General features: G+C 42.1%; 1 long non-coding RNA gene across 1 annotated transcript; it reads left to right on the top strand.

Annotated features, from left to right (window-relative positions):
• The first annotated feature begins 5,513 nt into the window (after nt 1-5,513).
• LOC124087419 (uncharacterized) lies at nt 5,514-48,117 on the top strand. Its single transcript, XR_009226109.1, has 4 exons — nt 5,514-5,671; nt 29,708-29,816; nt 36,866-37,918; nt 47,784-48,117. It is a non-coding gene; the product is annotated as an uncharacterized LOC124087419 (long non-coding RNA).
• The last annotated feature ends 12,831 nt before the right edge of the window (nt 48,118-60,948 follow it).

Below are 60,948 nucleotides of genomic sequence, written 5' to 3'. Positions count from 1 at the left end.
GAGCCCATGTCACAGACCCAACCCGAAGGTTAATTTTCCCTCATTAGCATCTCCATAGTCTGCTCCTTGCACTGGATCTCTGGTCCTGGCTGTTGTTTTCTCCCAACACTCCTCGCCCCTCTTTCGCTGTCCCAGGCATATTCTCCCCCCACTCCCCACACACTCCCATCCCCTCATCAAAACCTTCCATTCTGTCAGGTATCTATAGGACCCATAGGCTCTCATCACTGCAAACCATTTCATCAATTTCTTACCAATTTGCCTATTTTTATTTAGAGGCCCTTGCCCCTGTCCATTTTTCTTTCTCTCCTTCCATGTGCCTCATTTACAAATGTATTCTGCTTTATCTGAATTAGTTCACTTCTCCCTTTTTGCTCGCTCCCTCTTCTCACTGTTCTTTCAAAGGCTGCTGTAAAAGCCAAAGATACAAAATGAAAAAGTCCAAGGGATGGGGGACAGACAATCTCAGCCACCTAGAAAGACACTGGACATTTGTAATGACAGAATAAATGATAAAGAAAGAATTTCATTTGTGGCTTAAGTGAGCAAGTGTGTTTGTGTATCTATATCTGCACATTTTAAGGATTTCTTTGAAACTGCTTTTGTGCTGACTCCACAGAGGCATTTACCGAAGCTAGTCACGGTGTAGGAACTTTGAGTTAACCTCTTATATCAAACGAATCTTTTCATTTAGAGACCAATAAATCTCAATCTCTAGCTACCTTTTGTCGACCCAGTCTGGGCTCAGTGAGACAAAACTGGGGCTTATAATAATGACCAGATAAAGTTTATCAAAGTTAGGTTTTTCCTCTCCTTCATCTTATTTTTTTTTAAACAACCTGAAAAAATTTCTCATCTGACAAATAAAAGTTCCGTGAAATAGTAGTCCTCCCTCAGCGAGCAGTATATTGGAAGTTTCTTTGGATTTTCACAGCAAGCCAATGAATTAGATGGCTTTCCAAACTCAGATGCTGAAATGATTTATAGTTTTTCAACAAGTCATTATTTTGGTATGCAGTTTAGGTGAGGCTGAAACAATCTAATAATCAATGTAAGACGGGTGTGTGTGGTGAGGGGATTGTCTATAACCAAGGGAGTTGACACCAGAAACATGAAAGCCAGTCTGGTCTCCAGGGATGGAATTTGGGAAAGAGCCTGCACACGTCTGCTCCGGGACTCTAAAGAAATACATTGTTAACAACAACAAAACAGACAATGCCCTGAGCTCTGCCTGGATTCAGAGCTGAGCTACTCTTGAGATATTTTAGCAGCACTGTTCATTTTGATGGGGTTTCTGGGCCATTTGAAATTCAACCTTTAGCCAGCTTGCTCATGGCGTATGGTTACAGAATTCATTTTCTGATTTACTACCCCTCCTCCTGCATTTTTCTTTATTTCCTGGTGGCCTCCCATGAGGTTAATCTTTTTTTCCCCTTTCTTTTATATTTTCCAGTTTTGTTCTCCCTACAAACAACTCAATGTTTTTCCTGTTTCTACTGATCACTCATTTGCTTCCTTTCTCTTTTTCCTTCCTTAAGAGACAGAGGAAAATGAAAAGAATAGAAGGGGGATTTCCAAATGGTTCCTCTGTAAGTGTTATTAATTAATGTTACAAGGCAGACAATTCTTAACTAATAACAAAGTTGTAAATTACCACTGACTTTCAGATATTTCTCATTTGTCAGCTCTGATTAATTTGATTAATATTCCAGTCTTTGTAATAATTTCAGCTGCACTTACAATCAGCTCTACTCCAGATACCAAGAGCAGACTCTCACCCCTGCATGGAATTCTGTTCCCAGGTTTTCCTCTTTAAGTGAAGTTTTGCTTTCTATTCTGAGGTGCATGGCTTTGACAGGGAAGCTGGGAGACTGCCACAGGCTGTTCACAGTTTCAGGGTTACAGTGGACTGGCACAGCTTCCTGTGTTTAGTGATTTATATGTAATTTTGAAAACTTCATTGAGCGGCCTAAGTCCTTTCAGTAAAGAACAAACATTTGTTAGAATCTTACCAACATTTTTAAAAGTCCATATTCAAGGCTGAAGGAATAAGACTTTAAAGGATCCCCAAGTCCAGGAAACTCATCAGACTCAAGCCCTGTTTCTCCTTATCCTGTAAGGAGGTGGTGGTGGGGGGGGGAGAGCTGACCTGCTCTCTGCTCAGACCCATCCTAAGTCAGTACTACTTGGGAGGGAAAAAAAACAAAACAAAACAAAAAACGGTGTGTCTGTTGGGGGCAGGGCCAAAAGGGGCTAGAGAGAGATATCAGAAAGACCCCATCTTTTGGGAAGGGGAGTATTTCTACTGCATTTCACCATCATATCCAGAATGCAATTTTTGAAGCTATCAATACCCGCTGCCTCCAATACCCCTAGAGTTTTAATCTTAATTATATTATTAAGTGAAGTACTGTGCTGTCAGGACGTTGAACATGATTTATGACGTCTGCCTATTAAAGGATCGATTGTGAATATCGCTACTATCATCTATCAATATTCTCAACTAGGGGGTATTTCTCCCACCACTGTTGTTATTTGTGATACGTAAATCTCAGGTTGCAGGAAAAAACTATTTTTTCTTTGCAGAACTGGCTTTCCAGGTGCAGCAGCAATAAGTTTAGGAAACTGGGAGCCTCAGCGAGTTTCTACCGCATCTCACACCCCAGAGAGAGTTTAAAGATTTTTTTTTTTTTAAATGTTAAAACCAGTGAGTTCTCCCTGAGGTCTAGCAGAGGAAGGAAAGACAGAGACTTTTTCAGGGAAAGGAGGAACGTCTGCAGGTCGATATCAGGGGCCAGCGTTTCCTAGCTGCCAGGTGATTTGCAATGAGATGAGAAAGAATAAACCCAGAAACAATGTGGCCCTTTACAGGAGGATGATGACTGGCTGGGTTCTGGCGAAAAGTGCTGGGGGCTCGAATGTATATTTCTTGATCAGATACCTGGTCGTGTCTATGCCCAATTTCCGCGTCCAATTTCGGCGATCAATAAAAATTTTGTGCTTTGAGCCATCCCTACATCTACGCTTCCACCTGCTGGTGCCTCCTCTGCATAGGTGGAGGCGGGTGCGAAAGGCGCAGCGGGTAGGCCTGGAGGAACCCCAGCGCAGAGGCCTTTTGTCTCCAGAGAGCAGCAACTGTTTTTGCCACTCTCGCCGGGCACGGCACCCGGTTACCAGCGAGTCTCAGGCTCCTGATTTAGGGGAATGGGAAAGACAGGCAGAGAATAGAGCAAAACTCCCATTCTGTTGGCCTGGGAAGGGAGGCTACAATACCCAGCAGGATGGAGCTTCCAGTGCGGCGAGAGGGGATCTGAGCTGCGCGTTGCCGGTGCCCTAGACTCGCACCAGGCGGCGAACGCCTGAGGTTCCCTCCATGGCTAGTGAGGCGCCAGAGTCAGTCAAGCGCCCCCTGGCACCCGAGGGAGGCCAACCTCGTTTGAAACCGTGTAGCCGCGACCTGGGCGGGAGTAGGCGTAGGACGCCGAGCCCAGGACCTGCCTGTGGACCTAACCTCCGGGAGTAGAGCGGGAGGCTACCCACCTGCCCAGGTCTGACCTCAGCGGCCCTCACAGCCCAATCCTCCTCTCAGGATTCCAGCGCGAAGAAGAACCAACACGAATAGAACTCTTTGGCTTTCCTTTCCCAGACCAGAAGCTTGGGGCCACGCAGGACAGACCAGCTATGGAGACACACCGAGGTCAGGTGGGGAGGTCCCTTCTGCAAGGCTGATGGATGATTACAGCACCCTGCCGCCCCAGGTCCTGGAGTGCACTGAGGAGCAGAAACTTTGACTTCCATCCGTGCAATTCCACTTACCTGGCTGCTTGCCTGCCTTGGTCGGGTCACACAAGCTTTGAAAACTACCCTTGCCTACGATGGTTTATCCTTAGGTTTGGATACTCTGAGGAATATGAACACAGTGACTAGCATGTAGTAAGCACTCAATAAACATTAGCTGTCATTTTTTACAATTATTAGGTACATCTTTTCCCTCTAAGAGCACCCTCCCAACCCCAGAATCATCTATCCCAGACCAAACACTGCCTAACTATGATCATGAAACAGCCCTCAAACTAGTACCAGGGGCCCATCAGCTGCCTCTGCCAGCTCTGAGAGCTGCCCCACCCCCCACCCCCGGCACTGTGGAGTGGTCCATCCTTGACATGCTGGGAAAAACCCCAGCCCCTACAGTTCCTCCCTGAAGGTGTTTGTCCAGACCTGGGTCACCGGAGCAGAAGACACAGAGGTCTTTCATGTGCCCTGTACAAGTCAGCATCAGATGAGGGGAATTTTAATTAAATAAGAAGCCCCTGGGAAGAGGGATGATGGTTCATCAGTTTTGTTGTTTTTGTTGTTTTTTAAGGGAGGAATCCTTCAGTGAGATATATTTATGGTTGGGAAATATGGGGATACTCAAGAGCAGGCTGAGGCAGGAGAAGCATGGAATGACCCATTTTTCTTCCAGGAACATTTCTTTAGGTAAGCCTTTAATCAGCCTCTGGTGCGGGTTGTGGGGGAGTTGAGGGACATAACAAATTCATCAACAATATAACCGGATGTTTTGGGCCGTAATAAATAAATAAATCTAACTCTACTTTCTGATTTTTTTATTACCAACAATACTAGTCGTAATGTTATTATTTTGCAAACGATATTTCAGCCCATGGAGCAGCTACAGGAGCCATTCCCAGGACCAGGGTCACCTGCTGTCACCCTACTCTCCATTTCCCTCTCTACAACTCTCCTGCAACCTGACGGATGTTCTTGGGCCTGAGCCCGTTTAAAAACGACAAATGTCTAGTTAATACAGACTATCCATTCGCTCTTTATTTCTAACCATTTTTGGGTGCGAAGGACCCTGAAGCAGGTCTAACAGCACAGCGTGCCTTGTACGGTAATCGCCAAAACGTTGGCCTAATTTGCAGTTAGAAGATCTGGAGGGAGGGAGTCAGGAAGAAACCGGTGGCCTAAGGAGCTAGATTTAAGCTTTGGAAGGATCGGAAATTAGGGGACTGGAAGAAGGATGTGATTCATATTATTCTCCCCCTCCCACACAGGATCATGTGTCTCCTCACTGGGCCTTTGGGGACGCTGCCCTTAGCTCTCCGCAGCCTGTATCCCTGTGTTTTGCTTCTTGGATCCACACCATTGAGCGCCTGGGGCGCCCTTCTCAATGCGCTCAGACCCCACGCCCTCCGCCTGGCTTCTCCCAGGCCCCGGGAGGAGGCGCTGGTGCCCGGGTCGGGTCGGCCTCTGGTCCCTCCCAGGCGGCGCCTGGTGCTCGCATTCACAATGCCCCGCTTTGGGAGGAGGACGGACACACACACACACACACACACACACACACACACGTTAGGAGGGGAGTTTGATCTTGTCTCATTGGCGTCTCGGACCTGAAAGGAAAATCGTTTGGGTAAACAGCCAGGCTTCCAGGCTTAACGCCCGGCTCCCGCCCCCGCCCCTCTCCCCCTCCCCCTCCCCCAGTCCCCTTCAACCCCACCCGCCACCCGCACTTGGTTCTGCGGCCCGGCCGGGAGCGAGCTCCGCGCGGCCGGGAGGGAGCCAAGGGCTCCCCAGGTTCAAAGGGCCGCAGCCCTGAGGGAATGCCCTCTTCGTTGTGTCCCGGGGTACAGAAGCGGACTGCAGGGCTGTGGGACCGGCCTAGGTCACGGTAGGAACCGCGAAACCTCACTCTTCCCTGAGTAGCTGGTCCCTGGGGAGGGTACGGGGGAGTTCTGAGCCCGGAGGGACATTTTCGCCCAAATCGGGCAGAGGCCGAGCCTGGCGCTGGCTTGCTTCGGGGCTCCACCGCGGCCCCAACGGGTCCCCCTGGGTCTCCACCAGGTAGCCATAGGCATTGGTACATTGTGTGCACTACTACCGGCGCTAGCCTTGAGCTTCTGCTTACCCTTTGGGGATTACCAGTCCCCCACCTGCCTCCAAAAGGCCTTAGTTCCTAGTGAAGTCTTTAACCTAATATTAAGCGTTTTCTAAAGTTTGCTTCTTTCTAAAAGAGAGTTCTTCACTTAACCGGTTGTAAACATAATTACTAGTTATTAACATGCAAAAACCATTTTTAGTATTTAAAAGGATAATGGTTTCTCCCTAGCTCACCCTTAAGCATGGGGAGAACCTTGAAATCTGGAAATATCTTGATATAGAATATTAGACCCAATTATGTGGTGATTTCCCTGTTCTCTAAAGCAATTCTCTCTCCTCCCTTCCTCTGTCTCTTATTCTTTCCTTTTCCTTCTCCCGGTCTCAGTCTCACTCTAATCCAGGAGTCATTAGCAACACCCTCTGGCTACATGTTTTGCATCAGTGAAACATTGTGACATAGTTGTAATACAAACTCTGCCGTCTTGCACTGCATCTTGTGGTAGGAAGTGTAATAGCAATAAAAATCATTTTTCATCTCCAGGCATTATTCAGTGTGTGTGTGTGTGTGGGGGGGGTACAGAAGAACTGAATGTGAGGAAAAAATAAAAAGGAAGGGGTAAAGGAAGAAGGAGAGTGGGGGAGGGGAGAGTTAAACATCTTTCAATTTAGAACCCTTCTTCTCCAAACTGTGAGCATGTAGATTCAAGCATATCATTTTCTATGATCTCCTCTCCAATGCTTTTATCCCTTCTCTTCACTGCCATCCCTCAGAGGGCCTCAGGACCCTTCTCTGGAATTGTCTCTAAGCCCCCTGGGTCTCTCAACTGCTATGTTCCTCCCAGGTTACCACCCTCTCCCAGAAAGCCCCAGAACTTCCAGGGCTCTGGCCACCCCTTTCTCAGTGGGCTGGCATGAGGGATGTGCCTCCAAGTTCTGCTAGAAAATTGGGGCCTCTCTTGTGTGGTCTCTCAGGAATCTTTCCTAGCTTGATGGAAAAGGGACAAGCCAGCCAGAAAGCTAACCTGGCTATTTTCCTGGTTGCAGCACTGTAATTTCTGAGTGGGAACTCTGAGAGCCCTCTAATCTGCAATGAGGAGCGCTGGCTGGTTATAGGGAGAAAGGGCACTCACTCCATGCCCTGCCTGGCCCTTGGGGGCACATCCTGCCAACACAGGGGTATAAAGTCTCAAAAAATTGTCCCCACCTTAAGTTTGCTCAGGCAGAAAAATAAAGGGACTTATGCAACAGTACGTACACAGCACTTCCATACCAGAGTCCCTAGCATTTCATATGTAGAATCCATTAAACACCTTTTAAAAAGATTAAGTTGTAATCAAAATTATAACAGATAAAGTTCTGTACCTTTCCAAAACAAACAAGCAAACAAAACCCCCATAAGTTCTCACTGGACTTTAAGAGATGTTCTTTCAAAACTGTTTGGTATATGAAGTGTATTTTTATTATATTACTCCTGTCTCTGGGATAGTGCACTTTTGAAAGTAAATTGAAACAAAGACTCATGAAACCATTTAAGTGAATTAAATTTTCTGTGTTTTATAGTGCTGTGGAGGTACTTAAGAGTGGGGCAAACATCTTTAGTTACCAAGGGGGAAAATAGAGCCAAATGTCCAGTTTCATCTTGAAGAGAAACGCTGTGTAATTTGTAATTCTTGCCATTGCTACTTTCACTGGCTGATAGGTGGATACCTCAAGGACTGCATTTTATGGTTATTTTGTTAGTAAAGTCAAAAGTTGAGAAAAATAAGATACCAATGGGCTGGCGACTGGTATGGCAAAGCCTCTCTAATGCCCGACTGACCGGAATGAATGAATGGATTTCCGAGGAAATCATAATTGGTAGGGGATGACTTCATAGGCACTTGTCTCATGGGAGATATTTGCATCGGCCACCACTAAATGACCCGATACATGACAGCTCGAACTGGTAGCCTCCTAGAGAACACTTCTCGCTTATTTTATCCTTTCTAGGAAAGTAGCCTCACAGTTTGGGTGACTACCTTGAGTTTGATGAAAGTATACTTGTATATTTCTTCTTCTTCGGTTATTTTTCTTTCATTCCAATGTAGCCACTATATATGTATCGCTCACAGATAATGATTTTTAAGCAGTGGGTAGAAAGCCTGTGGGTTTCGGCTTCACTTAGGGTTTTTATTGCAGGAAAAAGTCCTAGTGACGTTCAAGTTTGGCTGCGGGAGGGGAGGAAGGGTTGGCCGCGTAATTCCAGTTTCCGAAGCGAGGTGGCGCTCCAGGGTACTGCAGCGCTCCCGGTTTTCCTCCACCGTGCGATTCTGCCGCTTTCCCGCAGTACGGCGGCCGCCACCGAGCAACTTGAACGCAGGGTTTCTAAAGCCTCGTCGTAGAGACCAGGAGTGCTCAGACCCGTTTAGGCCGAGAGGCCCTCAGGGCAAAAGAAGACACGAGGCTACTACCCAGAAAGGCTGATGGCGGCGGGGAACAAGGCAGGGCAGAGAACGCGGTATCTTCTGGGAGCCGCTGCTCTGGGGAAATTGCGAAGTTGGATCGCCCCTTGGTACCCAACCCCCGCCGACAGCACCGTTGCGGCTACGGCTGAGGGCCCTCGGGGCCCGAATCAGCCTCCGCCTATCCCTGGGAGGTCGACCTGAAACACGCGGAGAGTGTCGCGCATCACCCAACCACTCTGACTCAGGGAACTTCACAATTTTTTCCTTTTTGTTTTTAATGGAAAATAAATAAAGGAAACAAAATCTGATGCGCACGGTCTTTGTCTCCCCAAATACGAAGCTCTCCTGATTTTCCCCTTTCCCTTCCCTTTCTTTTCTTCTATTTCTTTTTTTCTTCTTTTTCCTTTCCTTTTCTGTAATTTTCCTTCCCTTTTCTTTCGTTCTTTTTCTGTTTTCCCTTTCATTTATGGAAGCCGGTTTGTGTGTGTGTGTGTGTGTGTGCGCGCGCGCGTGTGTTTGAGAGAGAGAGAGAGAGAGAGAGAGAGAGAGAGAGAGAGAGAGAATTCTCAGTCTTAAAAAGCCAGCATTGAGTAAATGACAGCAAAATTGAGGAAGAAACTATTTTGATTTATTGAACGGATTTCACTCCATAGGATTTCGTTTCTACATAACTTCTGCCCTTCCTGGTGTCTGCCTCACAGCCCCTAATCAAAGATGACCTGGAGGAAAAGTCTCTCACTTTGCACTACTAATCTGTGGTTGTGGGGACCCTTTAAACCCATTTTTGAAACAATGATAGAAATAATAATAGTAATGATAATAGTAGTAGTTGTAATGAACAGTATTTCCATCTTGCCTGAATTTCCTCATGGTTTTGCAGCAAGGTTTGTCAGAACAGCAGCAATGCAAAATGGCTGGGTTGCTACTTTGGGATCTTCTTTTCAGCAGTGGTTCCATAAGAATCCCTGGATCCCTGAGCTGTCCCTCTTCCAGTGGGCTTGGGTATCAAGCATGGGCCCTCCTAGCTGTAGGGAAGTTTTTTCTTGACCTGTGCAGGTCTTGGGTCTCAGACTTGTAGACAGCTTCAGGCCTTTTAGCCAGTATTTCTGGCCATCTAACCTTCCCAGAAGTTTTGTAGCTTAACTGGAGGAATTTACAGCACAATATAGGATTCTATATAAACTCGGAGGGTCAGGTCATTAGGAATATTAATGTGTGATTAAGAATTATAAACATGATCTAAAAGTCTCTTTCTATTCATTTCTTCAAGTATTTATTTGAGCTAAGTGATGAAAAGTGACAGTTATGAAATAGACAGCTTTTAAAAGTAATGAAGGCAGATGAGGCTTTAACCTGTCGATTGCTATAAATCAACTTTGAAAAAGATGAATGAAGAATGTTATTTTGGCACCTAACTGCCAACATTTGCTGTACTGGCTGCTGGCCTTTGAATTGGCCTGCCAATGTCATAGGGGTAGTTTGAGTCTCTAGAGCATGGCCCTCTGGTGACTGGGAGGCCTGGGACTCTGCTACCAAAAGGGAGACATTTTCTGTTTAGATGTCGCCACTGGTTGGGGCCACTGCAGTGTGTTGGAGCAGGGGACCTCAACCATGAGCACAGTTGAGAATTCAGAAGAGTGGTCACCCAGGAGACTGGAGTCATAATAGCTGTGCGCTTAGCCCAGCTCTACAGTCCTTGCTGAAGGGTCAGTTCCAGCATGATTCCCCGAATTATCTTACTAACTCCCTGGACTTGGTGGCAGCAGTGTTGCTAGGAATGGGGGTGGGGAGAAGACCAAATTTCTCCAGGCTCTGGGAGGGGGTATGAGGTTTTAGGTGACATTGAATGGCTTCCATCTTCCAGGGGAAAACTGTGAAAAGAGGGGATGGGGGCTGCAGAGAAATTGGGCAGGTGTCTTCAGGTCTTGGGGAAAAGGAGGGGAAGGGTCTGGATTCTGCATTTGTCCCAGTCAGAGGACCAAAAAATTACTTTTAAGAAAGATGATCTGATGTGATATTTTATAGTAAAATTTACACATATTCATGGAGATCTCAGCTCTCCTTAACTGTCATTTCAGTCATAAAGCTTGTGGTGAGGAATGACTTCTATCCTTCTCACCCAAGCATTCTACCCCCAAACGTGTCATTCAGGATCTGCTTGTCCTAACGCTTCCTCCCAATGATCACCCATGCCCCTCCCTTGCATCTTGGAGAAATGCTGGCCACCAGCATTCTCTCCAAGAGGCTCGAGCCTGCTTGAGAGCCAGCAACAGGTTTTGCTGAGTGGCTTCTGCAGAGTTCTCTCCTCCTTCCCTCTCCATCCTCAGTTCTGGGGTTAACTGGGGGAAAAGGCGTACTTCTCTTCCGCTCTCCCTTGGCCATCCATAGCAGTCCTTGGGTAAACGCCAGGTGGCTGCAGAGATGGGCCACACTCCCCTAGCTTTCAAATTCTTGGCTGAAAGCTCTGACTCAGAGGACCCTTTGGGGATGAGACCCAGGGGAAAGTACCAGTGAGAAAAGTGGAGAGGACAACGCCCTTTCTGGAGACGCTAGCCACCTTCTCGGCGTGCTGAGCTTTTGACTCCTTTCAGCTCACCCTGTCCTGTGGTGCCTCCCGGCAGGCTGGGAGCCTAATAACAGACCTCTGGCAGCCCACCACTTCTGGTCGGAGTTCCCTTCTTTGGGGACCCGGAAGCGGGAAGGGCGGAGCCCAACCCTGGAAATTTGAGGCTCCAGCCCTGTCCGAGCCCGGCCGCCTCAGGGTCAACAGGAGCTACAACCTGTGGGTTGCTGTCGACAACAGGCTACCTCTTGGCCACTGACTCCTACCCGCCTCACAGCAGCTGGGGTACCCCGCACCCCAGGCTGGAGCACAGAAGGTCCGGGGAGCCTTCTCAATCGGGCAGTGTGGTGGTGGTGCTGGCAGGAAACCGGCGACTTCCATTTTCCTGCCGGGCGGAGGGAAACTCTTCGGAGGTGGCGGGTTGAAACTCCTCCTCCACTCCGCCCCGAGGCAGCCCGATCTCGGTTAGCAGCGCGTCTCCGCCCGCCCGAGCGTTTTCATAAATCAGGCCGCTGGCAGGCTGCTAATTAGCTTGGGCGGAAAAGAATGAGAACTCCATAGCGCACGGTGGGGTGGGGGTGGGGGCTCAGTAGGTGGGAGATCAGAATTTCCCTAGGACCATCCGGAGACTCCTTGGGGCACTTCAGCAACGACCGCCCAAGCCACAGCACATCACCTCCTCCCAGCCCTGGCCTTCTAGCAGGGTCGTCTAGATCACACGCCTCCCGCACTGCGCGTATCCCCACGTTCGACCCGGCCCGCCCACCCACGCGGAGGCCAGCTCTCCCACTAGTTGAGCAAGCCCAGCATTAATTAACTCCCCCTCTACCCCTTGCAATATCAGAAGACTTTCAAAACTCATCCCCAAGTGTTTTCCTCCTTAAGCCTAAAGTCTGCGCTTGAAAATAACCGCTAGAAAAAGAGGGTAGTTGGGTCTGGAAGAAGGGTCCGCCACCGCAGGGCTTTGGGACAACAGAAATTCCCCAATGATAGTGTGGGGTATGATGTGGGATGCTATAACCCTATCCCTCCTCCCCCAGTGAAAAAGCAAGGCGGTCAGTAAACATTAGAAATAACATTAAAGTTGGATTATTGATTTTCATAAAAATTGCTAGCAAAGGATACTGCGAGAGAGAACAACTTCTGTTTATTTTCGCTTTTCCTCCCCCACCCTTCTCTTAGCCCTCTGGGCTCTGTACCCCTCCCAGCCCTTCCCACCCTCGGTCGGGAAGCGACTCTTGAGATGACATCACCGCGGAGACCCGCGGCCTCCCCGCCCCTGGCCCCAGGACCCCAGAGCCAAGATTGACAGGTGTCGCTCGCAAGGACAATGCCTTCCAGGTGTCACCGTCACAGTCCCATCCCTACTAACTCGCCCTTTTTGCCCCCTTCCGTTCCAACTCTCCTACCCACCCCCTTTTCTCCTCTGGGAGAAGCTCTCTCACTCCCACCCCCACCTCCTTGTAGCTTCTCGCATCTGGGCACTGGGCCTCAGGTCTAGAGATACTGGCAGGGGGCTGGCACCAAGGGGCAGGGGTGGCTGGGACTCCGCCTACTGCCTGCCGCAAAGCCGCTCGGCGATGCCAAAGGCTCGGGTGAGGGTCCAGGCGACTACAGCCCGGGAGTGGGCAAACAGTGAACATGCGTGCATTTTAAAGGAACTAGCGCTCTCTGGGCTTCCTTGTCTTTGCTCTTTATTCCCCCCACCCCACCCATCACAAACACATTATATAACAGACGCGAAGATAATCCTGCCATCTGGCAAATCCCAAATTTGGCGACCAAGCTCGGAAAGCAACAGCGACGTCTCATCCCGGGAGTAGGTGGCCGGTCCTGCCCTATTCCCGGAGCTAGGGCAAAGGCGATGGATTCTGCCTGCACCGCCCCCACCTCTGCCAGATCCCTCTCTGACCCCGCAGATTGTGGGTGTTTTCTCTTGTTCTGGGTAGCTATTCAGGGGTCCAGAATGGGGAAGCTGCAATTGTGGGGTTTACACTCTATTTTCCGCCAGTATTGCCTCAATGAACTAAAACCCAAATTCGGCTTCATTATGTACAACCGAGTGTAATTTATAGCTGGGCGGCCTGTCTGCGGCAATTTAGATCATTTGGTGATAAGGATCACACTTATTAGATTTCTTCAAAGCTGATGGGGTTTTCTATCTTTTTTTTTTTTTTTTTTAAGGAGGGTATTTGTGCTAAATTGCCCGGTGCTGGTGTGATAACTGTCAAAAGTTTGACATCAAAGGAGCTAATATTATTCAGTTACCAGAGGAGCTGTCTGTCTAAATAAGAATATCTTAATTACTGCATCACAAAGGTAGAAAAGGGGTCGAATCTGAAAAGGGGAGAGGTATTCAGCCAGCTCCTTTTGATGCACTATCTATATTAGACCGATGAACGCGCTTAATCAGGCCTAGTCCGATTTCCTTTCCTCTCCCTGTCGGTCCTCTGAACTTTATAACTATATGTAAACACGTTGTCAGTGGGGACATAATCTTCTCGGGTTCTTATTAGAAGAAATTTCCATCCTCTCCCGTTCTAGATTAGGCGGTGGAGTCCGCTCCATCAATGAAGGGACTAAGGTTTCGTGGACAATAATGTGACAATTGTTGATGGTTTGTGACCCATAAAATGTGGAGGTGACTGTTCTGGCTTTGGTATGTAATTATGCAAAACACTTTCCATAAAGACTTGCCATTCGATCTAATGGCAGTCCCTGCGGTCTATTTCAAAAAGGGAGGGTCTATGTACGCAGAGAGAAAAGTAACATTTGTTTTAACACAGGTTTTATGGTGGTGGTGGGGGGGGGGGGGGTAAATACAAACACATCCCAACGCCACCCAAAGTATTTTTCCAGTCAAATTAAAATAATTACGAGGGGGTTTAATAAGTTAATCATAGCAACACGGCCCTACCAAACACTGTGGGGGTGGGGTTCAGGCTTCAGCCTTAACACCTCCCGACCTGGGACTGTGCCTGAGAGTAACAATTCACTTCTGGGGTTTTCAGGAGTGGAGTAGGGTGTCTCTGCCTCAACTCAGCCCACCTGGGTGTCCCACTGGGCTCTAAATTACCTGCCAGGAGCTGAGTTTGGGAAAGGGTTTGGGCAACGTCTTTAATGTCTTGAATGAATTACTTGGGAGAGAATTTTTAACTAAGCGGGCTTCTCCCAAGAAATGCCCCCATTCCCCTTCCCTCTAATGCCCTCAAGCTCCCGGGGACTGATTTGGATTGAAAGGCTAAACCCGACGCCTACGCTCCTACAAGCCAGCGGTGGGCGGAGCACACTCCAAGCAGCTAAAGCTACAGCAACACCTTCGCAAGCCACCTGAGATTTGGTTTTGTTTTTAACAAATAATAAAAGAAATTAAAAATGCCTGGAGGAAAAATGTGGAATGACATGGGAGGTCGTCACTGGTCCGCACTCAGAGCTGGCTGCTAGCTAAAAAGCGAGTCTATTTTCTGGCACCCCACTGGTTCCCCACCATGCCTGGAGACTTGCCCTCCCCAGACTGAGCTGCTATGTGTTGGGCTATGAGTCCTCACTGACCGCAGCACAGTGACGTTGCTGTGTGAGCCCGCAGACGATGGCAACAGGGGATTTTTCAAGGGGGAAATGATGATTAAAAGAGAGAATCATCTAAATATCAAAGTGACACAGGGGAGACCTGGAAAAAATATTTAAGCTAATGAAAAGCAAATAAAGAAGCAGGCACTTAGGCTGGGAAATTAAATATTATGTTTAAGATGGTGCTTTTGTGCGGGCTTGAAGATTTCCGATTCATGTACACATAATAAACACTCGGGTTTGTCATCCGGAGGTGCAAATCTGAAAGATATTCCAACAAATGAAGTGCTGGCAGAGAGAGGAATAAAGAGATCGGTGCCTGTCAGGGGTCAGGCAGCCTGAGATTGCTTCTAGAGATCTTTTGAAAATTTCACACGATTGAAGGCTTAGGGGCTTCACTGCGCTAGCATTTCAAACTCAGATCAGTGGGATCACAATCAAAAATAGAGGTCTGGAAAATTTTGATGCAAAGATGGCCATAGGCTGCAGGGCTTCTCTCACTAGTGTTTCTCCCTCCCTCCACCCCAGACAGATACCCCGACATGGCTGTGATCCTTTGGATGACAGAGTTGTCAGAAAAGAAAGAGAAAATTGCATCTTGTCTCATAACTTCCTTTCAGTCCAAAGGAATTTAGGATCTTATTTCCAATAAAAGGGGGGAGAAGACAATTCATTTCTAGCAAGCATAGGAAGCTTGAAGAGTTTTGGATTTTATAGTTAATAAACTATTCCTAGACAGTTAGGTTTGGCTCTCCATTTATCCAGATTAAGATTTTTTTTTAAATTCAGTTTATAGTCTGGTATTACATTGAAAATTCGTCCCAGACAATTTCTTGACTCATGAATTGTATGAATATTTGGCTGTATAAAAATGATTATGTGACCATGTATATGTTGTGCACATGACATCTTTAACCCCTAAACCTGACTCATTCCATGGGAGTAAATGCTCACTCATATATTTGTTCCCCTTGTTCAACAAGTCAGCACTTTCTGGTTCAAACAAAAGACAAAATAATAATAATAATAATAATAATAATAATAATAATAATAATAACAATAATAATAATAATAAAATTAAAATAAATTTTCTGATTGAGCCATGGGGGAGAATTAAAGGAGCTGAGGAGAAGGTTACTATGAGAATAGATCAAACTAAGGAACTCTGAAGTGGGGCCAGACTTAGGAGTGTGAAGAAGCTGGCTTGACAGCCAGGGGGATAAAACAGAGCCAATCTTGGGAACAACCAGAGTAACGGCAAATATGCTAAATCCGGTCTCATCTAAAATTAATTGCATTTGGTTCAGCAAACTTTAGGAAGAGCAGGAGAAAAGGACTAATTTAACATATTCTTCCAGTTTTATTTTTTTACTATCTTAAACAAAGGAATAAGATATTTTTGGGAATGATTTGACTTATTTAGTTTCATTGGCTCTGGTAGCCAAAATGAGCAGAAGTTGAATTCCTGAGAACTTCCCTTGAGAGCATATACTCAGAGATCTCTAAGAGGGAACCCTAGAGGAGGAAGAGAAGACTTATACACAAATTTTCCCCTTTTTAATTGACTTAACTCGTTATTAATGTATATTACTTCACAGGTGGGCAGAAATCAAGAAGTATAAGAATTGCTCAGACTGGTTTTCTAAGTTCAAAGTTTCGGTGGCTCTGTCTTCATGGGCAGACTCTGGGACCACCCCCAGGATAGGGGTGAAAAGGCAAACCATAGGTGCCTGGCAGGCTGGACAGCCCCCAGATGCAGCTTCTATGCAGAGGAAAACTGGGCCCCTGGGTGTGATGAATACGAGAGGTGGAGGAAAGTGGAGTGTGAGTGCCCCACAAGTCCCACATCCAGAACCTTCCTAGGCACTCAAGTTGCCAATTCTAGCCAGGGAACTTCTCACCCTGGAAGTTTTGGAGAAAGGGTTTAGATGTTTTCAGGGCTGTAGTTTCCCCTAGATCCGGCTTCTCAAAAAAAATTTTTTTTTTCTCTCCATATCCACAGTTAAAGGCATTCAGAGCAATCCGAAGTGTAACTTTAAAACACTTGAGCAGAGAAGCAAATGAAGGGGAGACTTTGGAGAAGGGCCACCTACAGGGCTCTCAATCGTGCTCTTTCTTAGTAGTCTAAGAAGGGTCGAGGCCCCCAACTGGGCTTTAAAAGAGAGGTTTTGTGCAGTGAAATATGATGGGGCCGGTCCTGGCGTCCAGGAAGAGAAAAATCATAGGCGCGAAAAAGTAAGAGAGTGGGGAAATTGTGACGATCTTTGGCCAAATGCGGTCTGTGTCTGTCGCCTCTGAGCCAGAGAAGCGACCTAACCCCAGCGGGGAGACTAAGCAGCCAGCTTGGTTTGCGCCGAGATCCAGGTTAGGCGCACGTTAGGGATGGCCGAGTGTACCAGATCCAGGCCAGAGAGATTCAAACCTTCTCCGTTGACATGAGGAAGGTCTAAGGGTATGGATGCAGAGCTGAATGCAGAGCTGGCAGGAGCCTCCATTAAAACAAACACACAACTCATTGAAGCAGTCTTGAGGGGTTGCCCACTTTGCCCATAAAAGAGGAGTTTTCTCCCGCCAAAGAGGTGAGACCTATGCAACTTGTACACTTCAGGGACTGTGCAGGATGTCCGCTCGGCGAATTTAACAAGGAACTCCAGGGGCGAGGGAAAGGGCAGCAACCCTACATGTCAGGCTGCAGGAGACCTCCGGTGATAGTTACAGGTTTTCCGTTCCTAACCGTGGTCAGCCTTAGGAGGACACAAGAGCAACATTGCTCTCGCCATCCCATTCTCGCCTGTCCAAGGGGCGGAACGGGGGGCGGTGAGTCAGGATTCAGCGAAGGATTGCAAACAGGAGGTCAGAGTCTTAGAGCTTGAGATGAAACGGCGCCTCTAAATTTCTAGATTTTAAAGCAAACAAAGCTGAAAAGAACCCAAACGCCTCTGGTAGGGCAAGGGCTGGAGCTCCCTCCGGGCGTTTGAGGCGGAGCATGCCCTTAACAAAGCACCGCGCTCCCTTCCTATCAGGGGCCAAACGCCAACCTGGCCCCCTCACCCTTTTGCTTGGTGACGGGGAATCAGGAAACCCGGAGTCCACTCCTGTGTTATCTGCTCATCGCCCTGCAACAAGCTGACTGCGGGGGCGGGGCGCCTCGCGTAGCCGGGAATATATTGAGCTCAGGTGGGGACCTAGCGGGCTGGAGGCTTGGCAGCAGGGGCCAGGCCCCATCCAACCGCTGCCCTCTCCAGGAGTCAAACACCAAAAACATTCAGGGGCCTAGTTGAATGCTGGATGAGAAAGAAACCTCCCAAAGCATCTTCCAGCTCCATTACTCCTAGAGCAAAAAAATTGAACGTTTCCAGTGTTTGGAAACCTCCTGCCACTGTAGGAAGGGGTTTGCCCTGCAGAGAGGCGAAAACATGTTAGGACACCCGCGTGACCGTCTTGGCCTTTTCTAAAATTATGTTTTAAAAAAAAATATCATGAAACTAAAAACTCCAGGCGAGGCAATGCCTTTCTTCGCCTTTTGCTATGACATCCACTAAATAAAATCCTCTTTCAAGCCATCATCATTCTAACTTCAAAGGAACGAATATTAATTTTACCTTTATTTAAATGATTGCCAAAGCGTGAGTGAATCTCACCTTCTTCAGCCCTCCCTGTGGGTTTTAAGCTATCAAGTGCTCTGAAAAGTAAGCAGCTCCCCTCCTCCCATACTTTGCTTTGTTTTTTGTTGATGCTAATTCCGTGGAAGCTAATTTAAAGTTGAGCATGAAATGTATGAGCCGTGACTCAAGTGTCAAATGTGTCAGGTATCTCCAATGACCTCGGAGTGGAAGAATGTCAGGAGTGCCTGATCTTTTCCTTGGATGCCTGCAGACCAGGCCACGTGGGATCTAGTGGGCACCATCTCCTGCTACGAGGCTTCATAATCTTTAATACAGAAATGGGGAGTTGGCCACACGCACAGCCAGATGACCACCTCGTACAACTTCGCCTCTGTTTCTTGGAGGCAAGAAATGGAACGCGAGAAACTTCGGGCGATCTTTTTGACGCCACGTCCAAAATTTAGGATCTCTTGCCAATTTCTCAGTGTGTTTCTGTCTAGATAGACTAAGCTCTTTGGAGTTAATTAACCCGTGGTCCACCTACAATTAATAGAGAGAGAGAGAGAGAAAAAAAAAAAAACAGAAAAAGGGAATCAGAAGGAGGGAGGAAAATGAAAGTAATTCAAGTCTAGCCGGATTCCTTTACATCGGTCCGTCACAGTTAGTTACCGACTTTCCAGCTGCGAAGACGTTGCGCGCCATTTACTGTAATTGAATTGCTGTTATAACACCTTTCAGGGGGACAGCAATGCGTTTCAAAAAAAAAAAGTTGTTCTCAAGCAGCTTTCCACTGCTTGTGCTCCTCCCGGAGTCGCCCACCACCCGCCAGGCACAGCTGCCCCAAGGGGGGATGGGGACACTGCTCGGTAGGCCCCAGGTGGAGCCCCAGAAACCTGGTCCCAGGTGAATTCCTGCTGGGAAGTGAATGTCCCTGGTTTTGCTGATACTCTGGGGATGCTGAGAACCCCATGAGCCAGAACACCAAGTGAATGAACCTGAAAGAAGGACGGGGGCGGGGCCTGGAATTGCAGGGATGGGGTAAATCAACGTTTTGATAGGAAGTAAATCCGTCGCCACCAATGCCTTTTGCCTTCGCTTTCCATTTGATTGATTTCTAGAGCTGCCCCTGCCGTGGTACAGCACCACTTTGTCCTCCTCCTTTCGCCAACCTTGGCAACCCTTTGGAAATTTATTCACCTCAGGAAATGAGAAAATTTCCTGTCCTAGGACTAGGAGCCAGAGGTTTGGGCATGGTACTGGGTTGACCCTTCACGTGCACTCACCCTGCCCACATCACTCGGATCCACCTCCCCAGTCTGAGGTTTCCATATTGCCTGCGAAGGAAGAACATCAGAGCCAATAGGATCTACCACCTCAGTTTCCCAGTCACAGCTTCTGGTCTCTGTCAAGGGCCTCTCAAACGCTTGCTCAACTTTTGCACCCTTTCTCCAGTCTCTCTTGTCCCCCAGCAATGCCCATAGCTTGACACCTTTTCTTTGCCATTTCTTACTCCTTGTTGTTCTCTGGAAGCTTCCACAGAGTTTTCTAGGGATAGAAGGATAGAGACTCAGATGACCTTCAGGACAGCCTCAGTTTCCCAGCGGTCAGCACTGTTTCGGCACAGTCACCAGAAGTTCAGCACATTAAAAGAAGTGTCTGGGTGGCAGAAGGAATGGGTTATCTCTCCACCTCACTGCCCCGAACAGGATTCTTTTAGCTAATTTAAAGAGGCTCCAAGGGAAAGGTAACTAGTTGAGGCTACAGTATCTGAACCCAGTGGATACATCCTGACTGGGACATCCTCAGTTTTTCCCGCAGATTAACGGAGAGAATTTGAAACAGAGTCGGATTAGAGGGGCGGCAGAAATAAAGGTGGTTGGAAAGCAGTCCCCAGGATGTTTGGTACTGATACCAAAGGGCAGAACAGGGGAGAAGCAAGTAGTTTTGCAGAAAAGGAACGAGTGTGAGGTTTGGTCTTTCACTGTCAGGTCTGGAAACTTTATGACTGTCATTTGGGGTTTACCAAACGCGTGTACTTGCGCTTATCTTCGTGGGAACAGATTTAAAAAAAAAAAGAATAGGAACTTAGGCAGGGGGGAGGTTCTGGCACCACTGCAGTCAACTCTTTAACTGGGAGAACTTTGGCTTGCTTGGGTGCTTACTAAGTGTAAGGTCTTTAGAAAGCAAGAAGCCCATTTATCTTGGAGGCATCGATGCGAATGTGTTCTCTTTGGTTCTGAGAGTTGGGGCGCATGCTGCACCCTTCCACAGTCGAGTACATCTATTTAAAGTTTAATTTCATTCTTAAGTGCTGGGGGGGGGGAAATGGAGTGGGGAAGGATTTCCTCCTAATCCCCAAGAAGTCTCCTGTGGCAGATAACTAGTTGGAGGTGGAGTTGGAGAGGAGGCAACAACTGCTGTACTAGGAAAATCCCATCAGCTTGACAAAAGGCGGTGGTGGGGGTAGATTGCTTCAAGGTTCTGCTGAGGACAGAAGAAAAGCAGGTCCTGCATCTGCACCCAGTTTTCTCTGCAGGGAACCCTAGAATATTTGATTTGCACCTCTTTATCCCCAGACGGGACAGGCCCTGGCTTGCCTCTCCTGGTATTTTGGCGAGTGCAAGGAGGCACCCAAGGTAGAAAAGAATTCAGAACTTGAGAAGGAGTCCAGTGCAAAAATCTCATTCTCCGTGTCCCTGGTCAACAGCAGGACTGCGGCGGGTCCTACTAATCTGAGACAACTCCCACCTAGCACCCCAAACCACAGCCAAGGCTGGACTTGGGCTTCCCAGCCCTGCTCTTGCCTCACTGCTTTGCTCTATTTTTGCCTACCCGCCCCAAACAAAATCTACGCCCTTGCATGTGTGACTTTTTAATTTCTAGATTTGGCTCTGCAGCGATTTTTGTGGTGTATTAATCTTCACAAACAAAGTTGATTTCCAATGTACAAACATTATTTTGGAGAAGACACGGAGAAAAATAGAAACAAGGGAAACAGACATAAGCCAAGAGACCTGCCGGAAGCTACCTGCATTTTCTCTTTATAGTCTTACAACACCCGACATCAGTTACTACTCTTGTCTCCTTTTTGCTGCGGGTACCCAGGCTCAAGGAGGCAAAGAGACCTCCCAAGCCTAACCAGTTAAGAACAAGCCAGGCCTGGAAGAAACCAGGCTGGTTCTCTTGGCAGCCAGCTTCTGTCCCAGACTAGACTCAGGAGAGAAATTGGTTAGCTTTTCAATCCCTTGGGAGCTGTCCTAGCCTGCAGGGAGCCAGCCAGGGGATTCCTGGCTGTCTCTAGCGACTTGACTGCTCGGCTCCTGAGGCAGTGGGAAGGAGGGCAAGGAATCCCCTTCCATGGTACAGTCTGTAGCTTTCAGAGAGGGGTCAGTGTGACCCTGTTCTTTCCATATTTCAGAGATGAACCAGGGGTGCTTCTTGAGCTCTGTATCTTTGCTAAAGAAATGCAGAATTACTATTTCTTTTTGAGAACCTATTAAGAGAGCACTTGTATTTGTAAGAGGAAAAGAAGGAAAAATAAAGAAAAGCACTTACAATCTGGGGCAACTCTGGTGTGTATTATTCCTGGGAGATGGATGCAGATTAGGGTACAGTAAACAACTCAATTTGCAACATCAAAACAAATGGTCACATTTCAAGCTTCCAGTTATGGAGAGAGACACTAATGTAAACACAGGAAAATTTCTCTTGTCCTAACTAATCCCAATATCTGCATGGGGCCCCAGAAAAAAATGTTTTCAGGTTGAGACACAAAGCTATTCATTTATGTTATCAGAGGTGCTTGTCTGCAAGTATTAATAGAGGGACAAATGGCAAAGAGGGTATCTTCCCACTTTTCCCTTTTAATCTACTTTCACTTTCTTTTCACAGTAGTTTCAGGAGGAATTAAAGACTTTTAAACTGACTTTTTTTTTTTAAGCTAGAAAAGCAGATAATACCTTAAAGGCAGCTGCAACAGAGTATGCAGAATAAATAAGTAACAATGACAGAAACCATTAATTATTCCATCAAATTGGTGTGAAGAGTGTTTCACCTACATATTTTTTTCTTTCCTTTCTTTTTTTCCCAACTTTTTCATGGTTTCTTAAGCTATGCAGATCCACGTTCAGTGAACTTAAAAATGTATATATCATCCTTCAATAGATATAAATCAAATGAAAAACATAGCCTATGGGATTGTGTAGACCCAGGAAAAGCAATATAAAGTAAGTGAAGTATAGGAGAATAATTTCATCTTTATCTCATGGTTTCTAAGATTAAGACCTATACCATAATTTATTATCTGTTATTTGAACAACCACTTAGCTATGTGATCCAGGCATGTTCCTACTTCATTTAATTGTCATTTTAACTTCACTCTTGGAATAGCACATAACAATTAATTGCATTATTTCCATTTTATTGATGTGGGCACAGAGGCCTGAAGTATAATGTAGCTGGTCAGTGGTAGAGGCAAGTTTTGAACCAAGGTATCTGACCACACAAATCATAAAATCAGCATCACAAAGTATGCCATTTTGGTAAGGTATATTGGAAGACTATATCTGTTGTAAAATATATTCTTTTTCATGGAGATAGGTGACTTGAAGGTGAGAAATTAAAGATGTACTCCCACTCCCAGCCCAATTATAACATTTCCCATTTTTATAACTTTGTCTTCAAAATCACCACTTTCTTAAGGGTCCATATGTTTTTCTCATCTTGGCTATAATGCCACAAGCCACAGCGTAGGTCTTCACAAATATTTAGAAGAGTGCGTGCCTGGATTTGTTTTCTGTTTTTACTACCTGCTTAGAGTCATTTTCTGCTCTGTGAGAGGGGTCTTTGCCTATCTTTCACAGGAAGGGTGCTACTGCACACATAGAGCATGCTGGGAAAGATTCCTTGATCAATAGGACCTATGTGGATGTCCATATGCTAAGGAGTCAACCTCTTTTCTCTGAGACGCTAGCTCAGGCTGGTTTTACCAGGCGCATTGATTCAAACCAAGATTTTACATCTTGGTTCACCACATTGGACACCTTTCTCTGCTCATGCTCTTTGACTGGTTAGTGGGGTCACTGCAAGCAAACTGAAAGTACATGTTCAACTAAACACAGGGGAGAATCTAAAGTAAACTGCTGATTTAGGATTCAATTTTGTGGCTGGATACATGGTAAAGTTATCTCTCCATGAAGCTGAGCATCTAATATTTTTAAGGCCATTGTGAAAGAAAAATCAGTGCACCTAGTTATTGTTTTATTAATTCAAAACAAGAAAATGAGAAATAGTGTTGAAATCTTTAACTTGTAGGGAGGAGTCACCCATGTGTACTACACATTTGGCTGAATATGGTCAGCCTAGACCAACCTGTCCTACAGGAATATTAAAAGTCAAGGTCAACTGTGCCTACCTGATTATACTTTAGGCCTATTCTAAATTTAGACTTTCCCCTCCTGGTAAATGAGTCATGGGATATTTGGAAGAGTGGGAATGTGATTGGAGCTGTTGGTCTAAGTGTGTAGCAAGGAGAATGCAGACATCCTGTAGGAGAGTAAGAGCAATTACTTTCTTGCTTCCCATGGAAACTTATCATTTGTGTATTTATTCACATGTACTTATTGAGTAGATAGGAGTGTCCAACGTAGGACAAGGCACTTGTGAATATGAATGTTGTAGTCTCTGCCCTTGAAAGGTTTTTAGGTTAGTGAGGGAGAGGTAGGAAAACATGACAATACAATACACTCTGATAACTGATACCAAGAGCTTTGGAAACTTGATAGAGTAAACGGTCCTTTCTGCCGATGAAAAACTGCCTGAGAAAGACTTCATAGTAGGGGTGATTCTGCCCTGGGACAGAATTTGTGGGATAGAGGCAGAATAAGATCAGGAATGGGGGTGAGGAGGGAGAGGGAGAGGGAGAGAGAGAGAGAGAGAGAGAGAGAGAGAGAGAGAGAGAGAGAGAAGAGAATTTGACTGGTGGGAAGCACAGAGCAAAGGTAGAGGAGGTCCCTTTTTCCTCTGGGAGGTCATTGTTCCTTAAATTGCTGGAGTTTGTATAAAGAAGCTGTAGAGTCCCATATTGTTCCTAATTAGGGTTTGTCTTTTCCTCTTTTTCATTTTCAGGGGTTGGAGGGTGGGGAGAAGAGTGGATTTGCAATGATTTCCAAGATGTAGTTGGTTTTTATATTTAAAAATAATTTATTCACTTCTGTAGTGAATAAATTCAGCTCATCATGTCCTGGACATTTACCTGAAGGTTGGAGGCAGAGAGACACAAACATTAAAGAAGACAAGACTGGGGAACTATCAGAAGAGATTAGTACATGGAGAATGGTAGCCAAAAAGAACTTGAGCCAGAATGAATTGCTAACTATGCACGTATGCCAAAAGTATCTGTACCTTTGGCTTCCTCTTCAGGGCTTATGCCTCTACCAGAACAGATGAAGCACACTGTTTTGGTTAGTTCTCTATGGGTCTCTCTCTCCCTCAGGGCTGGAAGATCCTTGGAGGCTGGGACTCTGACTGATTCACTTATGTTCCCAGCCCCTGGCCCTGTGCCAGGCTCATAATTAAAGCTCAGAGCATTTTGAATGAATGAATGAATGATGCAAGTTTAAGAATACAAGTTTTATGTGTATTATGAAAATACTATGGTGAAACCCATTAATTTGTATAATTAATACATCTTAATAGTTATTATAAGACATATAGATTTTTAATTTGTGTTAATGATATTGGAACATCTAAATATCATTTTATGTTTATCATTTGAGGTTTTAAATTATAATCAAGTAGTCATTTTCAAATGGTTCTTATTTATGGTGGGACCTACCTACCAACTAAAGAGCCCAAATACAAGTTATTAAACCGTGGATTCAAGCCCAGACCTTGGATAGTCACTTCTAAGAAATTAAAAAGTGCCAAGTATGAAAAATACTATCCAACAGGCTTCAAGTTAATGCTGCTTAGTTTTTGTTTTTGTTTTTTTCCCTAATCACTGCTTAGCTTGTCTCCTCAGCATGACTCAACCATACTCTTTATATTGGCCTTTCAACCATTCAGAGCCATGGTAAAATCTCACAGGGTTAAAACTTAACTTTGTGCATACATTTTTTTTTGTACCAGGGATTGAACTCAGGGGTGCTTAATCACTGAGCCACATTCCCAGTCCTTTTTATATTTTATTTTGAGACAGGGTCTCAACCAAGTTGCTTAGGGCCTCCCTTAATTGCTGAGGCTGGCATTGAACTTGTTATCTTCTTGCCTCAGCCCCCTGAGCTGCTAGGATTATAGGCATGCACCCCTATGCCTAGCTATATATATATATATATATATATATATATATATATATATATATATATATATATATATATATATAGTATATTAGTCATTTTATGTAAAGCCTGAGCATTTGCCAAGATACTTTCTTAGTTAGGCTAAGGGGTGCATGAAGATGACAATATCTTCTTTGGCCCATGGCTTCCATATAACTGTTGGATGTCTTTGTGAGATGTCAATACCCTGGACTCTTAAAAACTAGGGTCTTACAATCACATTCCCAGGGAGAGGGTGAGATCCGTTCAAGAGGAGGGGTTCACCTCAGATGTTGTGATGCCCTTGTTATAACACTGCTTTGTGTTAACATTTTCCAACATAGGCACCAATTAGATCTTGGAAACAAGCATGAAGAAAAGCGTTAAATGAAATCAAAACATGATCAGCTCCCTCTGAATTATACCTTATGTTTTAGCTACTCTACTGGCTCCCTGGCTTGGAGAAATTTCAAATTCCCACTGGCTTAGTAGCAAGACATCTTCTCATTCTTCTTTTCTAAACATATTCTTCCTGTAAAAAAATATTCCTCATACCACCTTATCTCTCTTGTGAATTCTCTTTTAAGAATTCATATTGTGAAGGACTTTAAAGGTGAAATAGAATACATTTTTTGAGCATGTTTACTGGTGTTCACAGCTCTAGGGAGCATTCAGAATTTTCAGTAAAGAAGTTTATAGCTTTTGTTTGCTTTGAGTTGAAAAGGCCATGTTAGCCTTGATAATCATCTTGGAAACACCAGCCTATGTCTTGGAATCCAGGCAGTTGAATTACTGGTCAAATATCCAGTCATCAGCACATGACTCAAAGACAGGAATATTTTTCGAAGACTGTAAGCCTCCATTGATAAGGACATAATCAAATTCTTTTATCAATACTATAATGTGATTCCAGAGAGCCCATTACAAGAGATTCACATGATATTGGGTGACATAAATGAAAAAGATAGAAAATCTAGAGTTAAGTCAATTGCCAAGTCTTTGGCATTCTGCTGACCCTATGCCGACTATAAAAATGTAGACCAACTTTAGTGAGTCTGAGGTAAACTTGCTATAGTTTGTATCTTGAATGTCTCCCAAATGCCCAGGTATTACAGGACTAAATGAAATAAAAACATGATCAGCTCTCTCTGAAATTATACCTTACATTTTAGCTACTCCTGGATTGGCCCCCAGGGGTGGCTCTACTGGGAGGTAGTGGAAAATTTAAGAGGTAGGACTTAGTCTTTAGGTAATTCAGGGTGTCCCCTCAAGGGGAACATCAACCCTCAGGTCCCTTCTGGTTCTCTTTTATTTTCCTACCATGAGGTTTGGCTCTACCATACACTCCTGCCATGATGTGCTGCTTCAATCCAGGCCCAAAGCAACAGGGCCAACTGATTATGAACTCCAAAATTGTTAGCCAAAATAAAACTTTTCTTGTTACAAATTGAATATCTCAGGCATTTATTATAGTGACAAAAAGTTGATGAATACAGAAGCCAATATAATTCCCTCTACCACCTCAGGAAATTATGTTCATACACAAATGGCTAAACCTAGAAATATAAATAGTTATCATAACAAATGTATCAGATTAGTATTTTCAGCACAAACATTCTTAAGAAATAATAAGGAAGGAAGATCTATGACTTCATTATGAAATAATTACAAATAATATGCTTCAATACATGATTACATTTACTGGATGCAAAAACAAACTGGAAAGAAAATGAAAAAAATCATTAATAATTGAATAGAAACTATAAATATCTAGATATAAATATCAGACTTTCTATCTAAATAATGGAACACAGTTTCTACTTTGTAACCATAGGTTTGGCCTTGTGCATATAGATCCTGTCTGTTTTACATCCAAAGAAAAAACAATGAAGGAGTTGGTTCTAATTCTGTCTCTTGCTGAGAAAGCTAAAGCTGAAAACAAATAGTTAATATTTACCTGTCAAGAAAGCAAGCATTTCAGGGCAGTGAGCTGTTATCTTGGCATAAACCTGAAATTGGAAAAAAAATACAGAAGTAAAGTGAATTATAGAAATAAGATTTTCCTGTATTTACCTAGTTTGGGAAGAGGGACTAAAAAAAAAAAAAAAAAGATGAAGTCTATCCCTGAGCTAGATTCTCTAGAGAAAGATTTTGTATTATCTAAAAACTAACATTATTAATGTACAAATTCAAAAGATGAACATTGTTTTCTTTTAAAATTTAGGATGCTTGGAAATTTCCTCAGATATATAGTAGGACTGCTTGAGCAGTCTTTACTGGTGCAAGATGGCCTTTAATAATCTTCCATGGTAGTCAATGAAAAAATTCTTCCTATGTTGCCAATTTAGTGAGCATAAATTACTGGAAACCTTATATGGAATAAATTATGTTCTTAAGCCTTCTCAGATGTGCAGCCAATAGAGATTTTAAAGCAGAAAACGAAATGCAAAATTTAGCTTGAAGGGGCATTGGTGTGCATTTGGAACCCTCTCTGGAGTTGTTCCCTCTCCACCCCTGTGAGGGGATTACAGGGCTGCATTCCAACCTGAGGCTGTCTTAGCCACATGCAGCTCTTCAGAAACCTGCATGTGGTTTTCTTCTTAGATTCAAATAAAGCAACAAGGAATATTGAGATGTTGATGTGGCAGTGAGCCTGAGGGGGGTGGGAAATGAAGAACTCTGCATAAGTCACAGACAGGACAAAGAGGAAAAGTGTCACTGACCCCAAATGTGCTATTACCTGACTTGCATGTCTTTGTTGAGAACCCTGCACTGCCATCCCTTTTTGTAAAACCATTGTAAGTGCAATTCATGGGCACTCATAAATGCAAGGTAAGTTTAATTGATTTGTGGCTTTCCACATTGCTGATGATGAAGTGGTACTTGGGCTGTTGAAAGGTGAGGGGAACTTGATTTCAATGCAGAGATGAGATGCTGCATTCTCTAAACTGACAGATGGAAATTCTGCTTGAGAATTTATTATATGATGTGAAGGACAATGGTGAAAATTTGAATCTGCGAAACAGTTCAATAGGTCAAAAATACAGTCAGACCATTAAAAGTTAAATAAATTGGAACATTATGATTCATTGGGAAACACATTTATGTGGCAGTTTCTAAGTTCCCTCATGATCTTAAAGTTCTGTGTCATCTCAAGTTTCCTTCACCTTCTTTGAGATACAAGGTACCCAGCCTGACTAGAATTTTTTGCCTATGCAATACCTTGATATGTGACCGAAAATATTTGTTATTATCTAAAGATACCAAATATCTTCATGGAAAATTAATGCTTTCTTAGTGTCTTATGAAGAGGCTGAGAAAGGCAGAGGATTGCCCCTGATTCAAGTCCCTGTCTCTCTCTTCCTATTCCCAGCAAATGACCATTTGTATATTGTCTATTAATAGAAAATTAAGTTACAGAGTAACAGGTATCAATAGTAATAAGTCAGAATATCAAAATGTATATGAAGTAAAATTTAACCACTTTTCTTTCTAATCATCCTCCTTCATATTTTTTAAACAATATTCATGAATTCTCTAATACTCCTCTCTTCAAGAAGTGAAGTCAGATTCCTGGAGGTGACACCATGATACTTTGAAGTAAAAGGACACATGTGATACTTGTGTCCTCTGGCTTTGGAACATGCTTTTGGGCTTCTCTCACTTGGATCACAAACTCTGGGAAGTTTACAAGAAGGTCCATGTGGCCAGGACCTGAAGTCTCTGTAGGGCCAGCGAGGAGATGAGGGAGGCCTGCTGACTGTATCAGTGAGCTGGGTGCCAGGCCCCTCAGCCTAAAGATGACTTTAGCTCCATCCAACATCTTTCTACAACCTCATGAAAGACCATAAATGAAGCCATCTAGAAAAGTCATTTTCACATATCTGACCTTCAGAAATTGTGACATAATAAATGTTTCTTGTTTTAATGTGCCATTTTTTGGATATTTTGTTATACAGCAATAGATTGCTAGTACAACTCTTTGAAGGAACTAATATAGTGTTCAGTATTGACTACAGAAGGCACTCAATAACTATTTGTTGAACCCATGAATTAAGATGCACAAATGGAAAGTTTGATTTATATCCTTCTATACCTTTCTCTATTCATGTAGTCTCTTTTAAAGCAGTGTCACAGAAGAGTTTTATGGTACAGATCTCTTTAATTATTAAAAGTTCAGTCATTCAATAAACACTTATTGCTGTTGCTATTTGTCAGTGAACCACTCATTCTCTTCAACTATGAAATATTTGTGAGCCCAATTGAGCATCTGCCAAGCTTTTACAAAGTATCTATTGAATCTCACTGCAAAACTCTCTGTCCATAAAGGAGAAAACCCAGATACTGGGCTAGATATATGCAGCTGACCAAGAAAGATAAAGTATAAATAAGAAGACAGAAGTCACTGCTGTTGTTGACATACTGAAGATCATCAAAGGTGAGCACAAGATCTATCATTGACCTAAGGTGTATGAGTAACTCAAGGTACTCAACAGTCACAGGAACAATTTGGGAGAAGTGTAGCTCACTCACTCTCTCAGTGATGTGCAGTATGGCTGAAGTTGGATTTGGGTCAGGCATGGTGTTGCATACCTGTAATTCCAGTGACTTTGGAGGCTGAGGCAGGAGGATCACAAGTTTGAAGCCAGTCTCGGCAACTTAGGACCTAAGCAACTTAGTGAGACCCTGTCTCAAAATAAAAAAAAAAATAAAATAAAATAAAAAAGGCCAGGGATATAGCTCAGTGGTAGAGTGCCCCTGGGTCCAATATCCAATACCCACTTCCCCAAAAAAGCATTAGAAATTTGCCAAGCATATGAATTTATTTTTATGTGGTCCCATTAAATTTTTATATAGAAGTCAAGGACTTATGTGGATGTCAATAAAATGCAAGTAAGACTTTGATATAGTACACAAAATATTATTCCAATTTGGTTTTCTCCTTGACTATGAATAACTATTATTCTGATTCTCATTCATTTGATATTTTCCTTGAACGGGTTTTCTGGTCCAAAAATGCAACTATATAAAATTAACCTTATACTCCTTGGTTATGAGAATAAAGATATGATGAAATATGATGTTATTTATTAAATTAATTAAAACATGCTTATTATGCAAGCCATCTGGGCCACATCTTCAAGTGAACACAACTAATAAATTAAATGCAATATCTAATTCTATTAAATTGACATTTCTGTTTTGTACATGTTTATTTAGCACATGTGTCTTTCTAGTTTGATATCTATTTTTCTGGTAAGATAAATTACTCCTTTATATTAATTTTTTAAGGTCTTAATTGGAGGAATTAAAACTTATGTTCAAAGAGATTTTATAGAATGTCCTCTCTTGGGAGTAGGGAAACTCCATAGGGCCTCTCCTTAGCCCATCTTTCCCTATATGATATAAAGAAAATTTTTCTAGCAGATCTACAGGTTTTATAGCATCTTTTTGCTCTAAATCTATTTTTAAGTATAGAATATATATATATATATATATATATATATATATATATATATATGGCAATTGTAGTATGTTAAAGTTGAGAATAATTACAGAAATTACCTGTATTAACTGGGCATGATGATGAACACCTGCAATTTCAGCGGCTCAAGAGGCTGAGGCAGGAGGATCACAAGTTCAAAGAGAGCCTTAGCAACTTAGCAAGGAACTAAACAACTTAATGAGACACTGTCTCAAAAGAAAAAAGAAAAAGGACTGAAAATGTGGCTCTGTGGTTAAGTACCTCTGGCTTTAACCCTTGGTACTCACAAATCTCCCCCCAAATTAACTGTATTAATTAGAATAGCCAGGTTATATTGCTATGAAAAAAATAGCACTAATATATTTGAGGATTACCACAACAATGGCTCATTTCTCATTCCCACTACATACCAACTGTGGATTATTGGAACATTCTGTTTTACATACCCACTCAAGGCCCCAAGAAGAAAGAGACTCTATGATAAATAATAATATGGACTATCTCATATTAGCAGTGTCCTCTGTGGCTCCAACAATGCAAGAGAACATTGGAGAATATCCACTGGGCAAAGAAATATCCAGAAGTAACACAGATCTTTGCTGTTTATATCCGTATGACTAGAATTAGTTACCTGTTCAAGAATAAATATGAGTGATCTGAGATAGTCTTGTGTGTGCCTAGAAGAGGGCAGCCAGGTATAGGTGAGCACCAGTGATGGCCACCACATTACATAATTTAATCCCTTCATTTTGTAGATAAGAAAACTGAAGGCTAAAGGAAGTTGGTATCCTAGGTCACAAAGTAAGCTAGTGGCAGAGTCAGGTCTAGAACCAGCTCTTTTGATACCAGAATTATTTCTATTGTTGCTCTTTCCTATATGAGAGTTGAAAACATATAGAATAAGGCATTAAGCATAAATTGGGAATTATGACCCTATTGTGATTTTCAGGTTGTGTGATTTCCTCTGATATAATGAAGAGGGAAGTCTTCTCTCTTAATCGGACAAATATGAATTTTTGACAGTTACTATTACTACTACTACTTCTACTACTACTGCTACTACTAGTAATTGTAGTAATAACAATATTTTGCATATACCTAGAACCTTGAACTTCTCAAGGCTTTTTCAAATATATTTCTCATTTGCTCCATGCATAATTTAGGTAAAATAAGCAGATTTGCTTTCACTGATAACTTTATGGACACACAGGGTTATGCAGTACCCATACTCAAAAAGTCAGTTAAGGATGACACTGGGATTATAATTCAAACTTGATTTTCAACCCTAATGTCAGAGCAAAAACCAATTATTTTTTCCTTTCTCTTTCCTGGGATTACAGATTTCCTATGGGAAAGGAATAATTTGGTGGCTTTCTTCAAGCTTCAACAGATTTCAGTGGTAGGATAAGGAGCATAATTTGAGTCCTAATTTAGAATGCTCTTAATTTTTTTTTTTTTGTATTGAGGACTGAACACAATGGCACTTTACCACTGAGCCACATACATCCCCAGTTCTTTTTTATTTTTAATTTTGAGACAGGGTCTTGCTAAGTTGCTGAGGGTCTTGCTGCATTGCTGAGGCTGGCTTAGAACTTGCAATCCTCCTGAATTGGTGGGACTACAAATGTGAGTCACTGTACTCAGATTTTTCTAGATTGTTATGCTGATAAAACTATAATACATGTTGACATTTGGAAGATATTCCATTGAGGCTTAACTTTTATCTTTCTGTGTTGGGATATCTTTTGAAACACTACAAAAAATTCTGTCCTATTGGTGTCCTCCTGGTAAGAGGTATTAATAATTTTTTTACCAACAAAGTGGGATTAGAATAGTGCTTGTCAGATTATAGTCACTCCATGTATATTTGCTGTTACTAATACTTAACATTTCTTGGATAACAGAGAAGGAAAATGAAAAGGAGTAAATTTGACTTCTTAGATTTTCTTTCTACTTCCTATTCCCCAAAGGCTGCAGGGGTCCTGACAGATTCATAATGTGATCCATAGAAACTTTGCACAACTAAATTTCTTTGGGTTAGTAAGCTTGACTTCAGTTTAAACTTGACAGAAGCTCACAAGGGACTGGTATAACAAAAAGAGGATGTGCTAACTAACATAATGGAAAGAATCAGGGGAAGATAGAGAGGTGTGCCAAAGAAACCACTAGGAAACTATTGTTTTATTTAGTGGCTCTCCTTTCCTTTGGCTTTATTCTCAAATAAATTCTCTTCAAAGTGGCAGCAAAGATACCAAAAGTCGTATCTTACTTGTTAAGTTTTTTTTTTTTTTTTCCTATAATTGCACCAAACAGGCCAGGATGGATGTCCACAGGTCTTCTTTGGGTGACATGTCCAAACCTGAAAAAAAACTACAGTCATTTCTATTGGCCAGGCTTAAGTCACTTGCAAACTACTGCAGACAATGAGTTTAATTAGCCCCATTTAAACCTTAAAGACTGAGAATCAAAAAAGAGGATGATGTCCTAAAGGAAAATTAAGGCATTATTCCAAAGGGGAATGAATATTTGGCAGAGAAAAATTTTATGCATGTTTTCTAGTATTTGACTCTATGCTCAGGAACAAAACAAATGTAGGAGAAAAAGTAAAGTATTTTAGTCAATGATGTTATTTTTCACTAAAATTGAGGAGGCCACAGCGCTAAGGTTAGGTGGAAAAATTTGATGATTCTAATTTGTTCAAATTATATTCTGTTTAATATTACATTTTCCATAGACGTGTACATGCAATGGAAGTTGATAATACCTTTTGCATCTTCATTCTTAATGGAAAAATATTTTAGGAGGGGGTATATAGGCTGTAAAACAAAATTTTGTAATCATGTAAGTGATCAGTCCTCTCTAAGTAAATATGGAGATTCTGGCCTACTCTTCAGAGAAAACCACTTTTTTTGGGAGGGGGTATTGGGAATTGAACTCAGGGGCACTTAACCACTGAGTCACATTCTCACCCTTTTTTTGTTTGTTTTATTTTGAGACAGGGTCTTGTTAAGTTGCTGAGGCTGGCTTTGCACTCGTGATCCTTCTGTCTCAGCCTCTAGAGTTGCTGGGATTATAGGCATGCATCACTGCAACCCAAGAGAAAACCACTTTTTAGTTCCCAGGAAATCCCTATTACTCAAATTTTCCTACTCTGTAAGCAGCGATGGTATAAGCACAAGTGTGTTCAGAATGAAGACTTTCTCTTCATGTCTTATTTTTCTGTAGGTGCCAATTATTGTTTCCTCAAGGTTGGAATGCATGGTTATGGGACAGTCACTTTCTCCTTCAAGCCACACCCATTTGTTTATGTGGGCAAAGCATCATGTACATCTATCTATGTTATTTGGGTTGAATAGAACTAATTTTCAACTGTCACACATAAAATACTCCCTAAATAACAACTAAATTCAAGCAATTTCACAACTATATTGTTTTTAAATAAACTTTATCAGCTGATAATTGTGTAGTACTTTCCTGTTTCCTAACTTTCTTAAGGCAGGAAGGGCATATAATAATATTATTATTCTCATATCACAGATGATGAAATAGATAACTGGAGAGATGGGGTGACCTGCTCAAGCTGATGTGAGCAGTAATTAATGCCACGCTTCAGATCTAGACCTCAGGTTTCTCTCACTACATCTCATTATCTGAGTTTGGGCAAGGGCAGCAGTGTTAGCTAGAAGCTAACAGGAAAAACTCTGGAATTGAATGACCAAAGGCTTGAAGCCTAGCTCTGCTGATTGTTAGTTGTGTGACCCTGGGCAAATTTCTTAATCACTTAGCCTCAAGTATTACTCTTCTGTCTTGTTAAATAATTCCACACCTCTTAGGGTTCTTGTAATGATTTAATGAAACAATGCCTGGACAGTCCTTAGCAGGGGCTCTGAATCTTGCTCTTGCTTAAATATGCCAGTTATTGTTATTGTTGTCATCAGATATCTCAAAATGCAGATTCCACCTGCATTTCCAAAGAGAAACAAAGAACTGAATCATTCGTACGCATTATAACATGTTTTTGCTTCTACTAACTATAATCTTTCAGGTAAAATGGGAGGGCAAATTGCTTCAATATTCTGTTTAACTCACTATACTATACTGGCTTTCCAATTGCCTTGTAGCCACCCCTGCCCTAATTCTGACCATCCACCACCAAACCAAGTATATGTGCCATATGTACTGACATGATTGTAAGTTTAAGACAATTTTGCTATTCTGAGATATGTGTAAACTGCAATTGGATTTAACAATTAAATTTAGACATGTAAAAAATAACATAACTCATCTGAATCTTCCATTATAGGCTAAATAAACCCAAGGAAATTATGTCTCCATTTTTTCCCCCAACTTTCCCCAATTTATACTGCATTCTAGATTTTCCCAGTATTAGTTTCATGAAAGATCACCCAGTTACTTCCCCACCACTCCAACACAAGTTCTTCTGGAACACTGGCTTTGAATACAATGGGGAATATCAGTTTCATTTGGGCAAACTCTGATTAGAAGGTGGTTTTGTAGAGTAGTGGAAAATGAAAACCAAAGGCCTTGAGCAGGAACAGCCTTTTCTAGATAATTTTTTTTTTTAATCTATTCAGAACCATTGAAAAGTGAGTCTATCAGAAATGGAGTTCTTTGAAAGAACAAGACCAAATTCTTGCCATGCAGAGCTTGAAGTCTAATGGTGTGTATAGGCAAATAAACAATGAAAAATGGTGGTGAAAGTATAGTGGGGCTACATACAAGGAGCAAGGAACTCAGACTTTGATAGTTCTTCTCAGAGATGGCAACATGTAAGCCAAGGACCAACCCATCAATGTGAGTTTAGACAAGTTAGGGTTTGGTGGGGAGAAGGGAGGAGGCAATCATTTGAGTCTAAGGAAGAAGAAATGGAAGATTTGCAGCAGGGAGCGTGCTTAGCTGACTTTGTGGAGTGCAGAGTTCAGGGAGAAATCCCATCAGAGAGGGATACAACAAAGGTAGGGGCCAGAATAAGGAGCACATGCGTGTAACAATCCTACCCTCAAATCTGTGAAAGCAGAAGTGACTTCCACTGTCCCTCTGTCTTCCCAGGGAGAGGTGCACTCAGAAACATCCAGGCTTTCTGGAGACTGAAGGTGTGGGGGGGTGCAATGACTGAGCACTAATGATATTACGGCACAGTGTTGTCATTGTTTTTAAAGTAACTTTATGTTGATTTAAACTTAAAGCCATCATATCTAGGCAATAAAATAATAGATTTTAAAAGTCCAAATTTAAATTGTGATGACTTTATCAAAGGACTTTATTACTGACATTCAACGAGATAACCTCAAAATTAACACTGTCTTACTGATATTTGCAATACACTGGCAACTTGCTTTACAAGAAGTGATATGAGTTCCCCAGGGAAACCTGGCTGATGAGAGACAGAGCTAGGATTGGCTCCAGAGGTTGCACGTCCACGGCAGTTTGTAGCAGGTATGAGCTGATTGTGCAAAGCCTTGCAGAGCTTTCGACACAGTACCCTGTCAACTCTAGAAGACCCCTGACGTCAGATTTAAGGCATCAACTTATGTACTTATTTTTTGGGGGGAAGGTCAGGGCAATGTTTAAATAAAACATACTTGTAAAAATAAAGTTGTTGTTAAGCTCCAAAGTTACAATGACTATTGTAAATTATGGTGATTTTCCATGAAGGAACTTTTAGACATCTTATATTTTTACTTTCTCTTAGCATGGATAATGAAATTAGGTTATTGTCTCTTAAAGTTAGTAATATTTCTTGTTTCTCCAGAGGTGATGACAATGCATTTTCTTTACATTTTTAGGAAGGTATAGTTTTTTTTTTTTTAATTTGAAGACAAGGTTTTATCATGATTTACTTGGGATTTTATATTGTCTTATAATTTTTAAAGTATTTTCTTTTTAATAAATCATGTGACACTCTTTTGTCCCCAAATAAAAACGCAGGCTCTAACCATGTCTGACATGCTGTTTTTTTTTTTTTTTGGTCTCTCTTTCAGAAGCTCATAAATTAGAGTGCCAAAGATGCAATATTGCTTTTGATGTATCTGAAGTAGCATAAAGTGAAGTCTTGGAAACTACATCACATTTTCAAGAAAGAAAGAAAAGTTAAAGAGGTGGGGGAAGACGATAGCTTAAAAATAATTTAAACTGTGACAACTGTATCAAAGGACTTCGCTACTGACATTCAACATGACAACCTCAAACTTAACACTGCTTTATTAATGTTTGCAGTGCACTCACAATTTTTCAACTATACTCTCCTTTAGAAAAAAAAAGCTGCCATGCATGTTATCTGTTTTCAAATTTGTCAGACATACTCCAAGAATACTGATTAGAGAATTAGATTAAAATTGAAAAACATTGTGTTGTATTCATATTGAAAGGGAAATTTTATTCCTATAAAAGTATTTAAAGTGTATCATACATTTGTTCCTGGAATTGACATTTTGTGTTTTTAATTTTTTGTTCCTATCAAACAAAATTTTTTTTATATTGGATCAAGTCATTTTATCTCTATAGCCTATTTTCACTGTCCTTGCTGGACCTATGAGCATGGGCAAACACTTTTTAATTGTCCTGATCAAGTGTGGGGGACATCCTTTTGCTGACCCCACTTGTAATCAATGGTGATCTCCTAGAAGCAGGTGAATTGATTGCCTCTCTCCTCCCCAGCTAGTCAGAAGAGTGGGTCATACATTATCCTGCCCCTTGGAAAAATCCAACTCAGTGATTGATTTTATGACTGCTTGTGGCAGCAAATTCCTCAGCATGAATTCTAGCAGGTGAAGAAGTATTTCCTATAACTTGCTCTAAATTTCCTTAGAATTAACTTCTCTGAGTGGTCCAGCCTCTTATAGGACAATGGAATAAGGATCTATCAGTTTTACTGCCTAGTACCTATCTTTAATGCCTAAGTAAATCTCTCTTATTTTCCAGACTTGAGTTAGTAATTTTAACTTTTGAAATATCCCGTCATGAACAAATCTAGATGGGACTCACTTCTTTCCCTACTCTGGAACTCAGCCATCCCTGCACTAAATTTTCTTAAGGTGAGAAAGTGAAAGATGAAAACAGTAATCTAAATGACCATATATTCTCCCCATAACACTATATTGTACTCAGCTTTCTCTTATTTTTTTTTATCCTTTTGATTTCTCTGTGCAGAAAAAGGGAAATTCACTGAATACTGTAAAAATTTCCTTTGAAAGATTTTTAATCTAGTTCTTCTTCATATTCAGTGCAATATCACCCTCTTACAGTATTATATACCTTATAATTTATTTATTTATTTATTTATTTATTTATGTGTGTGTGTGTGTGTGTGTGTTGCTGGGGATCAATCTCAGGACTTAGTACATGCCTGATGGTCAGGCTATCACTGAACTACATTTCCAACCCCTGCTTAGGATAGTTTTATTCAATAACAAAAAGCCCTACAGGAGCTTGGGCATGTCTTTGTTCTGATTTCTACATTCCGTGGGGGAGGGGAATAAAGCTCTCTTTTTAAATATTAAGCAGATTAGACATTAATTTTATTAAATCAACCATTAGTTATTAATCAAACAAAAATAAAAATAAAATATGTAGCTATCCAAAGACAACATTTTCTTTAGATTTTCCCCAAATGTGTCTTTTCTTGCTTTACTCCCAAATACTTTCATTTTTATTGTCTTCCTTTTATTGGTTTTACAATGTCAGTATCAAGATGATCTTGTTTGATGGCTTACAAACACCACTTATAAGATTCCAAACAAATAAAAATTGAATTTTAATAAAACAAATTTGTTTATTGAGATATGTATGAGAGAGACCTAGTATTTCATGCTTGTTGAGTAAATTAGGCTTTGAAATATATTTGAATTTGTGGAGTGAGGGTGAAGAATCACACACACACACACAACATACACATACACACACATACCAAACAACAAACAAGCAAACCAAAAATTTTTAAAAAAGGAAAGAAAAGAAAAAGCAGATCAAATTGAAAGTATATACTGAGGCAAGGGTGGTTTTAATATTATTTTAATTTTGGAGTTTCTGTAAAGAGAAGAAAAATGGTGAAGGAAGAAAGGAGAGGAAGAGTGTGGCCATGAGCAGGGGTGTGACAAAGAGGCCATGACTCTGCAGTGATCTCTTTTTCTGCCCTTACTTCCTTCTTCCTGCCCTTCCTTTTCATTTTACTTTCTGCCTTCTTCTCTCCATTCCTCTCTACCTTCTCTTCTACTTTCATCAAAGATCACTAAGCACCTACTATATGTGTGTTTCGTGCTAGGCACCAGATGCAGTGACAAAGGCAAACCTGGCCTTAAACTCAGAGCAGGGTCAGGCAGATGAAAAGCAATTGCACTAGGAGTCATCCTAGAGGAGCATGGGAGCCCAGAGTGGGAGGACTCATCCTATTTGAGAAGGAGAGATGCTATTGAAACTAATACATAAAGGATGCTTATGAGTGGGCCAGGGGAATTAGGAGAAGAAAAGTCATTCCCAAAGCACAAGGAGCTCATAGTGGAGGAGCTGAAAGAAGCCCAGTAGTGCTAGAGACAATCATCTAGGGAGAAATTCCTCTTGCATGGTCATCATGGCTTGGAGTATTCATATCCATTTTTTTTCTTTAAAAACAAAACTAATGAGAATACTTAGTACTTTGGATAGGCTAGTGGTGTAGCTCAATGGTACAGTACTTGTCTAGCATGTGCAAGGCTCTGGGTTCTATCCCTAAAACTGCAAGAAGAAAAGAAAAACAAGACAAAAAAAAAGCTGTTTGGCACAAATGCATTATTTTTTATTAAATCTAAGAATTAGGTAGAGTTGGCATTGTTATCTTTTGAAGTAGCTTTAGAACATTAAAGAAAAGGATGCTAGAATTCCAAGAATATATGAAATATGTGCATCCTGTCTCCTCTTTCCTAGTTAGGGACCTGAATTCATGACATAGGCAATCCAGGGAGGCTAGCTGGGTGCCAGGGAGGGTACTGTGTTTGTGAACTGGCAAAGATGCTCATCCCATCGGTGCAGAGAGATTTCTCTTTAAGGGTCCTGTTCTCAGCATTTGAGTATTAATTTAGAGATACCACTCAAAATACTTTTTTGGGTACTTAATTCCTTTAGAACTAGCTCTCCATACAAACTTTCTTTTTTTCACAGTCAAATCCATGAAAGTTATAAATATTTTAAAAATTTTGGATTTCCCACTCAGTGGGACAGCCACTGTTAACAAGGAGAAGACATTAAAGGTGGGGGTGATAGTCGCACTGTCTCTATCCTATTGGTGCAGAAAGATAATTGCATGGCTCATATTGTACTTGGAAATAAAAGCCTCGATACTCCCACTTATTCTCCACTATATCTTCAAGGCTGAAAGCAGACCACAGGACATTTGGCTTTAAGAAAAAAAGGAAGAAAATTCGCTGGAAAAGCACTCTGCAGAACTGGGCATATCTCTGCCTTACTGTCCAAAGAAAGCAGTCTGGGACCACACCCATCTCTCAAATCTCTCTAAATTTTTCTGAATCCATTCTACTTCCCAATTTAGTACATTTATCTATTTATAGGTTTATATATTTTAATTGAGCTGCTACTGTTTTGTCATTTTGTTTTGCCTATCAAAAGCAAAGGGTTAGATGAGACACATTGAAGATATGGATTCTCTTTTGCAAATGTAAGAATATATTCTGAAGCTTGGTTGGGGAAGTCAATGGAGTCCCAGACTACCACAAATTTTTTTACTTCACTAATTTTTAATTTGTTTTGTGGTGGTGTGCATCAAGTCCAGGACCTCACATATGCTAGGTAAGTATTCTATCTTTGCATTACATCCCTAACCCTGTAACACTTTTTTATTAACAAAAAAAGAAAGAAAGAAGGAAGAAAGGAAGGAAGGAAGAAAAAGATTAAAGCAGATGTATGTTATCAAATAGTCTTGTCTCAATCATGTCTATATGGTGGCTCACAAATATTTTGGATGCAGAGGAACAAACAATACACATGTCTCATCCTTGGGTCAGACATGTAGCTCACACATTTGGAGCAGTCTTTTATTCAAGGTGCATATAGGACAAAAGTGCTTCCACTTTGACATATTTTAAACCTAGCTTTCAGATAATATTTTAAAAAAATTTAAACCAAAATTATTTTTATTAAAACTATTATATATGTTTTGAAAAGGACAAGGTTCAAATAATATGTGTGTTAATTCAGATTAAAAAGGCCAATTTTTATTTTGAGCTATATTTAATTTGAAGGGCACTTTCTGTGGTAGCAATTTTAACTAGATTGTGGAATCTTCCTGTGCAGGGAAGGTGCTTGTCAGGCTTGGGTAACACCGTGATCCTCTCTATTCTTACACACTCCCCAGAACTCACCACTGAGTCTCCTGCAGAGAAGTTCCTCAGAACTGAATTAAATGGCTGACCCAGCACAGCTGGTATCATCCGAGGATGCTGAAATATCCACCTCTAGTGTCTATTCCTGAACCTTGCTATTAACCCTTTCCAATTTCAGATAGAAAAATATTCCATTAAGGGAGTAGTCGACTCAGAATAGCAATGATGACAAGAATAATGCAATAAAGACCTAGACCGAGTAGCCACTGTGTACAAGAGACTGTGCTAAGCACTATTATTTTGTATAAACTTTCAAAGGGATATGTTTTTATCATTATTTCTATTTTACACTTAGGAAGAGTTATAGAGTTAAGAGGCAGACCCAGGACTCTAAATTGAATGTCTGGTTTTGGATTCTGTGCTTTTAATCATTACATTCACCAGGCTGGATACTATAGCACAAAAAGTTCTAAAAAAGCAGAAAGACTTCCTTAGGCCCTAAAACATGCAAAGCAAATTTTGTGGGGAAGTTATTTGGATCAACTCTTGGTCTCCTTTGTTCTTCCTTTCATTTTTTTCCCACAACTCTTTACTAAGCTGTATCAAAAACTGTTGTGGATATTGTGAAGAACATATATAAGAAAGACTCTGCCCACTTTTGATTTTCTGCCCTCTACCTAGTCTCCTTCCTTCAGTACTGTGATGGATTGAACAATCCTAAAACTTGGCTTTGGCCATCTGTTTGGGGGACTCCAGCAGAACCACATGTCTTCTGGTTCAAAATTTAAACCCACCTTGTCTATAATTCCTAGCAGGATTATGATCTCTGCTGCAATATTTTAAATCATCATTATTATTATTCTGGTGCTGGGAATCAAACCCAAGGGCACTTTATGACTGAGATACATCCCAAGTTCTTTTTACATTTTATTTTGAGATAGAGTCTCATTAGGTTGCTCAAACTTGAAATTCTCTGCCTCAATCTCCCGCATTGTGGTGATTACAGACATACACTATTGTACTCAGCTTTTTTTTTTTAATTTTGAAATATTTTTGTGGTGCTAGGAATCAAACCATAATCTTGCACATGCTAGGCAAACATTCTACCACTGATCTACATCCCCAGCTTGCATATTTTTAGATTTCCAGTTATTCAGAAATATTTTGATCTAAATATGCCTTTGGTGTCATGCTTTATTAATGTGGGTACAACTCATATTAGTGAGTGACTGCCTTGCAGCCATTTGCCCTGAATAAGTTATCAGGTTTCATTGTTTACTCTTAGTTTGAAAAAAATTCCATATGCTCTGACCTCATGACACTTAAACCCTGCGCATGCAGCTAAAACAGAAAACTCGTTATCTGATATCACAAAGGCAAATCAGCTGTTAGAAATACTCAAGTGTTTCCATCCCCACTGATATGTTGATGTTGTGGGGAGCCATAGCTTATTAATTAGGAATGCACAGGAGAGAATTTTGTTGTTGTTTATTCATTTCCAAATAAACCCAATACAAAGAAGTTTAGCTACAGTGCATTTATTTTTCATTGTCAGCATATATCATTATGTTATCATGCAAGAACTACCCAAGGAAATTTTACAAATATTACCACATGGATTGCTTAATATGGCCCTCCTCCCACCTGCCTGTGGAGTTGAGAAAAGGAAAAAACATGAGCATTCGTCAGGCCCTTGGGGTGAAGAGTCTGCTCACATGTGAGGATGCCAGTTAGCCTGGGTGCTTGCGGAACAGGCTTTGGCAGGCTGCCAGAGAGAGAGTATTTCATAATTCAGGACTTACCCCAGAGGATTCTGAGCCAACAAGACACTAATAAGAACTCAGGTTTGAATGCAGAGGGAGGAATTTTATTTCATGGACCAAGACGTTGGAGAAGGAAGCATTTCTACTTTGTAAGGTTTCTTTCCTTTTGTTTTACTTTTATTTTAGCTGATAGGATTTTTTCTCAATAGATTTCACAGTATATAAAATTCTCATTGTCTTTGGTACTTCTGAAAGCACTGTAATACCAATTCATCCCTAAAGAATGTAATAGGTATTTGGGGGGAAAAGATGCTAGTTTGTGCAATAAGATATAAAAATGTACAACTTACTTGTACCAAGAGTTCTGTCAAGATGTGTGTGGGATATCTCAGTTAATTCTTGGAACTCTAGTGTCTGGGTATTACCAAACTTAACTGTAGTTGAGGAAACTGAATCATGGAGAGGTTGAGTAATTTGCCAGAGGTCACAGAGCAAGTAAATTGCAAGGCTACGAAAGAACCCCTGCGGCCTGATTAGATCTATCCTCTTAAGTGACTTGGTGGTACTTTCTACATTTTGCTCTTGCCTTGCTGTTCACCAGAAGCCATTGGTCGGCCTGTGTCTCCATCTTTGTTAAGTAACTATTGTGCTAATATGTTCATTAAAACCACAAAAAGGGGTTGGAAGACAGTTTGGAAGTTAAAAAAAAAAAAAAAAAAACCAACAAAAAACCAACTAAACATACTCTGGTAGACCAGCAATCATGGTCTCTGGTTGAATGAGGTGAAAACTTATGCCCACAAAAAAACCTGTATGTGGATGTTTTCAGCAGTTTTATTCATAACTGTCCAAACTTGGAAGCAACCAAGATGTTCTTCAGTGGGTTAGTGAATAAACAAACTGTAATACTTTTGAGACAATGGAATATTATTCACAAATAAAAAGAATTTTAAGCACGTATTGCTAAATGAAAGAAGCTAGTCTAAAAAGGTTTTCTATCCCAGTTATGACATTCTCAAACTACGAGAATGGTAAAAAGATAGTGTTTTCCATTGTTTTGAAGAATAGAAGGATAAATAAATGAGCACAGCATAGAGGATTTTTAGCAAGGTAGAAGTATACCCTATGATGATAGTGTAGTAGGAGATAATTGTCATCATACCTTTGTCAAAATCTTTTCATTTCTCTTTTTGGGGTACCAGGGATTGAACTCAGGGGCACTCAACCACTGAGCCATATCTCCAGGCTTATTTTGTAGTTTATTTAGAGTCAGGGTCTCACTGAGTTGCCTAGCACCTCGCTTTTGCTGTGGCTGGCTTTGAACACACACACGATCCTCCTATCTCATCCACCCGAGCCACTGGGATTATAGGAGTGTGTCACTGGGCCCAGCACCTTTGTCAAAAACTTTTTTTTTAATATTTATTTTTTAGCTTTAGGTGGACACAGTATCTTTATTTTATTTTTATGTGATGCTGAGGATCGAACCCAGTGCCTTACGCATGCCAGGTGAACGCGCTACTACTTGAGCCATATCCCCAGCCTGACTTTGTCAAAATCTTAAGGTGAACTATATACTTTAAATAATAATAATGTATCAATATTGGCCCATCAATTGTAATAAGTATATTACACCAGTGCAAAGAGTTCATTGGAGGGAAAACTAGCAGGAGAATACATGCGAACTCTCTGTAATTACCTCTCAAACATTCTATCAACCTAAAACTGCTCAGAAAATATTAATTAATTTTTAAATTATTACTTATTTATTACTGCACTGAGGATTGAACTCAATATAATTTGCACATGCTAAGTATATGTTCTACCACTGAGCTGTATCCCCAATCCTAACTAATTTTCCAAAAAGGGTAAACTTGGGTAGGAAGGGCTCCTAGGAGGTAAGATGAAAAGAATGTTTTTTATTTCTTTCTCCATTATGCATGTTTCTACTACTTATTAGAAACAAATTAATTAAAAAACATTTAAATATATTTATTACATATTCAAAATTAATTAAAAATTTAGAAGCCATCAGGGTGGGGTTGTAGCTCAGTAGTGGAGCATGTGCTTAGCAGCTGTGAAACACTGGGTTACATCCCCAGCACCAAAACAAAGCAAGAAGCCACAAAAGAAATAATGGTCATCTTTGGATTTGATCCTGAAGCTATGATCTCATGTTTGACCCATATTTAATGATGAAATCTTGGTCTCTCTTGTCCCTGATGCATAATAGCACCATACTCAAAAATGACACCCTTGGTTAGGAAGAGGTGGGACATATTCAAAGAGTTGGGTTTCTTTTCTTTCTTTCTTTTTTTTTTTTTTCAGAGAGAGAGAGAGAGAGAGAGAGAGAGAGAATTTTTTAAATATTTATTTGTTAGTTTTCGGTGGACACAACATCTTTATTTTTATGTGGTGCTGAGGATGGAACTCAGGGCCCCGTGCATGCCAGGGGAGCGCGCTACCACTTGAGCCACATCCCCAGCCCCAGAGTTGGGTTTCTTACAAGTCTCCCTGCTGCCTGCTCTTGCCCTTCTTAGCATCATGTACTTTAGTTTGCTCCTCAGGGACTCTGCAGAGAGTTCATTCTGGTGGTCCAGTTTATATTCTGATATCATCAAGGTGAGACAGTGTTGGGAGAAGGGGAAAAAAGAAGATAAAGAACAAAGAAGGGAGAGAGGAAAGAATAAGGGAAGAAAGGAAGAGGAGAAGGGAAGGGAAGATAGAGCAGATGTAATTTTGATGGGCCAGTTAGGAGGCCTGTTTGGCTTCCTATTAAAGGTTTGGTCTTGGGAAGGGATTCTCCAAAAAAGAAAAAAGAAGAAGTTCAGATTTTCTAGCAAAAAATGGGACTGGATTTCTCTCTGATTCTTCTCTACTTCAAGCCTTGGAAGGTACACTAAACCAAAAATGGCCTAGCCCCTATCTGTCACCACTTCCTGCATCCTCACCACCAGGGCTGGTAGACACCATTAATCATACCAGGCATCCATCTGTGTGCCTGTCATTTGGGCTGCTCCCTATGGCCAGATAAGCAGATGACAGGCAAATGCCAAGCACTTGGCTGTGTGGTTCTTCAATGGTGACTGGGTAGAGGAATTGCTTCGTTTTGCTTAGATTTTAATTTTCACATAATCCAATTTACTCTTACAGAATGAGATAGTTAGGTTTAGAAAGAATGGAGCAAACCCAATTCCTTTTGGCTTTGTAGCTGAACTGAAGACATTAGAGATTTTAAATATCACTGGGCAGTGTTGATTCAGTTGAAACACATATGCACCAAATTTTAAGCAATAGGGAGCTATCTGATCAACTTGTTTTTCTATTTAATCAGTTAATGAAGGTTTGATTTTTAAAATACAGAATCAAAGAATCAGGGCTGGGTTGTGACTCAGTGATGAAGTTCTTGCCTAGCATGGATGAGGCACTGGGTTGATTCTCAGCACCACATACAAATGAATAAAATAAAGGTCCACCAACAACTAAAACAAAAATATTAAAAAGAAAAGAAAAGAATCAGCCAGGACAAGAATCTTAGTGTATTACCCAAGTTATTTGTTTTTCCTTTCCCAATATAGAGTTTATATATTAGTTATAATATATATCCTGCTGCTATAAAGAATATCTGAGATAATCATCTTAAAAAGAGGAAAAATTTATTTTGTTTTGGCTCATGGTTTCAGATATTTCAGTCCATGGTCACTTTGCCCTGTTACTTAGGGGCTCTGAAGAGGCAGCTCATCATGGGGAGAGTGTGGTGGAAAAGACCTATACACCTCATGATAGCTAGGAAGGAGGGTGTGGGGAGGCAGAAAGAGGGTTGGGATCCTAATATAGTCTTCAAGAATATGTCCCCCATTACATAATTTCCTTCCATTAGGCTCCACTTCTTAAAGTTTCCACCACTTTTCAAGAGCACCACAAGCTAGTAAGCAAGTCTTTAGCACACAGGTCTTTGAAGGACACTTATCCAAATTATAGAAGATTATAAACATAAATTCCGATATACAAGTTAATTTACCACCCAACTATTATTTTCAACCTCAAAAATTTATTTGGAATATATGTATAACCCCTAAAGACCCTGGTAAAATTGAATTATTGGCTCAATGTAAAGTTCCCAAGGAACCTTGACTGTTGGGCCCCTCTCAGGTAGAGTAAGCTTTCACAGATGTGCATGACTCTTTGTGCAGGTGGGAGATTTCTAGCTTCAGGAATCCTTCATTTAAATGGTGCCACAGCTTACCCTTAAATACAGACTCCAGAAAGTTTTGATCCTGTTTCTAGAAGAAAAATAACAATGTCAGGAATAACAATATACTCCAACTCCCTACTTCCAATACAATATACTTCCAATATCTCTTTCAGATTCCATGACACATCTTTGGAATGGTGTAATGCAAATGCTGATTTCTATTTTATGTATTTTATTCAAGGGTAGTAGTGAACTTGGGCTGCCCACCCCCACCCACTATTGTTAAGGTTTCTCACTAATATTCAGTGATATGAATTCAGATCAGACAAGGAATGAGTTGTGATCCTAGTACTAAGGAAGCAAACTGGGCATCATTTTTCAACTTTGGCTTTACTCATGCCATCTTCTATCAACTAAGTCTTTAGATCCAAACATGATGAACTACACCAAGTTGGATGCTTGAAGAATAAATTTTCTTCCCAAAGTGAATTTTTCACTCCTTTCCAAAAATTCACTTGTCATTTACTGAAGGCTTCCTTGGTTCAGCTACTATGCCAAATGCTTTATACACTTCACCTAACTTCAACATTTTCTACAACCCTTTGTGTATTGTTATTTTTTTTTCTCACAGAGGAAAATGAAGACAGTAACTCTTACAGATGTTAGACCATCATCATCATTATCAGCAGCAGCAGCAGCAATAATGATTCTTAACTCTGAGAAGCTACCCAGTTCCTGAAACATGGAAAGTATGCTATTTCAAGAATCCTCAAACAAGTCTTTAAAGTAAGGACATTTAATATTCCCATCCCACAGATAAAGAAACTGAGGCCTAGAGTTAAATTATCTCTCCAAGGTCTAAATACATCATGCAAAGGTGGAGCAGTTAGTCTGACTCTAAAGCCTCTGATCTTCATTGTTACAATTTCTGGTAATGTAGTGGAATAAAAGTAAACTAAAAAGTGTCAGGTGTGCACATATTATTTTATTAAGATGAGATGATGCTGGACGCAGTGGTGCTCACCTGTAATCCCAGCAGCTTAGGAGGCTGAGACAAGAGAATCCTGAGTTCAAAGCCAGCCTTGGAAATGGCAAGGTGCTAAGCAACTCAGTAAGACCCTGTAAAACAGGGCTGGGGATGTGGCTCAGTTCAGTAGTACAGTGACCCTGAGTTCAGTCTTCTGTAATCCCCCACCACAAGAAAAAAAAAAAAAAACGAAAAGAAAAAAAAAAAAAAGATGAGATGAGAAAGACAAAGAAAGGACAAAACTTTCCTGTGATTGGAAGCTTAAAAATTTAACACTTAACATACTTTATCCTTTTTTACTATTTAAAAAATTCTTTATTTTAATTGGTGCATTATAGTTAACCATTAATGTGGAATTCATTGTGATATGTTCAGAGATGCATATAACTTAAAAATTCTTAATAACTGCAGACCTCCAGATAAATTTGTCCAAAATTAAGTGTAAATTGTTCCAGTGTTCATAACAGTCAGCCTCAGTTTCATTATTATTACTATTATTATTGTCGTTTCCCAAACTTAAAACAACTTTAATCCTTATGAAAGCAAAGGTTAGACAATAAAAATGATATCAGATCCTTTTATAACAATTGTTTTTTTCTTAAGCATATGCACATAAGTTGCTTAATACTAACATTGAGGCAGTAAAATTCAGCACGAATAATTGTATTGTAAAGATCATCTATAAAAGTGAAAGGAGAGATAAAAATTTTTATGTATCTGATGGTGACTCTTAGGTGTTATGTATTAAAAATGTGGCATTAGCCACAGAGAATAAGAGGTATACTTCCTACTTTGAATTAGATACTCCCAGGTGTGATTCTTGTAGTTACCACTTCTTCACATTCACTATTTAAGCTCCTTCAATTCACTCGAGGGTATGACAATTAGGACCCATTTTTTGAGAAAGTAAAGATGTATGGAAATACTGCTATTTTAACAAAATGTAAAAACTTTTGACTTAATTTATTTTATTTGTTGAGATTGCTATGAACATCCTAACAAAGATTAAGTGACTTTCATGGACTTTTATTTGTACACTTAGAACACAAGGTGGTTAAATACAAGATGAGCTCCAGGAGAGGCGGAGTTGCATATGGCGCCATTTGGAACCAAAGGGCTCCATCCCCTTTATGCTTCATGGACCTGTATCAATCTTTCTGCCTCCAGCATCTCCATTTCTCCTCCCTCCTCACTGCCAGCCCTCACACTTATGCACACTCATCATGGGAGGGAGGCAAGTTTACTCTCCATAAACAATTTGCTGGTTGGCTACTCTGAGTCTGCCAACCAGGTTGCCAATTCTGATGTAGACACCTGTCCATTTGGAACAGGAATGAAAACAGCCACTCAATTCCTAGAAATCATCAAACACCCTGTCAGTGAACAACAGGTCTCTGTTAACTGCAATCTGGGCAAGACGTGAATGGGTCACATAGACAATTACCGCTCCTCCAAGCCATTCAGCTTCCTTAAAATTGATGAAAGTTTCTGATCTTTTCACCACAATGTAGTTTGATGAAGGTCACCATTTAATGATGGCGATAATAAGCTGCTAAAGTTTTATTTTTTTGTTATGAAATTAGAGTTCCAAAACAATGCTATGAAGAAAGTGCTAATAAGAGTACAAGGTCAACCCATATTTTCAGGTGGTTTCCTGAATGACATCTTCATTGTTATGAAAATTTATTTCCAAGCACATCACTGATAGATTCTGGAAAATATGCACAATTTCACACAGAAGCAAGTACACCCCATCTAGTGTGTGTGAGTGTGTGTGTGTTTGTGTGTATTGGAAGATTCTTTGACACTTTATCTTGTTTCTTGTTCTTTGTCTTTTCATATACTGCCCTGGTCTTTGTGACATGATCTCCTCATAAATTTTGGGTGAAAAATATTTTAGGTCAGTGTTGCCTACTACTTCCAGATGAAATGTGAAGTGAACTTTCTGAGAAGCTTGGGTCCTGTGTTTAGGAGCTCCTGCCTGGCGGAGGCTGGGGACTAATGTGGGTTTAATGTTGTTACGAGCCAGGCAGCTGAGCTGAGTAACAATACGAGTCTGTTGGACATGTCTTCTGGGTTGTCACGTTCAATTTGCACATGACCTCCTGGCCAAAAAATGGGAAAGAAGTGGTAGAATGTGGGACTGAAAGCTCATATTATTGCTTTGACAGCTTCACTCATCTAGAAGTAATGCAAAATGCAATTTATATTTATACACTCTGACCTCCTGCGCAGAGAGGGAAAGTATCTAATGATGGGCCGAGGTAGTGGAGGAAGAAACAGATCTCAATACAGCTGGAATTTGTCTACATTTTTGCTTTTCAACCATTCAATTACAGTCAAAATATAAATGAAACATGGACAGTGCACTGGTGAGGTAGTGACACAATTATTTTATAGTGACTGGGTTCTGGCTTTGAATCTTGGCAAAGGTGGCTGCAACACGCCTTATTTCACTGGAGACAGATAATCTGCCTGCTCCCACTGGACAAAGGCCCTCTGCTTGTAGGTGCGTCATTATGCCCATCAGAGAAGAAAAAAGACACCAGTGAGTCAGTGACACTCCGGATATGCATTTGGAAATTCTTGAGAGAGGCTGACATGTTAATCCTATTAACCAAGATAAATCAAGTCAGGCCTGGTGGTAACTGGGGCATTATTCACTTTTGAGTGGAAATAGGCAGTGGGCATAATGCACCATTTTCTTTTGTGCACCAGGAAATTTACTGGCTTTTACATGTCTCCAAATAGCTTCATTTTGAATAGAATCTGTGAGCCAACTGGGGAGAATAAGACTATCATCAGCAGCATCCTCAAATATGTCCTGACTATTTCTGACCAGTGTTTTAAATGAACAAGGTTTCTATGAAAGTAGGACTCACAAGGGACAAAGACTCTGGCTTTTTCCAGAGATTAAAGGGAACAGAAATAATCACCTTTATGAAATCAGCAGCACCCGAAGAACTGGTGGCAAACACCACTTTTGTTCACATCAACAACCTTGCTTGAGACCCACCGATCAACCTTGAAAAATAAAGCAAAAAGAGAAATAGGGCAACAATGAACAATGCAATAGAGGATTCCTAGACCAACTGCTCAAACATAAATTTATTTATCTATATTTCTTCTAATTTCCTCCTTGTTTTTTCCTTTGGGGGATAAAAAGTCTCTGCTTTGTAAGTCTTCCTAGATATTAAACCTCTCCCTATTGCATCCCACTAGAGTCTCCTGATGCAGAAGACACAAATGCCTAAAAAAAACAAAAACCTGAACACAGCATCCTTCTTTGTAGAGGAATATCAAATAAGCCCTACTCTCAAATTGCCTCTTTCTACTTTCCCTTTCTTATCACAGTTTATGACAGTGTTTTCCCACCACGCAGAAGGAAATCATCTGCAGAGTTCATCTGGGCAATTTCTCCAGGTTTCCTTTAGAGAATAGAATGTGGCTTAGGTTTTGAAAGTATTAAGTTTTCACTAGTTTCCCCACTGCAGAAAGAAATTAGCAGAGTGTGTGAATTGAGAGAAACAAGCAAGAGAGGATGAAGGCTCAGGAGGAAGAAATCAGAAACTCTGTCCACAGACAGTATGCATCTCTCTTGGGTCTACTCCTGAGAAGGCAGGATGGCCGGCTAGGGATGGCTGTTTCTGAATGAGAACAAAATCATATCCCCCTTTAACATTTTGTGAACCAGGAAGAAGAGTTCTGGAATTAGATTTGGAGACCTAGGGGTCAGGGAGCAGACTCCCTGACAGGTACTCCACAAGGGGCTGCTCCACCTTCTTTTTAAAATAAACCAACCAAGGACAAAACAGGATGTCCAGAAGGCAGGGTCAGTGCTTCTCCTTTTCCTGCTACCTGCCCTCCCTTACCAGTCTTCCTAATTCCCCTCCTCCATCAGGTGACATCACAACCATGACTCTTCCTTTTTGTCATAAACTGTTGAAAACACGTGAAAAAACAAAAACAAAAACGGGAGATTCTCTGGCACCCATCAACAAACTTAGGGCTTTCTAAAGTGACTTCTGGGGGTGGGGGATGGTCAGGTAAGAAGAAAGTGGAGGTGTGGGAGGGTCCTCCTTCAAAATACGTAGTATTAGCGAGAGAGGAAGATGTGAAGTCAGAAGTCAAGCTTAGGAGGGCACCTGGGCCAGCAGGCTTGCGGGACACTCCAACTCCTGGCTCCTTTCTGGGGACAACGAATCCAACAATTTCTCCCTCCCCACCCAGGTGAGAGGAAAGCACCATTCGCATTAGCAGTTAATGTGTTGGATAGAAAATAGCAAATAAATCTTCCTGTTGTGATTCCAGGCCTTCGGAAAGAATTACAGGATGGGTTTGACTAATTAAGGAAATAGTTTGGAACAGCTTGATAACTAACCCTGTGAAAGGCTCCCGGGTGTTGACCGAAGTGACCCTTTCTGTTCTTGGTCAAGGCCTTCCCCTTCTCACTCCAACCCCGCCCCCCGCCATGGCCCCAAAATTGGGAACTTGCGAATGAATGGGCTTCTCTCCTGTTGAGGACCTTGCCTTAGTTGCAGATGTTCCTAGCTTCGGAGGCCCAGAACTTTCTCCCACAGCCACTGCCCTGCCGGCTGCGATCCCCGCGGGGCTGAGCCCGAAATTGGCGGCGGCGGCAGCTCAGCTGCGGGTGTTTTTGGGGGGTGGTGAGCTCCCCGCACCTGCGACCTCGGAGCCTGCAGAGGGAGGCGACCCGCGCGGGGGCACGATCTCCCCAGTCGGCCCCGCAGGAGTTAAACCCGAGGCAGACAAAAGGGAGGCCGCCGCGGCTCCTTTTCTCGGCTGTCAGTTGAAAATAGAACCGCTGCCCTCTGGACTTTAACTCCCGACAAAAAGGGCATTTTATTACAGGTTATGACAAGTTGCAGAGAGACACGGAGAACTCAATAAGAAGGAGCTGCGAGTGGAATAAAAAATGCTCGAGATGTTTGGAAGACAGAACGAAGATGGCTTCAAATGATAGGTGTTAGCAGGACTAGAGATACAATCTGCGGACTGGGGCCGGGAGGGAGCCGCGCGGCATTTCTGCGCGCGCGCGCGCAGGCCGGGAGGGAGCCCGCCGCCGGGGTGGGGAGCTGTGTGCACCATCCGAGGGCGGCAGAGGACCCTTCTGCCTCTTCCAAAGTCAGAAGCCACTATTGCAACAGATCATCCCAGAAAATTCTGGCCCATGCATCCGCTCAAATTTGCTACATTTGCAGGACATCTACACTTGTACTTCCCAGGCTCTGTTTCTTTGAGGTCCTCTGTAAGAATAAGAGCGCACATACTGTAATCAACTCCTGCCTAAAACAGATTTCCACTAGACTGAAGAGTTTTGCTTCCCCACCCCCGCCCCACCCCGCGCCCTGAGGTTTCCTCCTGTCACCTACTTAAAACAGAAGAAAAATACAATTACTCCAGAGACATTTTTAGTAAGGTTCTTCTTTTGCACCATCTGCTAAGTTAGCACTACAGTCTTAGTTGTGGCACCGACCAACTGATTTTAGGTGGGGGATATGTCCTCCTTCTCCTCTGGCAGTTTTTCAAATGTTTTTCATCACCTATCACCAGTGGAGATATGTACCTGAATGCCCAGACCTGCAGAGCCTTGTCCTGCTCTTAACAGACTGGGGTGGCCAATCCTGTACAGAACATAAAATCAACATCCCAACTATAAGGGGAACTTGCTTGATTTGGGTTGACCAGAGGATGCCAGCTTAGTGGGATAGGGCAGTCATCCGGAGAAATGCTGGTGGAAAGGATGTGGGAGCAACTTTTTTTTGTAAAAGGTGATATACGTTTATCCCAATTCCATTCCTATAACCCAAAACATGAGAAGACAGCTGCCCAAGCAGGCCTCCCTACTTCGTTTTCTTGAAGGTTTTTTAGCTTAATACAAGCCCCAAACTGGAAACTTTTCTGCCAGTAATACTTAAGGCACTTTGCAAATGCTGAAAAATAAACTCCAGATTCTTCCCCCACCTGCCTTTAAAAAATGCAAATAAAACGTGAGCAGTCTTGTTGTCTGTAATTGTTTTCTCATTTACTGAGGCAGGGCTGGGGTTCTCACAGGTATTTGAATAGTTGCACAATCTCTGTGTAGTGGTCTAACCGAATTAAATGCAACAACTTAAAAAAAATAAAATATTGGTTTCAGACAGGCTATTTCTTGGAGTGAGAATCTTGGACACACTGTTTGCCCTCCTCTCCACTGCATAATCAACTGATGCCCCCTACTTTGTTTTCTCAAACTGACCTAATTTTTAATTGTAATTTTCTCAGAACTATTTATTCTCCTCCTGTCAGTGTGTTTGATCTTTATAAACCTTAATCATTTGTTCGACCTCAGTTACATCTCCTCACAACAATTTACATCAGACACATAAACAGAATTCCATCTCCTATTTGTGACAGAAGTTGAAGAAAGTTCATATTACAACAACTTAGCCTGAAAAACATATCCTGTGTACTGATTGTATGCAGAGCAACTGCTTCAAAAACTAAAAATTAAAAAACCTTAAAACTAAGTGAGTGGAAAATATCCTCAGAAAAGAGAAAAAAAATTCTATAACATTGAAGCCACAAAATGAATGGAATGGGAGATTTTTTTTTTGTCGTGATATGCTGCTAGTGATAATTGTACCTTGAAGATAAAACTGTTTCCCAAAAGATCAATCTATTTGTATGTGGTTCTTTTTTTTTTTGCTTTAAATATTTCAGAATTAAACAAGTGCAAAATAGTTGTTCCTCAAATGACTCTCCTCCTGCCATTAATTAGGAAAAAAGTTTGCTAAACTGTAGATTAATTTTCATTAAGTAAGTAGTACATGGAAAAATTAACCTTCATGATAGAAAACCTTCCTTTAATATTTTGTTCTTGGAAAGATTTGGAATAAGAAATTGTAAACGAAATTACTCCCTGAGCTTGGTCCGTATGAACTGGGAGCCTTAAAAATCTGAGGGGTGACACAAGCAATAGAAAAATGCTGACCAGTTTAAGGATAATGCTTATTTCTATATTTGGGCAAAGTCTTCACAGGTAAAACTCTATTTCTCTTTTTTCTTCTCTCTCCCTCTCTGGAATCTGGTAATACATTAATTCATACTCGAGAATCAAATATGCTTGAAACTTCCTTGATTTTTTTTTCATTATTTTGTCCTTTCTACACACGGTCTCTATCTCTTCCTGGAAACAGCAAACTGTTGAAAGAATAAAAGAAGTCACACATCTCAAACATTCCCCCACACCCTTCCCCCAAAAAAAGACTATAGAGATTTATGTTAAAGATATTCGAAGGTGTCAGCAGCAGCTATGCCATTGAAAAATAATTGCACACAGAAGAAAGGTCATCTATAAGAAAATTAAAATAAGAACTATCACCTGTAAGTGAATTGCTCAGGCTGAGGTGTTCTGTATTGTGACAAAAATATGAACAGAACCGCCACTTCTGGAACGGTTTAAGAAAAAAGATAATGGTGGAGAGAAAAGTAAACAAATTTGTAAGAAGGAGCAAATGGAAATAGGAAAAGTCCCTAGGAATGTTTTTTTGTTGATGTTTGTTTGCACCCCAATCTTCAAATTTTCTAGGCAGCTTGGAGATGTGCTTGAGGACAATCCAAGATAGAGGGAACCAGGCACGCTGAGGAAGGTGTGGGCTGCTGTAGCCCCTTTGGGAGAAGAGTAGGGGGCATCCCTTTTTATGGTTTTCCTCCTTTCTGAGGCTTGGAATAATAAACTCAAGTGGCTGCCTGTCAGCCCCTGTCCATCTTCTTTAGCAAACTTGACATAGTGGAAGAAATATGACACGTGAATTATTAAAGAGGAGCTAGTTGACTTTTAACCCTGGTTGCTTTTCTCAGACCCCATTACCTGCAAATTCATCTGACAATACACTGCAAGAATTACAGGGTGTGCAAGCTAGGAAGAAAAGAGGAGAAAGCAGAGTTAGGAATTTGTGAAAATATCAGGGAAAAACAGGATGCTTTACCTTACTATCTGTGACACTCAAGGGACCCAGTTATATTTCTAACAAACCACTCCTATAAGAAGGGGGTCAGTTTCTCTATCCAAGAAGAAAGAAGAAATAGATTAAAAGGACATTGAGCACTATTCCTGATGCCTACTCCTTTCAGACAGAGCTGGTTAGGATTTCAAATTTCTTTAACATGACTTAAATCAATTCTTAACTGTATTAACAAGAATCCTATAAAGGATTCTTCTCCTCCCCTCCCCCTTTCCTTTTTGATACAACTCCTGCTTTCACTCAGTTGCAAAAACTTCTCAAAAGGGCAGAAACATCCTATGTATACCCTGACAGCAAGCCCACAGACCCTTCCCAAGTTAGGCTCTTGCAAAACTTTAGAGAATATCCAAAGACTACTTAATTTGCACAACTGATAAGATTATAAAAATCAGCAATAATCATTCAGGCATTCAGACAAAAGTTTTTGGTGCTAATTAAGCAGCCATTATCCAGTCGGGTTGATGGGGTTGAGTAACTGGGCAGCTGTTGATAGAATAAAATAGGAAGGAATGCATTGAAAGCTTAGGGGGTTTCTTCTTTTAAAATGAACAAGAAAGAAAGGCACAATAAAATAATAGTAAGAACTATTATTATTGTTTAGTCCCTTGGGTGTAGATTTGTATATCCTGTTGCCAAGGTGAAGGTAATAATTGAATCTATCCTAAATCTGAGTGATGGAGTAGTCAGAAATGACTCCATCTGACAGAAGAGCCAGGAGGCAAGTGATGGATACTATTGTCCAAACGTGACCCTCCATTAACACTACCTATCAGCATCTGGATCCTGTCACCAGTTCCCATCCCAGAGCCAAGAGGGCTGCGTGGCATATTCTAAGCGCTTCGAGGGCTTCCATGCTGTGCTCAACCCCACATCAACTAAATGGGTGGAGAGACTGACCTAAACCCTTCCCCCTCTATCTCTACTCGCCTTATTTCCCCTCTCCAGGCCCATTGTTTGGCAGGTGCTGGCAATTTGCTCCTTATCTTGCCTCTGTTTACGAGGGCTTTTTATTAATAACAAAGGGAGAAATGGTATTAATATTAATTAACACCATAAAATGAAACAGTTTTGGGAATCCACCAAGTGAATAATCTCATCGTCTAATTGGAGCTGGACAGAAAGGGGAGGAGGTGGATAGAGGAAGGGGAGGGAGGAGGGGGAGATACAGATGACCTACTGGGTGACAGGCACAGGTTGGAAGGGTGACATTTTATTGTAAGCCTCCCAATGAAAGGAAGAAAAGGAAGGGACCAGTCAATTTAATGCAGGGACCAAGAGTGCAAGAGTGTTGCTAAGAGACAGAGATGCTGGTAAAGTTCTATCAGAAGCACTACTCTGACCTTATGCAAATAGAGGCGGCCAACTCTTTGTGGAACGGCTGAAAATTCCACCCCCTGTGTCACCAATACCTGGCATCGAGCCTTTTATTCAAATGTTCTCTAAAAACACACACAGAGGATGTGACAAAGCATGACACATTTAGGAGCTTTGACGAAAAAAAAATACCACACAAAGAAAATGGGGGGAGTAGTAATAATAGTAATAATTTTTAAAACTCAGGGGGAAAAAATCAACACCAGATCTTCCTGTGGAAATATCACCCATCTTTACCTTCTGGCACTGTCATTTTCCTTTAGCTGAAAAGTAACCTAAAGATTCAGAAATTGCCCTCTCATTGCAGAAATAGAAGCTTATTAAGATACCGCAGTGATGCTCAAAGTACCATCATTAATTTACACCCTGAGGAGTGTGAGGAGGGGATGGTATGAGGGCGGTTGGGAAGGGGACAAGAAAGCTTGGTGCAGACAACAGAAATCACAGTATATCCTGTCCCCCAAACAAAATGAAGGATGTCTTTCTTCTAACTCTTACCTACCCACTCTAGGACAAGGTTAAGTGCAAAAACATAGAAGCGTGGGAAAGTTGGTTCTCCCATGAAATTGAATGTTCTCACAGGCCAAATACACTTCAGTGAGCTAGTGGCACTTGAGCATCTGCTGTGGAAGGGTCTCTGATCAGCCTCAGACAGGATAAGAAAATGGGTATGCATGTGTACCCTCTTGCCTGCATGCTCTTGGCTGTGCATTAATGTTGGAAGGTGAACTTAGAAGTGGAGCTGACACATCTGACCCCTGGGCTTCACAGAGTAGCCTTGAGAGGTCTGAGGAGAGAAACTGGATCCAATCGCTCAGAATGGCCCCACTCCATGATACTGAATGTGTCGCCTTCTGGAGTACTTTTGGGCTTGGGCTTTGGGCAGAAGTACTTCCAAGTGTCCAGGCCAAGTTCTTTCTCTCTCTCCCTCTCCATTCCACTCCAGGTTATTGTTGGTGCTTCTCTACTGGGTTGTACATCACACAAAATAAGAACCAAATTCCGCAGAATCACCTTTCCCCTAAGCAGACCACTTGCCTACAATGTGCCAATCCTGAAAAGCTGAACATCACGGACAGAGAAATTCGATTTTCACAGTTCTTGGCTAAGTTCAATCCTTTGGGGTCACCCTTGGGTTTTCAGTGTAGGGAACTTCTGGGGCATCATGCTGGAGATGAGTGAAGAGCTGGCTGGAGGGAACCACTGGCTAGAGGAGGGAAGGGGCTTTCCCATTGCCACACATCCTCTTGCAGCCCCAGGAGCCCCCTCCACCCATGACTGTCCTCAGCCAGAACTCAATACAATCTGGAAATTTCTTTCCGGATCCTTACTCCTCACATTAGCTGTGGAGGAAGAGAAACATTTCCTATAAGCCAGGGAAAAGCATCACACACAACTTGAAAAACTCATTTAGTCAGCCTCATTTAAACCACTCCATTCCCTCCCTCTGTTTTGATTTCAATATTGATAAAATGCCCACTGTTTCACATCTTTATGATAATAGTTGCAAATGAATACATTTTTCGACTTGGGGGCCTTTCAAATGTTCAGTGGCAAGTAACTTCCCAGGGCAACTTCTCCCTAGGATCCTCCCTCCTCCCCTTTTAATGGTGGGACTTTTCATAATGTGCACAATACTATTAAAATTTCATATTAGCAGTGTGTATGGTGAACTTTGTAATGGGAAATTCAATAGCTGCTGTAAATATTAATGGAATATGAAATGAAGCCACAGCCTCGACCAGCCCTGACAGTAAAACGGAGTGAGCATGTGGCGGCCCCGGGGCGAGAGAGGCCTTTCCTCTTGTCGCTCTCGCTTTATTACATTAGCACGGGCCTCCCCGCGCCGGCGTGGGCTCTGAAGCCGAGGCACCGGGTCACCCATGACAAATGTCCCCGTGTCTCGCCAACAGGCCCCGCCTGGCCCTGCCACTCCATCTGCCCAACAGGCCCCCAGAGAGTGCTTGCGGGTGTCAGTTTCAGGTAAAGAGCTCTTGAAAGGGCAAAGTCTCCATAAAGGTTGCAAGGGTTCCAAGGGCCTCCCCAAGTCTCCGCAGCTTGGGCCCCGGCTACAGTAGGAGGGGTTCGTATCGGGGTGGGGGAAGGAAGAACCCCAAACTGGTGTACCAACCACCCTGGGCGAACTTCTGGGCTTGAAAACACTATTAGGAAAGCCAGATTCCAACCTCCCATCCGCACCTCGATCCCTTCCCACCTTCTGCCCAAAGGATCCACCTCAGAATTGGGCGTTGGGCTGGGTAAGGCTTGTGGGAGGGGACAGGGGACTGTTTGGACTGGGATTTGGCGCCAGCTGCCACCACCTTGCCCGGTCCCGTGCTATGCTGAGTTGCAAACTGCCCCCACCGAAACCGGCCTGTCGGGAAAGCTTGAGACGCGGGGGACAGCTTATTTGCAGTGATCTGTGGACATTAGGACCCTAGACCCTGGACGGCCAGCTCAGCCTCTGCCCTGGCGCGAATCTTCTGGGAACCCCAGGGGAGGGTGTGCGTGGACTCTGGGAGGAGCAGCGCTAACTGGGGCCGCGGGCGCCCAGGTTGGGTGGGTTCTGAGTTTAAGTCGCCGCCAAGGAGGGTCCTGGGAGGCAAGGCGTGCTGACAAACGTGGCCGTCAGCACCTCGAGCTGCCCCAACGAGTTATTTCAACAGGCTGGGAGAGATCGGTATTTGAGTGGCAGGCGACGCCTTTCCTCACTCCCAGTATTTATGTTGTACTGACGGCACTTATGAGAACTTAGTTTTAGATGGGACATTAATCTTAACTTGTTAAGAGATAGGCTGTCAACATTTACCATGGGCTTTCCCACTCTCGACGTCCGAGGCCCTCCCTGGAGTTCAGCCGCTGCCCACCTGGTCTGGGCGCCGGGTGTCGCTGGTCCGCGTTCGGCAGAGGCGGGGAGCCCCAGGTGAGCAAGGTGAGCGGTGGAGAGAGTTGGAGACGCCTGTCGCGAACGGAATTAAAGTCAAAATCGACTTAAATAAGATCCCAGACTGGGCCCATGCTCAAGACGATCCCCGCACCAATCCCTTTCATTTTTCATTTTTTGCCTGTTTGCCAGTGGGGGAAAGCAGAGTTTTTAATCACAGAGAAGAACTTTCCTTAAGCTCCAGGGCACACAGGCGCTAACATCAGGGCAAGTCTCTCCCCATTTCCCTGCTACTGACCCCCGAGTTTCACTGGTGTGAAGTCATCTACCATTTTCCTTTAACCACTAACTCCACGGGGTCACTTTTCTCTCAAATTCACAGGGAGCTCCCCTTTTAAATTATTCCTTGCCCAGTTATTTTTTTTCCTCCAAATTAATCCAGAATACAGTAGTTCCCTCATTTGCTCCACTGCACGCAAACAGC

The sequence above is a fragment of the Marmota monax genome, unplaced genomic scaffold (genome assembly GCF_021218885.2).
Source record: "Marmota monax isolate L192 unplaced genomic scaffold, Marmota_monax_Labrador192_F-V1.1 WCK01_AAM20220418_F8-fsc00005, whole genome shotgun sequence".
Classification (NCBI taxonomy): domain Eukaryota; kingdom Metazoa; phylum Chordata; class Mammalia; order Rodentia; family Sciuridae; genus Marmota; species Marmota monax.
This window is presented reverse-complemented; position numbering and strand designations above follow the sequence as displayed.